This window comes from Carex rostrata, chromosome 28, assembly GCF_964058835.1.
Source record: "Carex rostrata chromosome 28, lpCarRost1.2, whole genome shotgun sequence".
Taxonomy (NCBI): Eukaryota; Viridiplantae; Streptophyta; class Magnoliopsida; order Poales; family Cyperaceae; genus Carex; species Carex rostrata.
The window spans coordinates 3,420,984-3,479,555 of NC_135945.1; the positions used below are offsets into that span (position 1 = coordinate 3,420,984).

General features: G+C 33.3%; 5 protein-coding genes and 1 pseudogene across 9 annotated transcripts; 3 read left to right on the forward strand and 3 right to left on the reverse strand.

Annotated features, from left to right (window-relative positions):
* Positions 1-3,947: 3,947 nt before the first annotated feature.
* Positions 3,948-5,289, forward strand: LOC144545517 (coumaroyl-CoA:anthocyanidin 3-O-glucoside-6''-O-coumaroyltransferase 1-like). Its single transcript, XM_078294083.1, has 3 exons — positions 3,948-4,473; positions 4,585-4,834; positions 4,929-5,289. The coding sequence occupies exons 1-3, from the start codon at positions 3,948-3,950 to the stop codon at positions 5,287-5,289; spliced, it is 1,137 nt and encodes a 378-aa protein (XP_078150209.1).
* Positions 5,290-8,780: 3,491 nt separating this feature from the next.
* On the reverse strand, positions 8,781-12,497 carry LOC144545712 (uncharacterized). Its single transcript, XM_078294258.1, has 2 exons — positions 9,722-12,497; positions 8,781-9,336 (listed from the first exon to the last, which is right to left on the reverse strand). The coding sequence occupies exons 1-2, from the start codon at positions 12,456-12,458 to the stop codon at positions 8,981-8,983; spliced, it is 3,093 nt and encodes a 1,030-aa protein (XP_078150384.1). The 5' UTR covers positions 12,459-12,497; the 3' UTR covers positions 8,781-8,980.
* Positions 12,498-23,073: 10,576 nt separating this feature from the next.
* On the forward strand, positions 23,074-32,185 carry LOC144545865 (B3 domain-containing protein Os12g0592300-like). Of its 2 annotated transcripts, none has more exons than XM_078294434.1 (3): positions 23,074-23,508; positions 31,296-31,537; positions 31,653-32,185. In XM_078294434.1, exons 1-3 carry the CDS (start codon positions 23,121-23,123, stop codon positions 31,917-31,919), a joined length of 897 nt encoding a protein of 298 aa, XP_078150560.1. In that variant the 5' UTR covers positions 23,074-23,120; the 3' UTR covers positions 31,920-32,185. The 2 variants fall into 2 exon arrangements, with proteins under 2 accessions (XP_078150560.1, XP_078150559.1); XM_078294433.1 differs by lacking the exons at positions 31,296-31,537; positions 31,653-32,185 and adding exons at positions 23,659-23,900; positions 24,080-24,482.
* A 12,875-nt stretch (positions 32,186-45,060) lies between these two features.
* On the forward strand, positions 45,061-45,984 carry LOC144545579 (hypersensitive-induced response protein 1-like; annotated as a pseudogene). Its single transcript, XR_013508556.1, has 2 exons — positions 45,061-45,192; positions 45,293-45,984. The product of XR_013508556.1 is annotated as a hypersensitive-induced response protein 1-like (transcript).
* A 407-nt stretch (positions 45,985-46,391) lies between these two features.
* Positions 46,392-50,946, reverse strand: LOC144545577 (aminopeptidase M1-B-like). 3 transcript variants are annotated; one of them, XM_078294142.1, is made up of 16 exons: positions 50,223-50,946; positions 50,027-50,120; positions 49,782-49,932; positions 49,566-49,670; positions 49,352-49,468; positions 49,130-49,243; positions 48,808-48,990; positions 48,418-48,703; positions 48,177-48,298; positions 47,975-48,072; positions 47,676-47,853; positions 47,486-47,600; positions 47,322-47,389; positions 47,113-47,187; positions 46,842-46,919; positions 46,392-46,742 (listed from the first exon to the last, which is right to left on the reverse strand). In XM_078294142.1, the coding sequence occupies exons 1-16, from the start codon at positions 50,884-50,886 to the stop codon at positions 46,560-46,562; spliced, it is 2,631 nt and encodes an 876-aa protein (XP_078150268.1). In that variant the 5' UTR covers positions 50,887-50,946; the 3' UTR covers positions 46,392-46,559. The 3 variants fall into 3 exon arrangements, 2 of the variants coding, with proteins under 2 accessions (XP_078150268.1, XP_078150269.1); XR_013508555.1 differs by lacking the exon at positions 47,486-47,600; XM_078294143.1 differs by lacking the exon at positions 50,223-50,946 and having other exon boundaries at positions 49,782-49,867; positions 50,027-50,119.
* Positions 50,947-56,059: 5,113 nt separating this feature from the next.
* Positions 56,060-57,533, reverse strand: LOC144545437 (transcriptional activator hap3-like). The gene is made up of 2 exons (XM_078294013.1): positions 57,471-57,533; positions 56,060-56,433 (listed from the first exon to the last, which is right to left on the reverse strand). Exons 1-2 carry the CDS (start codon positions 57,502-57,504, stop codon positions 56,060-56,062), a joined length of 408 nt encoding a protein of 135 aa, XP_078150139.1. The 5' UTR covers positions 57,505-57,533.
* Between the last annotated feature and the right edge of the window lie 1,039 nt (positions 57,534-58,572).

Below are 58,572 nucleotides of genomic sequence, written 5' to 3' on the forward strand. Positions count from 1 at the left end.
CCATTTTTTCATTATAAATTCATAGAGATGGATACGATGTATACGATTTACATCAATTATATTGTGTTACGATCAATATCAATTCACGCTAAACATCAATTGTATATTTTTATAGATCATATTGTCAAATATTAAACCGCAACAAACATATATATAATTTTCATATTAAATGCAACACATTTCTATGTATTTTATGACTCCATTTTAGGGGGGAAACAAAAAAAACAGACGACTATCAAAATAATTGTGAATATTATCCTATATTGGGCTCATTTTATTCAAAAAAGAATGAGCTTTGAGCTTCTATTGGATTTATGTATGTGGGCCGTTTCACCCTGTAATTATTTTAGTGGCTGATGGCACTAATTGAAGGTTAAATCATTTAGGCTTCAAATAAGCTCAAACCTATTGCCTGATAATTACAGAACTTATAAATAATTATAGGTAGAAATAGAATCTAGAGTTATAAATTTATATCTTTAACAAAAAATTAAAGTTCAAATAGATGATCTAAATCCTTTAATCTTTTTTTTTCACGCTAAAATATACTTGCAAATCAAAATTTATATATTTTTTTTAAATTCTTTTTACTATCTTTTAAGAAGTAGAAAATCACTCAATTTAAAAAATTTGGACCATAGAAAATCAATAATTTTCTACCTATTCAGAAAAGTAGTAAAAAAAAAAATAATGTTTAACAGTTCATATTTCAACCTTGAAGATAAGATATGAATTCATAGGATGAGTTAATCCATAATGTATATATTAAATATGAGGAGGGTTCAAATGCACCCAAATGCACCCAAATGCACCATATCTTTCAAATTCTTTTTCTCCGTTTTCAAAGTCCGAATAGTCAATCCGAACCGTTAGATGCGATCTATATATTAAGATGTGCTTGGAGACCAAATTTTACATTTTTTGGAATTTTTTTACTATTTATTAAGCCACTTTGAAAATAGCTGATTTTACATTTTCTGGACCATTGGATCAGCGATTTTCAAAGTGGTTTAATAAATAGTAAAAAAATTCAAAAAAATGTAAAATTTGTTCTCCAAGCACATCTTAATATATAGATCGCATCTAACGGTTCGGATTAACTATTTGGACTTTGAAAACAGAGAAAAAGGATTTAAAAGATAGGGTGCATTTGGGTACACAAAAATTTGGGTGCATTTGAACCCTCCTCATTAAATATTAATATATATAGTCTCACTCATAATTCTACCCAAGTTTTAGTCTATATCCGATTCATGTTTTTGGTACTGTCAAACCATAAATGATATCAAGTCCTATCCTTGTAAATTATGATAACTATACCAAGAAAGTAGAAATTATAAACGATGAAAGAAAATATTTTGACAGTAGAATAAGCAGTTAAGCACAATAAAGCATATTATTCAAAGATTCATTTGGTTCAATTTTGGACAATTCCGGTAGTTAGTACTGGTATTAAGAATTGAACGCTGCACAAAGACTTTTATTTTGATCGATCGATCACATATTCACATGTCAAAATCTGACTCGATTACAAACTGTTTAACTTAAACCCGATCGACTTGACCTGAACCCGAATGATTCAAAATCCGATACAACCTGATGCGGGAATATGATCTAAAACCCAATCAGAAAAGAATTCAAAGTTTTACAATCTACAATCCGAGTCGACCTGAAATTCACAAACGGTTTGAAACCCGACCCGATCTGACTAGACAGATCCGATTTTAGCTGTGGTGGGCCCGTTGACGTCAGCCACGTCGAGGAAGGAATGCGTGGTGTCCTTTGGATAACGAGTCCGTATCCTCTGCGATATCTCAAATTTTGAGCTAATCTAAAGCACGGGGTTCAGTAATTTTATGCTTTAAGGTTCGTGCACACATGATGTTGTAGATGTGAAACGATTAATGATAGATGTAATTTTATATTTTATTTAATGAAAATTATACTTGACAGCTGCTGTCAAGGTTTTCAAAAAAAAAAGGTTCGTGCACACATTATTTGAACTGTCGAGAATCTCCATATATTCACTCATAATTTGAGATATCTCAGAGGATGGGATGTTTATCAAAATAAAAATGGCTAAAATAACTCTTTCATTGTTTATTATGTTAGAATAATTAAATTTTACTTCTTGTGAATAATTTATTTTAACAAGACAAGCAAATTAAATTTTCTATTTTAACTATTCAAACTCAATCAAACACAAAATAATCTATTTTGAATAACCTAACTTCAAAAATAATCTATTCTTAACTCAATCAACCCAAATACTTGGGAAAATAGAAGATATTATAAACCAAGACAGCTGGTATTTTTTTTTTAATCTCAAAAGATATGTTCTGTTGATCCTAATTATACAGCCCTCTTCTTAGTAGACATCTCCAAGCTGTCATTGTGATCATCATCATCATCATAATCAATTGACTAATGGAAGGTAAGATCTGCAGTTAAAATAATGGCTTGTATAATTTGTTGGTCAGATAATTCGTAGTTCAAATACATGTGCTACATGCATTATTAATATATTTAAAAGAAAGTAATTTGTTGGTCAGGCTTGTATAACTTGTTGGTCAGATAATTCGTAGTTGAAATGCATGTGCTACATGCATTATTAATATATTTAAAAGCAAATAATTTGTTGGTCAAATACATGCATTACATCTTACATGCATACATTAATTATTGAGAAGTGTTATGGGCTCCAAGCTATCATATACGAGTATGCCAATCAATTAACTAGTTTAATAGAAAAAGGCCTTCCAATTTTGCTTAAATTTTATTTCCAGCATTTATATTCAAGTTTTTAAAGTTTTATTTATAACATTTTACAAAATATATATATGGGTAATATAATTAATTGGTACTAGTTAAACATGGCCGGGGGAATAAAAGGGAAGAAGAGATAATTTGTTGGTCAAATACATGCGCTACATGCATGCATTAATTATTGATGTGTTTAGAAGCAAATACTTGAGTTTTAAATTTTTATTTGAATGGTGGTTCAATTGTCACCATGTACCAGCTGAGTATAGATGTATTTAATGCAATATAATTCCAAATTAATAGGATATATCATCGACAGATCACCTGTCCTGGTTTCCATTTCATAATTCATATTTTAATAAGATTGAACAAAACGTTCAAATTAAATATATATGTCTAGCTATATAATTGATGCTAATTAAACAGGAATCGGTATCCTCTCAGGTATTGCAGAGGATCACCTCACTTTACGGTTTGAGATTAACTCTCAACCGGTTTGGGATTTGGGTTACCATGGGAGCTGTGTTTTTGGGCTTTGAGATTCGTGCCAATTTAAAAAGAACGGTCCAGATCTAGTAATTGTAAAAGATTCCCTTATCAGGTATGGAGAGGATGTGAATTCAATTAAACAGGGCCGGTCAATAAAACGGGAAAAGAGATAAGTTCAAAAGGGCAAATAATTATGAGCAACTGAAACATATATACTTCAATTAATTTGTCATTTGTAGGATTAATTCAAGCAAATAATTGAGCTACATAATAAAACGGTTTTGGGAGAATTAATAAAATTAAGTTAATGAAAATAAATCTATCTCTCACAATTAAATAAGCAATTAAGTTTTGTACTTCTGTTTCATTTGTTAAATATAATTAACATTTTGAATAGAGGAGTTATGCTAAGGTACTATGCATAGTGCATAATGGCCCATACTATAGATCAATATTTGTACACGGCTCGTTGAAATTTAAACACCATTCAATAATTTCGTCTCATTTTGACCTTCTTCTCTCTTTTTTCTTCTATCTCCATTGTATGCGTAATATTTTTTTAATCTAAAAGAAATAATTAATGGTACTTTTTGTCAAAAAAATAAAAACAAATCAATATATATAGAAGCCTCAGTCAATTCTCCCCACTTCTTATTTCACACACAATTGAGACTGACTTCCAAAAAAATATATATATGGCAGCTGCTGCACCTTCTCTAAGAATCATTGAAACCACCAAAATCTCTCCACCGGTCGGTACCGTACCAGAGACATCCATACCGTTAACCTTCTTTGATGTGTTATGGCTCAACTCTACCCCGGTACAGCGCCTCTTTTTCTACCCTTACCAAGGTACCACCTTACAATTTATCTCCTCTCATCTTCCTGCTCTCAAATCCTCTCTCTCCATTGCCCTCCAATCCTACTTTCCTTTTGCCGGCAACATCCGGGCGGTACCCGGAACAATAGATAAGTATGAGATCCACTATAGAGATGGTGATTCGGTTACTTTTATGGTAGCCGAGTCTGATGATCATCATCATGAATTTGTTGGTGACGAACCGAGGTTGATGTCGAAACTCAAAACACTGGTACCTCATCTAAACAAAAATGAGTCAGTTCTTGCGATTCAGGCCACCGTTTTCTCATCTTATGGCGTAGCAATTGGAATTACAGTGAGCCACTCAATATGCGACGGTAACGGCTCTGTGAATTTCATGCGTACATGGGCCGCTATTTGTCATAGCAATTCTTTGTCGATGGAACATGCACCGGCACCACCGATAGTGGATTGATCGATTATACCTGACAGTAATGGATCATTATACACAGCTGTGGTCAAGAATTCATTGAGCCCTAAGTATCTCAAACTTGTTGAAGCAGATGAGAACGAGGTGCTTTATCTCGCTTCGTTTACACTGAAGCGAGATCATGTCAATTTTCTCAAAGAGAAATTTAGGCGCGAAGCAGAGAATAGAAAGTTGGCAGTACTGCATTGCTCTACTGCGGTCATCATTTATGCTTTCGTATGGATCGGCTATTTAAAAGCAAAATCAACTATGCCAGATGAGACTAAAGATGCGTATTGTATCTTTGTTGCGGATCTTCGTCGGTGCTTTCAACCAGCTATTCCGGAGAATTATTTCGGAAATTGCATTGGACCATGCTTTGTACAGGCAAATGCGAAAGATCTTCATGGCCCGAATGGTTTTTTTTGTAGCATGTCAGGCTATTAGCAAGGCGTTCAAGGAAGTAAAGAAAGTCGGGATAAGTGATGCAAAGGATTGGTTGAGGAATGTGCAAGAGAAGGTCGTTTACGGGCCATTATCAGCGGCCGGGTCGCTGCGGTTTAGGGTTTATGATGTTGATTTCGGGTGGGGGAAGCCGGTAAAGGTGGATGTTGTATCTGTTTCATACTCTGGTGCAATGGCTTTGGCAGAGAGCAAAGAAGAGCAAGGTGTGGTGGAGATTGGATTGCCATTCACACAGCAAGAAATTGAATTGTTCAAAGATTATTATTATTGCATTTTAGGTTGAAATAAGAATTAAAGTCCTCAAATGAACGACAGCTTAATTCCGTGCCTACAGTATATAAACAATTGAGAGATTGAGGGATTTCAGATAAATTAATATAATTTGAGGCATTTTATTTGTATAAATGAGTAAGATGAGAGGTTTCTATTCAAAGTTACAGCTGTTGTTTGCCTACACAATGAATCTGACCAGAATTTTTGTAAGGGTTAAAAAAATAATAAATTAGATTTAAATAATTAATTAGTTTCAAATCCGAATAATAAGAATAGAAAAAATAAGAATAAATAATTAGTTGTATCAATTGTTTCTTTAAATAAAGAGAGAAACGGGGAAATAAATGCGTCATTCCATCTGAATAATAATAAGAATAGAAAATATAATTCTTATAGAAGTGAGGATGTATATGTGACATGATTAATAGGTTACAAAAATTTACTCTTTTTATGAATTTATAATTAATTATTTCTAGCTTTATAAAGATGCGATATTCAATTTTGAGATCCATTTTCGTCCAAAAATTAAATTTTTGTTTTTATAATTAATCAAAACTTTGCAAAATTTAATTTTAACTCATCTCATGGATCTGGATGCTAATTAATACGCAGGAATCAGATGCAGTCCGATACATATTGAATGTTGGATCATAATTATTTGCACATAAAATTAGTTCGATCTGATACTCATCAGACCGCTCACTTCCCTAACAGGTGGTAGCAGATACGGACACCTGAAACAATTAAAGTAATTCAGAATGTATTTTAAAAATGTTTAAATTTAGACAAACATAAAAATAAATTAATCAAATTCAATAATTCAATAACAAAAAACGAATTTTATATAAAGTTAATTGACCATTAATAACCCCCTTTTTTTGGGAGGACAATTAATACCCATCAACTGATGCAAAGGGAAACAAATGGGAAAGATATTGAAAGAATAGATTTTGTTTCATGCAGCGAACTAAGTCGTTTGGGCACTGCATTCACTACATTGTCGGTGCGCTGCGTAAAGTAAAAACTACTCTGTCATGAATGTCATTATCTTTTTCACTGGAGACAATCCGTTGGAAGTTGGAACAATAATTTTTCTCAAACCGGACAGGACCAATATTTCTCTGTTCCAGCTTTTTTGACACGGCTCCTGTTAGGCTGTTACTAGTTCCAGACGGGTTAGTAGTGGGTACAATGATAACCAAATAGTTCAGGTTCAGTTCGTGATTCGGATATAATTCGGGTATATTTCGGAAATGATTTTATTCAATAAAGAAGCAAAAAAGAAAAAAAAACCAATCCCCCGATAAAAAAAATTAAAAGAATTTCTAGAAAAAAAATTGCATTTTTTCGCGAATAATTTGTTACTCGTGTTTTATTCGCGAATAAAACGTATTATATGTTTTTTTGCATTTTATTAGGAGTTCAATTTGGTAATGTAAAAAAAAAAATGAATAATACATGAATAAAACACAAATTTCTCACGAGTCTTGTCACTACAAATTTAACCGAAATTTTTATTTCTAGCATTTTTCCAAAAAAAAAAAAACCAAAAAACTCTATTTTTCGGAGAATTTGAAATCTAGGACGACTGCCGAATACGGTGCGGACCCAAATGCGGCGGTTCGCACCGGTGTTCTGCGGCCCATCCTTTTCCTCTCTTTTTTACTCTTTAATGGATTTGTAATTAATTATTTTTAGCTCACCAAGTAATTTGAGCACTGTTTCGACTATATTAACAGTACGCTGCATAAAGAAAATACTACTCTGTCAGTTAATATCTTACCTTTCTCACCGGAGACGATCCGTTAAACATTAATATTTCCCAAACTGGACAGACAGGAGCAATATTTCTCTGCTCCAGCTTTTTTGACATGACTTCTATTAATAGTTCCAGACGGGTGGGTCCTACTGACAGATTTAAATTACTTTTTAAGAAGGTTTCAGAGGATATGCAACAGAGGAAAAAAGCTTTAAGAAGCTTTAAGAAGGTTTCAGATTTTGATCGGACGGTCCAGATCTAAACAAAAATATTCTGTTACCTTAGGTGATATGAATTCCCATTGCAATACATTATAATAGATAAAGTAATTATAATTGTATATGTCAGAGAAGGATAAAATAAAAACAATTAAATAATAACATTACATTAAACTTGGCAATGCTTGGAGAATATAATAAAGAATTTTTTTATAATAAGCATTTTTTTTTCTTTTAAACCAAGCAATTATTTGATTTGATTGGTCCCAACTCCCAAGACTAGAGTGGAAAAAATGGCAGGGTGGAGCCGACTTCGTCACGGAACGGCACGGCACGTGTTATTGTTCCTTGTTGTGACTCGTGTGTCGTGTGCCGTGACCAGCTTGTAGAAAATTTGGCATGACACGGCACGCAAAAGATCTAATCATGACACGGCATGACACCTAATCACGCGAGTCATGTGTAATTAGGATCATTAGATCTTAATCAAATGGTGAATCTTGAATAAACTAACTCAAATTATAAAAAAATAGTTAAACATGAGAAACGTAACCAATTATGTTTGGACAAGGCACGCGAGTTACGGGGTGACTCACGTGCCATGACCACCCCTCGACATTTTGGTCATGGCATGGCACAACATGGGTCATTGTTCACTTGGTCATGGCACGGCATGGCATGAGACCAAAGTCACAGCGTGTTAGTAACGGCACGTCACGTTTTTTCCACTCTACCCAAGACCCATTATGATCTCAACTCGATCTTAGCCCACTTATTTATGGGCCCATACATTCAAAAATATTCACATCTGATCTTTCAACCCAGGCCCATTTTCATAGCATAACTTTCTCTTTATTTTATCTATCTGCTAGGCGCTAGCACAGATCATCTAATAATTGAGTTTGTTGCTAAGGTTGTATTGAACCAATTACAACGGGCCGAAAAATGTGACATTTGTTTTGGAACAAAATAAATTGATTTGGATGTTATTAGAAGAACCAATTCCAATTTGAATCCCACTGTCAGTTCTAATTAATTACAAGCAAGTCTTAGCATTCAATAATAAGTACCTAGCAATCAACTGATTAATTACTTAAAAAATCATTTGGAGCCCACTGTCAGTTCTACAGCCACACCCACTTGTTTTGTTGCATATAATAGGTAAATCCAGATCCGTGATAATTAATGCAACATTGTTTTAGAAAGAAAAATATGAGAGAATATGAATGACATAGGCATGTATAATATAGGGACATAACATAGGCATAAAAATTGAAGACATTTGAAGATATATATAATAATAACACCAATCTTTCACCAATGGATTAATTGTCCAGTTTTTCATTTATATGGAGGAGAAAAACCAATAATTAATTCACAACAATGGACTGAGCATTGAGTACTAAACTAAACATAACAGCATGCCACTGCTAAATTTTCTTTATATATATATATATTTAATCATTTATCAGTTTATATAGCAAACCTTGCCACATGGACTGAGCATTGAGTACTAAACTAACAAAGCATATAAATATCACTGTTGGGTTTACCAGTGGCCGTCTACTATCCAATTACTGTATCCAAATTTTCATCAACAGGTTCATATACATCTATACACATTATATATATGTACATAACAGCCAGATAATTTAATAACAATACCAATGATTAATTCCATAGCTCATGAACTCAGATTTTAGATTTGTCACTTTTGATCTCTCTCATGTCAGCAGCTTCACTCGAGCCCAATTCAACTCCTTGACAACTTCTTCAATCCCAATGCGTTCTTTTGGTGACAACTTGGAGCACAAGAGACCGCATCGAATCACCGAAACCAAGCAATCATGAACATCCTCTGTTACATTTGCATTCTCTCCTCCATCATTGACTAGGAACAATTTGTGGTCGATAATCTCAATCACACGATCAGAGAAAGCCATCTCAACATGCATGTGGAGGTTCAATCCGTCTCTGAATCTTTCATCGGTGGGACTCATCCCAGTAAACATCTCAAGCAGAAGAATTCCATAGCTATATGCATCTCCTTCAACTGATGCCAGACCTCCCATGCCATATTCTAAAAAAAAAAGACAAATTACAATCATAACCTTCCTTTTGGTGGGGAAAGGAATTGACCTCCATTTTGTTCACCATGTATATATGTTGTCAAGGTTAATTAGATGTATTGATTTAATTTCGCTTTGTGAAAGCTTGTGCTCACTTACCATCCACATATCAATTTAATAGCTAGGACCTAACTAGGTTTGAAACCATCTATTAAAATAAATAAAATAACATATTAGACAAAGCAAATGTTGTTGAAGTGATTCTTTCTGTATCATGATAGGGTAAGAAATATAAAACAAATAATAAACACACAAACACTTCTGTAAGCAGGTACATAACTACTTATACCTATATACTAAACACAAAATTAATTTATCATAAGAACAAGCTTGTACCTGGGGGAATATAACCGATGGAACCTCTAAGTCCAGCTGTACTTCCTGTCAACAGAGAAGACATAGAATCAGGTTGAACCAAAAATCTGGCAAGCCCGAAATCACCGACATGTGCAGTCATGTCATCATCCAAAAGCACATTGCTAGGCTTAAGATCACAATGTACAATTGGAGCCGGCCCATGGTTGTGAAGATAATCCAAAGCTGTTGCAACATCGATTGCTATATTCAACCTCTGGATGAGGCTAAGACACCTAAATGGCCTATTTGTACACGTGTCGGGATGCAACCATGTTTCTAAGCTGCCATTAGGCATGAACTCAAAAATCAAAGCTTTAAAATCATTACCATGGTGGTCTATGCTAGAGCATGAACTTAAAACTTTGATCAGATTTCTGTGTCTGACTTTTTTTAGCACCTCACATTCAGAGAAGAAACTTCTAGAAGCACCACGTTGGTTGAGATTTAGTACCTTCACAGCAACAGTTGTCACACTCTCAAATTTCATCGGAGCTATGTAAACAGCTCCAAAATTACCCCTTCCAATTAGATTCTCTGACGAAAAATGATCTGTAACCCTGAGGATGTCGCTGTATGACACTCTTTGAAACTCAAATTTGTTTGCCACAAAGGGTAGGGGATTATTATGAGATCCCTTTTTCCAACAAAAACAGGCTATCAAAAACATGGTTATACACAAACATATAATACCACCTATGCAACAAGTTATTACAACGATAATTTTGGAATAGCGCTTCCTTTTTTTGTTATCTAAAACGCATTTGGGTAGATGCATTTCAGGTACTCCGCCACAAAGTTTTAAATTTCCTCTTATGTCTATTGCACTGGAATTCCTGAAAATCCCATCTTTCGGCAATTCCCCCTCAAAATTGTTGAAAGAAATATTCAAAAACTTAAGTTTCATCTGACCAATAAATCCAGGTACTGGACCAGATAAAATATTGTTTGAGATATCAAGATCTTGCAACCCTATCATGTTGCTCAAAGAGAAAGGAATGGACCCATTCAACTGGTTTCCATCAAGATGAAGTATTTGAAGTATCTGGCACCCTTCGATTGTGCTAGGAATTTGACCAGTTAATTTGTTATTTGATAGGTGAACTTCTGCTACATTTTTTAATTGACCAATTTCTGGTGGCAATGATCCATTCAAATAGTTATTTGACAAGTCGAGGCTGATAGAAAGTGAATGAAGATTGAAGAGTTTCTTTGGGATTGAGCCTATCAATTTATTATTTGAAAGATTCAAGGCACCTAGTACTTGCATTTTGCTTAATTCCTCTGGTATACTCCCAGTGAATGCATTGTTCTCAAGATGGAGTGCATTCATCAGGGTGAGATTACCTAAAGTTGATGGGATTTTACCTGATAACATGTTTCCCTCTAGGCCTAACAATCCCAAATTCCAAAGTTTGCCGATTTCTTTTGGGATAGTGCCTTCGATAAATGTTAGACCTAGTTCTAAATACTTAAGGTTGGTTAGTTTTCCTATCTCTGCAGGAATATTTCCTGAAATTGGATTCATGTCCAGTCCTAAGTAGTAAAGACTAGTAGAGAGATTTGCTATAGAACCAGGTAGCATGCCCTGGAGTTGGTTGTTTCCAAGATCCAATAATTGTAGAAATGTACAGTTGATTAAAGAATCAAAGAATCTCCAATCATCACCTGTGGCCTTAATTTGATTGGTATCCATGTCAAGGAAATAAAGGTTTTGTAAGGTTCCTATGCTATCTGGTATTGCGCCTATGAAATTGTTTGAGTTTAAATTAATCAACTTAATGGCTGAACAATTGGATAAGGATATTGGAATTTGTCCACTAAGTTTATTTTTGTACAGTGATAGAATCTGTAGGTTCTGAAATGCATCACAAAAGTTAGAAGGAAGATTTCCTTCTAGTTGATTTCCACTTATTCTCAAGTCAACCATGGCTGAGAGGTTGTAAATGGAATGTGGTATCTTTCCTGACAAATTGTTTTCAATGAGGGAAAGGGACTTGAGTGCCTTTAGTTGGCCGAGTGAAGGCGGGATGAAACCATCTAAATTATTTTCTTGAAGATAAAGAGCATATAGATGCGTAAGGTTGCCTAAGGTGCTTGGGATAGATCCGGTAAGATTATTTCTACTTAGAGTCATTTCTTCTAGTAGTTCTAGGAAGCCAAACTGCGGAGGTATGCCTCCTACAAGAAAGTTATATCTCAAATGGATAGCTCTCAATTTTTTACATTGCATTAGATTGGAAGGGATGGTTCCTTGGAGATGATTGTTTCTGAGATAAAGAAATTCTAAATTGGAACAATTACCAAGAGTTGATGGAATATTTCCGGCAAAGTTATTTACACTCAAATTGAGAAATTGCAATCTACTCAAATGACCAATCTGTGCTGGGATGTTTCCAGAAAGTTGGTTATCTGAAAGATTCAAACTTTTGAGAAATGTAAGGTTTGCCAAATAGGGTGATATATGGCCTGACAAACTTAATGAACCCAGAGAGAGAGCAGTTACTCTGTCGGGATGGCGGTTGCCACACCTTACGCCTTGCCACTGACAATAATGAAGAGAATCATTCCATGATGATAATTGACCGAACGGGCCATTGGATATGAAAGACTTGAAGGAGAGAAGTGAAAACATGTCAGTTTCATTTGTGGCAAAGTAGTTTGATGGAAGATGAAAGAAGAGCAAGCATATGAGAAGTAAGAGATGTAAACCTCCCATTTTTGTGAATCTTCAAGTGTTGTAAGAGGATCTCTCTAATTTATGACCACTTACTTGGGAATACCGTTATCAGACCGGCGCTTACCGAAATCGGCTTACTTGGAGTTACTCACAAAATTAAACAAGAGACTGGCGGGATGGGCAGCCCGTTTCCTCTCAATAGCTGGAAGACTTGTTCTGCTGAATTCGATCTTGTCATCGTTGCCTATTTACTACATGTCTGTTCTAAAGATGCCACAATGGGTATTGGATGAGATAGATAAGATTAGACGGCGTTTCCTATGGCACGGAGCGGCAGATCATGCAAAGGGGTACAATCTGGCGAATTGGGAATTAGTTTGTCAACCAAAATCAAGTGGAGGGCTGGGAGTACTAGACTTGAAAACTTTCAACACAGCGCTGCTACTAAAGTGGCACTGGAGTTGGTTCAAACCAGATAATAAAATGTGGAAGACACTTTTTCATAACACGGCGGAAATAGTACACATGACACCTGACTCAGGGGTATTTTTGGCAATCAAAGCAGACATTAGATCTTTCTTCACAGTATCGACATATTGGATACCAGGGGATGGAAATTCTATCTCATTATGGAACCAAGACTGGGGATGTGGAGTCCTCAAGCACTTACTGCCGAATCTTCACTCTTTTGCTCTAGATGACAACATCACTTTGAGACAGACAATTGCCACTCAGAGGATGGAAACTCGATTCAGGGACAACTTATCAATTGAAGCAAGCCAAGAACTACTAACTCTAAACAGGTACATGGAGCAATTAAACCTGCAAGGAGGGGGCAGGGACGAACTAGTTTGGAGATGGACAACATCTAGACAGTTCACAGTTAAATCGGCTTACGTAGCACTCAAAGAAGGACCAATTATCAAAGACAGAATCTGCAAAATCTGGAAGATAAGGGCTCCCCCAAGAATGCTAATTTTCGGATGGTTGGCAACACGAAACAAGATCCTCACACATGACAATCTGCAAAAACGTGGGTGGAATATAGCAAGTATGTGCCTTCTATGTAAGAAAGATAGAGAGACGGTCAGACATCTGTTTCAGAACTGCACCTACACCATACAATTGTACCAAGCACTTTCACTCGAAAGACCGTATCAAGGATGGCCTAGATTAAAAGCAAATTACATCCGAACTGGTACTATCGGAGCAATAAATCAGGCGCAGAAATCAGCAATTGCTATCATGCAATTCATAGTATGGCGGGAAAGATGTAATAGATGCTTTGCGGATACAAGCAAGACAGTGGAGGAACTTTTGGAGGAAGTGTTGGCACTGTTAAAGGCTTATGACAAACCGGTACGATCGATACAACTGGCACAGGATGAATCGCGTACACATAACGCGCAAGGAATCGGATAATTAACAGGGAAGGTAAATGAAGAAAGCCGGAGACAGCAACTGGTAGGACACAAACTGGGACTGATACGATCAAAGGAAGAAATACACCTTCTGGTACCGAACTGGTACAAGGCCTGACAGGGACAACATAAGCCCAGTTAAGGGAAGGAAGTCGTTGTTGCAACTTCAGGAGATTAATAAATGTTTCAATTAGTATTTGTTTAGATTTTATTATTTTTACTTTTTTTAACTACTTTCATATTTGCTGCTCAAGATGTTTTGAGCATTGTTTATTTTCAATTTGGATACAAACTTTGTAACCATTTTCTCAATTAAATATGGGCATGACCCCTATTATTTCTCAAAAAAAAATAAAAGAAAGTGGTACATTCGATTCTTTTTTGTCTGTAGCATTTAATAAAATAAAATTAAAAAAATAGAATATTTACAAAAAAATTTGAAAAATGGTAAAGAAGTTCTACTTTAGAACGTCCGAGCAGCCAAGCGGTTCTCTTTGGCACGGATATTATAGTTTAAAGAGCTTTTTTTTTTAACGCTGACGCTATACTGTAAAATTTCTAGTTTAGTCGGTAAAAAAGTTAAAAAAACAAATTCAGAAATAATTATTTTCAAATTAGACATTTTGTTTCAAATTAAAAGGCAAATTATTTCTCAAAATATTATTTTCAAGAATAATTATTTTAAGTCAAAATGTTATCTGAAAATTACTTGTCCATAATATTCCAGCAATATTTACAAAGGATGACAATCAACAATTTCGATTTCACTACACTTAAATTTATAGGCAAATAATTCGAATCGATGCTATTTTAACCTCTGGTGATTTTACCTTTTTTTTTTATTTTTCTTGTCTTAGACCAGAGTTCAATTACTCCTAATCTAGTGATCATGTCTCAAATTTTTTTACAGAATAAAAAATGGGATCAATCTGACTTTAACCATTGAGCTGACCAAATTTAAAATATTCCAATATAATTTCCACCTAAAAAAGAATCCAACATAATTTTATCTATCTTTTTAATTAATCACATATTTGTGAGACTTATACATTGCTAACATGTACATATGTACAAATGTATGGTTTCATAAAGCATAATACTGAGTTTCCATATTATTTAACTTCAGACCTAGTATTTCAGACTTATCAATATTTATTTTCAAGTCTGATATCTGTTTGAAATCAACGTCTTATCTGCATAGTTTAAATTTGATTGGAATAGATACGAGAAAATAAAATTTTCAAGGCCTTGCTAAATTTTCTTGGAATTTGCTTGGAAATTTGATTATACTAATTCAGCCATATCGGATGATACGAATGGTTATCCTCTTGTCTTCAAAATTTGGTAACCTCTTAGAAAGGCTAGCAGGTGTAAAAAGTGAATAGATTGTCAATACAATTGTCAGTGAGGTTAAGCCAATACTAATCGACCACTACATCAATATTCTTTTTTGTTTGACAATGACAACTGCATTAGAATTGTTAGACAGAGACAGGGAAGACCAAATGGAGACTAGGTTTTGCATATTTGTTTTATTTTCTTGTTTCACAGACCCAATTTTCTTCTCTTTTTCCTTGTAAGTAAAGAAGACTTGGTGCAAGAGTAGTCTTCCTTTTTGTAAGATACTGTCATGTTCCCAATCTGGTTTAATTTATTCTCCGTATGCCACAAAAGTTCCCGTAGCTGGTGTTTGTATTTGTCTCCAATTGTCAAGATGTTGATTAGATTCGGGAAGCATGTTATCCATTGTGAACCTAATAAACTGGTACTCTGTTAGTTTTGAAAACCTAGCAGAGATATAATACTTGTGCAAATTGTATATTTTTTTCAAATATCGGTCGGAAGAATAACAAATCCCGGATCTTTCCACCTACTTGTCTAACTAAATTAAAGACCTCCAGAAGCAATTTTCTTTTTCTTTTTATTAAAAAGAGTAAGAATGTTTTTCATAAGAAGCACTTCTGGTATAAAAAAATATACATTAATGGTAAACAAAGTAATCATATCATATATATATACCCTTGGATATAATAATATTAGTTGCAAAATTTAAAACTTCAAATAACCAGCTAACTTGGTAACAGGTCATATGATATGACTATACTTTCACGTTGATTACTTGTGTGTGTTGTAGGTTCAAGAGATCAAATAATCTGATCGAGTACACTATTGTATGTGACAAAATCGTACAATTTGAACTTCGAAACTATCTTAATAAATAGTAAAAAAGAATTTTAAAAATGTAAAATTTGCACATTTTAATATAGATTAAACATCTAACGGTTTAGATCGACTATTTGGACTTCGAAACTAGAGATATGAGCGCGAATTAAAACAGTCCGTTTAATTCACGAAATAGCGTAGCCTTACTATATATATATATATATATATATTTCTCTTTTCTTCCTCTAATTTTCTGTTACTTATTATTGCTTATTTAGGTCAATTATTAATTAATGCATACATACTTGATTTGTTAAGATAATGTAAATAATTAGTGTATTGTGGACCATTTTTTTAAAGTGAGAAGTAAAGAAAATGCATGAGGTCTCTATCATTAAATCTGAGGAAAACCATTGAATATCAGTACTAACGCTTCCGCCTAAAGATATATGATATATGTCTGTACTTTAGAATGGTAAGATTTAAATTATTTTTCTATTTTATTTTGGATTTACGAAATTGATTTTCAATGGTTTGTATAAAAGCTATACATATTCAACTAATTTTATATATAAATATTTTCTTATAATTTTGGATGAAAATTTTAAAGGACAATTTTTATTCCCTATTATGTATGCACATATATATATGTTAATGAATGGATTCCTATTGAAGATGCAATATGTTGGAGATCTTTAACCAAGAAACATCATGTCATGGATCACATGGGAGCTCCTTTTTTTATATGTAACTAAAGTCCATGTAGAAAGGTATTTAAACATTAAAAAAAAATTGGAAAAAAAAAGACAATTCTACACGGACATTTAATCACATGGGAGCTCATTTTTTGATATGTAACTAAAGTCCGTGTAGAAAGGTATTTAAACATTAAAAAAATTAAAAAAAAAAAAAAAGACAATTCTACACGGACATTTAACTAAAATTCGTGTAGAAAGGTATTTAAACATTAAAAAAAAAAAAAAAATAAGAGAGCTACATGGACATTTAGCAAAATATCCGTGTAGAAAGAGTAATCGTAAACGAACATTTAGCTAAATGTCCGTGTAGAAAGAGTAATCGTACACGGCTGTTTATGTAATAATCTGTGTAACTTGGTTATTTTGAGAGCGACGCTGGCAAGTGTTTGTACACAGTTGTTTATGTAATAATCCGTGTAACTCTCGATAATCGCACACAGGTAAATATCCGTGTGTAAATATTCAGGAATTTCTACACCCTCACATTGCACACGGCAGGAAATCCTTGTAGCTCCTCTGTTTATGTCTGTGTACAATCACTTATTCTGTAGCAGTGATAGCAAATTTCTGCAGCTCTTGTTCATTGTCAATTTGAAAGTTTCACCTCTCCTGTCTATTATTTTCCAAAGAAGTTTCTTTTTTAGGGTTCCTTTTTGCTAGGGGTGTCAATGGGTACGGTACGGGTCGGGTGGAGACATTTTCATACCCATACCCATTAAAATTGACCTTACCCATACCCTACCCATACCCATTAAAAATTGATCTTACCCTACCCTACCCTTACCCGTTAATATTATCGGGTAACGAAACGGTAGGGGTGAATAATAGATAATGCTAGTATAATAATTAGTTTTATTATATTTTACAAATTAAACATCAAAAAATAATTCATTTTAACACATATATAATTGCATTTCTAATAAAAAATAAAATAAATGTGCAATCAATTCCAACTAAATTATTTTTTATAAAGAATAAAAATTCAAAAACACGAATATACATTTAAGTGGGTTGAAAATTGAATTAAATATACATTTAAGTGGGTTGAAAATTGAATTGAATATATATTTGGATTTTATAATTACCCTATAGGGTAACGGGTACGAAATAGTCATTATCCATACCCTTACTCATTTATTTAACGAAAAAATATTCTTACCCATACCCATACCCAATAAGCTAACGAAAAAAAAATCTTACCCATACCCGCCTTATCGAATACGATACGGGTCGGGTAAACGGCTAAAAAGGTACCATTGACACCCCTACTTTTTGCTCTTCTTTTTCTTCGGTCAGCTTTCCGTTTAATTTGAATTTCAAAGTTTGATCACACATCATAACCAACACGTCATGACCATTCTTCGCCTGCTGCAATTTTTTATGCTATTTTTTCTGCTATTTTTGTTACAGTGAAAATTAAACATGATCACTATATAGCACGTGATCCAAGTCACGACATGCTACGCTATGACATGGCACGACACAAATTTACTTCCTTAACAGGACGTGAATACTTATGTCAAAGCACTTTTGATTCAAGTCACGGCATGTATTTAGAAAATAAATAAATGTAGATAATATTTGAATTATAAATTTTCATCTACATAATTTTATGATCTGATGATACTAATTAATACACGTTATTTCTTATAGAATTCTTCCGGATTTTACACTCTTCGTTACTTTGTAGAATTCATTTGTCGTGTTGCTCACTCATCACCTTATAGTGTATAGTATAATTTCATCAAAAAAAAAAAAAAAATCTCTATTTGTATTATATTTTGTAAGAAACAGATTTCATGAAAAGTAAAAGAGGTCCGTACGTAGATAAGTTTCCGAATTATTTAAATTTCCAAAATTTACGATTTTTGGTTTCATTTCTGTCGTCACTTCTGCTTTTGTAATTATGAATTAGAAGAAAAAAAATTGGACTGTCCGCAGGACTTGGACTAAGCAAGTCTTAGTAGGCTCCACAGCCGTGTCACCAGAGCTGTTTCTATTAATGAAATGATTGAAGAAGAAGAAGATACAAGTGATGGTTCATATCTGAAAGACTTTGAAAGGGTATACCGTATGTAGTGGGTTTCAAGGATCCGTATCCTCCCAGGTGTACCTGACTCAACACAATTGAAACAGACGGTCCAGATTTACTCTCAGCGAGTGTGTGTTCGGGATGATGTAGCTAGGGACAGTATTATTTGTGCTTTGAGATCCGTGCCAAGTTAAAAAGAATAATTTTGGATCGACCAATTCAATTCTACTCAGTCCGGTAACCTGAGGGGATGTGAATTCGATCGGGTTTCACATAATCCTTTTTTATCAAGTTAATTATTACTGTTGTCCTTGTCAGCCACAATTTTTTTTTTTTTGATAAAATGGTACATACCACTGATTTCATTAAGAAACGAAACCTACAGAGTTTATCAAACGTGGTACCAAACCTCTGGTACCTGTCTACACACATCCTACTACAAAGTAAACGATACATCAAAGAAAATCACATAGCATACTACAAATTGAAACTAGAGAAATAGTTTGCAACACAGCCACAATTAATGCAGAGAGTCGGAGACTATTCATCAATTGACTTTGAAACAAGAAGACTTCGAGTCAACACTCCAAAGGAGAGGAGGCAAAATTTTATTCATAGAAATTATTAATTCAAATTTATGAAAATAGAAAGAGTACATCATTTTCAACAAATATAATTCAGAAACATGATCGGTTATGTAATAACCGTTCTTAATACGAAACTATCAAGAACGGCTATTTTCTGAAGAACCGTCCCTAAAAGTCAAGAACGGCTAAAAGTAAATGTCCATTCCTAATATAAAACTATCAGGAATGGTCGTTTATAAACGACTGTTCCTGATACTCATTTTTAAGGTCACCTTTTAACTTTGCCCGTTCTTGATAGATATTAGTATCGTGTTTTTGGTTTGTCCAACCCTGATGTGCCAATACCAAAAATGCATTCTCCACTAGTGCGACACTATAGTGTGCGTTATTGCAGTGCAATATGGGCATAGTGTCTTCTTTTAGCTATTCTGATATAACACGATAAATGCTATTTAAACGTTTGATAAATTAACCCAAAAAAAAAAAAATTGAATTTGCCTTTTTTTATCCCGATTAGATTTTATTTCTTATATATTATTCATTTTTAGTCATTCGAAGGAGCTGCTCTCGCATAAGAAATGAATGGATTCACATCTCATGATTAAAAAAAAAAAAGGATAATTAGTAGTTTACTCATCAAACATTAACCTTTTTTTGTATAGAGGAGGGTTTCAATGCCTCATGTCTTTCATACTTCATCATACCTCATATTTTATAACTTTGTTTTCAAAATCTAAATTATCGATCTGAACCGTTCAACATGATATCTATGCTAAAATATAGTTAGGGATAAAATTTTATAATTTTTGAAAATTTTTACTATTTTTTAAGATGAGTAGAATTTTTTTTTTAACGGTCAAAAAATAATGATTTTATACCTATCTTAAAAAATAGTAAAAAAATAAAAAAAATAAAAAATTTCATCTCCATGCATATTTTAGTATAAATATTACGTTGAGCAGTTCGGATCGACAGATTGGACCCTTCTCTTTTGTGTATTAGTTGATTTCCAAAATTCTGAGGTAAATTTAATTGAGATTAAGTAATTATTTAAGGGGGGAGGTATCAAAATTAATGATATTTTAATGGGCAAATATCCAAATTTAAATTTTGGATGAGGGAATATATATAAAAGAGGAGAGTTCCAATGTCTCATGTATTTCATACCTCATTATACCTCCTCTACACAAAAATGCCCTTCGGTCGTTAATTTGTCCTTGCCAATAGATACCCTCCAACAATTTTTTTTTATTTATAAAAACTAATATAAAATAATATAAACAATTAGAATGACCTTTTCTTTCATTATAAGAAAATACAATTAATTATGAAATCCAGTGTTTATGTCATGCATATTTGGATTCGTGGCCAATTTTGTGGTCAACAGATATGATTCTAAATTGATCCATCAATCCATCTATCTTTTCAGAATTTTACAAAACACTCCATCTCAATATGATTCTTGCATCCACTTTTAACAATTTGTTTCTAATCGCTTTATCACCGAGTTTTAAAGAATGCTTATATAGCCTTGCAGTTACATGAATCTCTTTACATAGGCTTTTTCTGGGATCAAAATTTCAATTATATCAATTTCTTCGGACTTTGCTATAAATTCAGACTCTTCTGTTTATTCATTTATTGGCTGATAGATTCATCAGCGTTTTGGATTAAATCAATCACCAAGTTTTGCATTACATGTCCTCCAGCTTTAAAAAGAGAAAAAAAAAAAGCTAATCATTGCTTTCTACAATTTATTATGTGTGTATAAATACAAATTAATTTATCGATATATACTTAAACAACTGAAAATAAAGGTAAATTTGAGTATACATTTTGTAAAGCAAGATTGTAACGAGTCATAACAAAGTATGTTTATTTTTTTAATGACAAATAATATATATTTATTTAAAATTTTGATTATATGTTAGTTGTATCAATTGTTTCTTTAAATAAAGAGAGAAACGTGGGAACAAATACGTCATTCCATCTGAATAATAAGAATAGAAAAAAGAAAATTCTCATAGAAGTGAGGATGTATATGTGATATGATTAATAAGTTGTGAAATTCTACTATTTTTATGAATTTATAATTAATACGCAAGAATCAGAGACAGTTCGATAGATATCGAATGTTCAATCAGAGTTATTTGCGCATAAAATTAGTTTGATCTGTTGTTCATCAGACCGCTCACTTCCCTAACAGGTGGTAGTAGATACAGACATCTGAAACAATTAAAGTAATTCATATTGTATTTAAAAAATGTTTAAATATAGACAAACATAAAATTAAATTAAATAAATTGATGTTCAATAACAGAAAACGAATTTTATATAAAGTTTAATGACTATTAATAACCCTTTTTTCTATTCTTTTTTCCGGGAAGACCATTAATAACCTAGCCATCAACTGATGCAAAGGGAAACGAAGGGTAAAGATATTAAAAGAGTAGATTTTGCTTCATGCAGCGAACTAAGTCATTTGGGCACTGTTTTCACTATATTGTCGGTGCGCTGCGTAAAGTAAAAATTACTCTGTCATTAATGTCATTACCTTTTTCACTGGAGAGCAATATTTCTCAAACCGGACAAGAGCAATATTTCTCTGTTGCCGCTTTTTTGATATGACATCTGTTACTAGTTTCAGACGGGTGGGTCATACAGAAAGATTTAATTTACTTACGAAGCCCACTTCATATAGTAACTCGCTTCAGGGAAGGTTATGAAAGCTGTGCAACAAAGGAAAAAAAGCTTGCTTTCTTTTTCAACTTCCTAAAAGCAGGGGTACCTACCTGTCATTCTATCAACGCTTGACTTGATTGGAGACAATAAAAGCAGCATTTCAAAAGATGCGTTTCCTCTGAGATATCTCATATTCTGCATGACCAACGTGTCAGCTGTCTATTCGGGGATAGCGGGGGCAATATTATTTCAGCTTTGAGATTCGTGTAGAACGTTTTTCAACGGTTGAAATTTTCCAAAAAGTCATACAAAATATGAGATATCTCAGAGGATGTGAATTCACAGTTGAAACGATGCAGCAGTTTCAAATTTTCAATGTATATGTAGATTTGGAGATTTTCTTGGAGGCGAAGAGATGAAGGGGAAGAACAAGAGAGAGAGAGAGAGAGACTAAGAATGAGTAGCTTTTATGTGGAGATGGATGCTGCTTCAATGCATACAATGGCAAGTTTATACATATTCTTCAAATTTCTACTTTTCTTTCTTAATGCATACAATGACAGTGCTTTTAGATTACTGACAAAGATAGGGGCCTTTCTCTAAATAGTTTTCTTTTAGTCATCAGTTCGTTTGTTTGCTTGTAAAATTACATTTTTGTATTGGTACCATGAACACTTTTTTGCTGATTTCTGAATGAAATCAGTGGGATTTATTCACTATTTCTGAAAAAAGCTTTCTTTCCCCTTGCATTGTTTTGACAGTTTGGATATGGCTCCTTTAGTGTTTTTGTAGTAGACTCAGCAATTCTTTTGCTTGTAAAACTATTTTTTTTTATTGGCACCGCAAACACATTTTTTGCTGAATTCTGAATAAAATCGATGGGATTTACCCACTATTACTGAAAAAAAGTAAGAAATACAATGACAAAGAAATTTGTATCTATCTCCTTGCATTCCATGTTGCAGAATATTCCAAAGAAGTTTGCAAAAATCTTCAATGGTTCAATGAGAGAAATTGTTGAACTTGAAGGTCCAAGCAAAATTACTTGGCATGTGAAAATGATCATGTCATCTAACAACACATTTGCTATGCGATCTGGTTGGAAAGAATTTGTAATTGCTAATCGAATAGATAAGAATGATGTTTTAGTATTTACATACAATGGTAATTCCTCTTTTAAAGTTGCGATCTTTGATCGGAGTGGATGTGAAAAGGCTGCTCCTTTCTTCGCAAAAAAGATGGAGATGGAGATAGAGACACAGTCAGAGGAGTCGAATGACAGTTCGATTCGAGAAAATGTTGCACTTCACAGTGAGGTTAAGAAAGAGATCATATCTTTCTCCTCTGGTAGTAGTGACAGTGATGAATCTTTGTGTGATATTTCATCACGTGCCATTCGAGCTCGCACGATTAGAGAAAGGGTTTGTTGTAAGAGGAAACAAAGAGGTGGGTACATTTTGTTCATATTTGTTATTTTTGAACTTTTTATTCATTTATGCATCAAGGATATTATTTTGTCAATGGATGTGATTCTGATCCTATAATTGCTCTAATTGCTCCTTTTTTTCCCCCTATTTTGAAAATTTCTGGTTACAGAATTTGTACAAGAATCAAGCGAGGGTGATAAAGGAGAGCACGGAACTGTTAGAATAAGAAAAACAAAGGAGAATAGAACTATGAAAGCTTCCCATTTATATATCTTACCCATCAGGACCCGTTTGACAAAAGCTCAAGAGGAAATTGCTAATAGGATGGCCCGAAAAACTCAAAAGGGTAGTGACTTGCTTGTCAAAATCTTGACTCCATCCGAAATTCCTCCAAGGGTGAATTGTGTACTGGTACATAAGCAATTTTTATATTGTCACCGTTACTTAAAATTGCAGTGATGGAAACATAACAAATTACATTAAGGAAGATACAAATATCAATCACATATGCAATCAAGCTAACTATATCTTACTTGTACTATGCATCAATCTTACTTTCTTATTGCACTATGTTACTATTATGTTATCAGAGATTACCAGTTGGTTTTGCGCGCAAAATTCTTGAAAGCGAGGAGAAGAAGATTATTCTGTTACCTGCTGATTTAGATAAGAGAAGCAAGACATGTACTGCGAAGTACATGAAGAATAAAAATTGCAAATACATAGGTCAAGGATGGAACAAATTTGTATGCATAAATGGACTAAAGGAAGGGGATCTTTGCCTTTTTGAACTAAGAAAGCAAGAAAGAGGAGAAATTCTAACCATGGTAGTTCATTTCAATCGGGTGAGTAGTTAAGATATATTTATAGAGGTTTCATTTTGTTTGCAAAGTACACCCTGCTTTTGTTTGCAATTAAATTATTGCTTATTAATTACTTCTGAAGGTAACAGATTGGGTGTAATTTGCAAAGGCCTCAATGCTAAGTATATGCATTGGCAATGCTAGCTCATGTACTATACAAATGTACTGGTAATGCATGTAATTGTGAAAACTAATCAGTTGTAATTGTGTAGTTGACATGTCTTAATTGCTATGTGAAGCTAGTGAATTATTAAGGCAACCAATGGCTAGAAAGATTGTTTACTAGCATTTGTATTATGTTGGGTATTTTACTATTTTAGGCCTAAAAAATTTAAAGCTGAGTCCAGGTCACAGTTATTAGTTTTTTAAAGCAGGAGCTATTTGGTAATAATGAAAGAAAAGGAAAAAATAATTATTGACCTAAAATAAAATCTTTCTTCTCAGTAAAGGATGATTTGTGTCATTATGTGATTTCAAAGCCATTAAATGGCCGGCCATTTTTATTAATAACCCAAAAAAAAAAAGTTTTTTACAAAAGTAACCCCAAAATCTGAGTTTTTTCAAATATAACCAAACCGTCAGGGACACTGGCGGTCCACTTCTATAGCAGACCGCCAGGGACATGGGCGGTCTGCTAGGGACCAGACCGCCAGTGTTTTGGGCGGTCCGCTTTTTTTTTTTTTTTTTTTTTTTAGAGATCTGATTTTTTTATATTTTCATTTGTGAAGTTTTATATTTTTTTTTGCTTAGGGTATTTGCCAAAAAATTAATTAGAATGTTTAAAACATAAACAAAATTTTTATTAAAGAACTGGGAGTTTAAAATTAGAACAATTATAATATTAGTCTGAAATTTTGAAATAGTCAGACCTAATCGAATTTTGAAATTTATATCTTATAACTTAAATTATATATGTATATATATAGTTGTATGTATGTGGAGTTATATACATATATTCTTCTTTTATTAATATCAAACAAGTGGAGGGGCTATTTAGCAAATTTCCAAAATATGCAAATCAAATATTCTTCTTTTATTAATATTCTTCTTTTAGGCGTTTTTGAGGCGATTGCTACATGTATTCATTGTTATATTTCATTTTGATTTGATTTGCCAAAAATAACGGACCATTTCAATTTTGGATAATTTTGGACGATTTTGAGGCGATTGCTACAGGTTTAAGACCGTTTCGATAGAATTGCTTAGTTTTAACACTTGATTAGTTATAATTTGACGAAATAGACACGTTGTAATTTCAGAAGACCGTTTCGATGTAAAGTAAAAAAAACATAAAAACCAATATGAAATATAAAATAAAATTGCAATCACAATAATGCTATAGTCCAAAATACATCATAAAAAAACTGCAATCATTTCAAAATACGTCATAAAAAAACTGCATATTTTGGAAATTTGCTAAATAGCCCCTCCACTTGTTTGATATTAATAAAAGAAGAATATATGTATATAACTCCACATACATACAACTATATATATACATATATAATTTAAGTTATAAGATATAAATTTCAAAATTCGATTAGGTCTGACTGTTTCGAAATTTCAGACTAATATTATAATTGTTCTAATTTTAAACTCCTAGTTCTTTAATAAAAATTTTGTTTATGTTTTAAACATTCTAATTAATTTTTTGGCAAATACCCTAAGCAAAAAAATACTAAAACTTCACAAATGAAAATTTAAAAAAATCAGATCTCTAAAAAAAAAAAAAAAGCGGACCGCCCAGAACACTGGCGGTTTGGTCCCTAGCAGACCGGCCATGTCCCTGGCGGTCTGCTATAGAAGTGGACCGCCAGTATCCCTGGCGGTTTGGTTATATTTGAAAAAACTCAGATTTTGAGGTTACTTTTGTAAAAAACTTTTTTTTTTGGGTTATTAATAAAAATGGCCGTTAAATGGCACAACACCAATTCCTTTTTGTTGGTTTTCTGTGATTTGGGTATTTCCTTTGGTACCATGGCTTAATACATTGGCCTGAACCATTGCCCCTTGGTACAATTATGTACCAGTAATCAAATACTTGTTGGACTTGATTTGTTTTTCTAATAGTATTTGATTTTTCTTGTTAGCTGTGAGGGATTGGAGAAACAAATAGCAACGATATAGTAGAATTGTTAAATGCCAATTAATTAATTGTAGATTAGTTTAAAATATTAACCACAACTTGCCATTATTGGGTGCCTAAACTGGAACAGAGAAAAATTCAAAGGCTGTTTCTATGCACCATCAAATGTACATGTTCTATACAGTGAAAATCAAGCAAGATTTTGAAAGTTCAAACGGGTTAATTTTGTTAGGTATCTACAAACAATTCATCAAATCCAATTATCCCGATCAATCCGATTCGAAACAACGGATTTGAATTAAATTTGATTTTGTATGAATTTTGAAAAAAAAAAAATACACCAAATTAAAATTCAACATGAACCTAGTAAACAAAACCAATACATCGGTGATATTGGAAATAGAAGATGGCCGCATTTTCTTTTTCTTTTCCAAAAGCAAAGATCACCCGGTAGCACTATTTTTTTCTTTCCTTTTTTTTCCGAAAAATCGAATAATATATGATTCTCCAACAGTTAAAATAATTTTTATTTGTACCCTTTCAAAAAAGAAAATCTAAATTATGGGGAATTCCTCTTGTGAAGTTAATATGCAGTTTTATTCTTTGAAGGCCGCAGATTGGTTTGGACTTTTGGGGCTTTTGAGAAGCCACCAAGTCAATATGAAGCTTTCTAAGAATGAGATTACAGATTAGCTTGACAGCGGGGTAAATGTGGAATTCTCACAAAAAATTTGATTTTCTTTTTATTATGGTATAAATAAAATTTTCGGCTTTTGGAACCTACATAATAAACCATCTCAGTATGCACTAATTAAGAGTCCGATCGAAAACCTCTAATAAAGTTAAAATTTTAATTGAACTCTTTTATAATTGATATTATTTCAGCTCTGACGAAAGTCTGATTTAAATCAAAGTTTCACAAATTCAGACTCCATGGGAAATCTTTAAACACGTCTAAGCTTTCTTTGAATTATACAAGTTTGCTTTAAAATTCGTGTCAAATTAAAACAAACGATAAAGATCTCATTCTACACAAGCAATAAGGTACCGCACTAGATCTGAACTCCAAATACAGTAGGTCAATTAAAGAAAATGAGGTAAATTTCGCTAGAGGTCACTCAACTTTGCTCTTTGTCACGAATTAGTTACTCAAGTTTGATTTGTCTCTTGAAAGCCACTGAATTTCGTATTTGTTTTAATTAAGTCATTCCGTCACTTGTACAGCATGTAGAGCATAAACAAAAGCTAGAGGGGAGAAAGGAAGATAAATTCAGTTGAGTGACTTGTTACATGAAGAGAACAGCGACATGTTACATGAAAAATTATAAAAACAGGGCAGCAACAAAACATTTTGACCCACTTCCTCTGAAATTGGTTTAGAGAAAGGTGTAGGTCCGATGCCCATCGGATCTAGTTTGGTTCCGATGAGCAGATATACCGTCTAATTTGCTTCAGGATTTGTGCGCACGAATATTAAAGCAGACGCGAAAGTTCTGACGCGAGTCCTAAAGCCAATCTGACGGTGATTGAACCCGTTGGAACCAAAGTAGGTCCGAGACTCTGTTTCCTTATTTTTGTGTGTTTTTCATTTCATGTAGAACTCTGTGCTTTCTTGTGGAGTCCATAGTGACAAATGAATTATTCGAGTTTGGTTCAGCGATGTCAAAAATATGTAATTCAGTAATAATTCGGATATAATTCAGAAATGATTCTGATTTATCCGAACCAGAGATCTCAGTCCTGAAAGAAAGCACCAAAAAAAATTTTGGGAAAAATTCGGAAATTTTTTGTAAAATTCTCTAATTATTTAGGTTTAATTCGGTCAACCAAATAATTTAGCGTTCGGTTAGACATCACCAAAAGAACAAATTATTTGGATTTAATTCGGATTTAATTCACGAATCTTATGACTATGAGTTCACAATGTTTCACTGATTCTACTTTTCTTTTGACTCGCTACACGGTGAGATTCGAAAGCTAGTCCACCTAGAATCTGGTATTAAGACGGTTCATTTACTCATTTTCAATCATAGAAAATTAAACTATCGTATAGCTATCCATGTTTTCTTTCAATTTGATTAATATTAACCCGCTGCATTAAAATAATACACTGATAACTACATAATATCTTAACATAATATTTAAATTTGAAATGCGAAAAGTTTACTCCTTTCCTTCCGTATAATCCATAAACTGCTCATCTAATTAGTTCAGTGAGTAATTTATCGTTTAGGTAATGGTTTACTTGATTCGGTTTTTTTATACATAATCAAATGTTTCTAAAATGCACCAGATTTTGATGAAAATAACACTGTTATTGGCAACTTATGTTTTGCAAATTATATCGCTTTGTCAGTGAGGTTTGAAGAATGCTTATATAGCCCTGCAGTTACAAGAATCTCTTTAAATATATATTTTTTGGGATCAAAATTTCAATTATATCAATTTCTTCGGACTTTTCTATAAATTCAGCCTCTTCTGTTTATTCATTTATTGGCTGATAGATTCATCAGCTTTTTGAATTAAATCAATCACTAGATATTGCATTAAATGTCCTGCAGCTTTATTTTGTTTGTTTTTTTTTTTTTTTGCTAATCATTGCTTTCTACAATTTAGTATGTATATATGTATGTATAAATACAAATTAATTTATCGATCTATAATTAAACAACTGAAATACTAAATTAAGGTAAAATTGTGGATACATTTTCTAAAGCAAGATTGTAAATTGTCATAAGTCATACCATATTATGCTTATTTTTTTGAATGACAATATATATTTTTTATAAACTCCAAACGAATACGGAGTTCGAAGCATTTTTTAGTTAAAAACATTGCCCAAAAAACAAATCGTCTTAGCAGTGAATCTCACCTGCATACTAAATTATATTTACTGTAGTTTTTTTTTTGTACATTTCACTCAAAAAAAATATTATAGAAAGTTCAAAAATTTTAAAATATATTTTTTCAAAATACTAAAGACTCACATGATAAGTTGTCAGAACATTTTTTTAAGATAATACAAACAAACAAAAATCGTATTACTTTAAAAATTTAATTATACGTGACATCAGTGGTTTATTTTTAAAAATAAAATTATAGAAGTGAGGATGTATATATGATATGATTAATAAGTTACGAAATTTTACTCTTTTATGGTTTTATAATTAATTATTTTTAGCTCACTAAGTCATTTGAGCACTGTTTCGACTATTAACGGTACGCTGCATAAAGAAAATACTGCTCTGTCAGTTAATGTCTTACATTTATCTTTATCACTGGCGACGATAATATTTCCCAAACTTGACAGACAGGAGCAATATTTCTGAGTGCATATCCTCTGAGATTATTCGGGGGTGATGACGTGATGTAGGGTCAGTATTATGTGTGCTTTGAGATTCGTGCAGAACGTATTTAAACTGTTGAGATTTTTCCATCAAGTGACGCAAAGTTTAAGATATCTCAGAGGACAGGAATTCAATATTTCTCTGCTCCATCTTTTTTGACATGACTCCTATTAATAGTTCCAGACGGGTGGGTCCTACAGACAGATTTAAATTACTTTCGGAGCCCACTTCATATAGTAACTCGCTTTAGGAACGTTATAAGAGGATATGCAACAGAGGAACAAAGCTTTCTTTCTTTTTTCATTTTCCTAAAAACAGGGGTACCTCAGAGACCTGTCATTCTATCAACACTTGACTTGATTGGAGACAATAAATGCAGCAGTTCAAATATGCGTGTAAACTTAAAAGGATAAATTGATGAAGGAACTTCTATTGGAGGTGAAGAGACAAGGGGAAGAGAGAAAGAGAGAGAGCATGAAAGGCGGTGGCAAATTGGATCCAAAAATGAGCAACTTTTATGTGGAGATGGATGCTTCCTCAATGAATACAATGGCAAGTTTATACATTATATTTTGTCCCTCAAATTTCTACTTTTCTTTCCTAATGCATACAATGACAGTGTTTTTATATTTTTGTCCCTCAAATTTCTAGTTTTCTTTCAGTCAGCGCAGTTCGTTCTTTGGTAATAATCTCATGTTTTTGCTTTGACCAACAAACTGTTAGATATGGCTCCTTTATTTTGTAGTAGGTTTACTCAGCAATTCGTTGCTTGTGAACTACTTTTTTGTATTGGTACCATGACACTTTTTTGCTGATTTCTGAATGAAATCGGTGGAATTTATTCACTATTTCTGAAAAACAGGAATTTTTATCTCCTTGCATTGCATATTGCAGAATATTCCAATGAAGTTTGCAAAAATCTTCAATGGGTCCATGAGAGAAATTGTTGAACTCGAAGGTCCAAGCGAACTTACTTGGCATGTGAAAATGATCAGGTCGTCTAACAACACTTTTGTTATGCGATCTGGTTGGAAAGAATTTGTAATTGCTAATCGAATAGATAAGAATGATGTTTTAATATTTACATACAAGGGTAATTCCTCTTTTAATGTTGCAATCTTTGATCGGAGTGGATGCGAAAAAGCTGCTCCTTTCTTTGCAAAAAAGTTGGAGACGGAGACAGAGACACAGTCTGAGGAGTCGAACGACAGTTCGATCCGAGAAAATGTTGCACTTCACAGTGAGGTTAAGAAAGAGATCATATCTTTCTCCACTGGTAGTAGTGACAGTGATGAATCCTCTTGTGATATTTCATCACATGCCACTCGAACACACACGATTAGAGAAAGGGTATGTTGTAAGAGAAAACGAAGAGGTAGGTATATTTTATTCATATTCTTTATTTTTGAACTTTGTAATCATTTATACATCAAGGATGTTATTTAATCAAGAAATGTGATTCTGATCCTATTTTTTTTTTTTTCCCTATTCTGTAAATTTCTGGTGACAGAATTTGTACAAGAATCAAGCGACAGTGAAGAAGGAGAGCACGGAACTGTAAGAAAAACAAAGGAGAATAGAACTAAGAAAGCTTCCCGTTTATATATCTTACCCAACAAGACCCATTTGACAAAAGCTCAAGAGGAGATTGCTAACAGGATGGCCCGAAAAACTCACAAGGGTAGTGACTTGTTCGTCAAAATCTTGACTCTAACTGAATCCGATACTCCTCCAAGTAGGAATTGTGTACTGGTATGTAAGCATTTTTTTTCCATGGTCAACCACTTATGTAATCAAGATAACTGTCTTATTGTACTATGCATCAATCTTACTATCTTATTGTACTATGTTACTACTATGTTACCAGAGGTTACCAGTTGGTTTTGCGTGCAAAGTTTTTGAAAGCGAGGAGAAGAAGATTACTCTGGTACCTGCCAATTTAGATAAGAGAAGCAAGACATGTACTGCAACCTACTTGAAGAATAAATGTTGCAAATACATAGGTCAAGGATGGAACAAATTTGTTCGTAGAAATGGACTGAAGCAAGGGGATCTTTGCCTTTTTGAACTAAGAAAGCAAGAAAGAGGAGAAATTCTAACAATGGTAGTTCATTTCAATCGGGGGAGTAGCTAAGATATATTTATAGATGTTTCATTTTGTTTGCAAAGTACACCCTGCTTTTGTTTGCAATTAAATTATTACTTGTTAATTACTTCTAAAGGTAACAGATTGGGTGTAATTTGCTAAGACCTCAACGCTAAGTATATGTATTGGCAACACTAGCTCATGTGTTATATAAATGTGCTGGTAATACATGCTTTTTGTATTAGGTGTGAAAACTAATCAGTTGTAATTGTAAGAGAAACTAGATATGTTTATTGTGTAGTTGACATGTCTTAATTGTTATGTGAAGGTAGTAAATTATTAAGGCCACCAATGGCTACAAAAATTATTTACTAGCATTTGTTAACATAATATATTTATATCTGATAAAATGAAAGGTGCAACTGTATACAGGTGATCCAGGTTGGGCTGGGTATTTTAGGCCTAAAAAACTTAAAGCAAAGCAGGAGCTATTTGGTAATAATCCTTTTTTTTGTTGGGTTTTCCGTGAATTGTTGTCCCAAAAATAAAATCTTTCTTCTCAGTGAAGGACGATTTCTGTGATTTCAAAAGCCTTTAAAGAGCACAACAGACCAATTCCTATTTTTGGGTTTTCTGTGATTTGGGTCTTTACTTTCTAATTGGAGAGCGGAGTAGGTCCCATAGGCATCGGACCTACTTCTGAGTCCAATGAATTCCAACACCGTTCGATTCGTATTAAGATCTACGCACATGAAAATTGAAGCAGACATGTACGGATTTTAAAACGGAGTGCACGCATCTTAATACAGATTGGACGGTGTTTCAGCTTAGAATGATTTCTGATGCGCAACTCCTTACAAAGCCATTATAAGCTAAGAATGATTTCTAATTGATTTATTTCTTTAATTTGTCTTGCTATTTGGTACAATCTTGACTGACTTTTAATTTATTTCTCACTGGTACCAATTGTTATCATGGCTTAATGCATTGTCCTGAACCCTTGGTACAATTCTGTACCAGCAATCAAATACTTGTTGGACCTGATTTGTTTTTCTAATTGTATTTGGTTTTTCTTGTTAGCTGTTCTCTATCTGTTCAAAACACGAGCGGAATGATGTGGGCAGTGATAAATTCTAATGATACATCAAATTCATAAATTGGAGTAACATCAGAATTTAGATCCACTTTGTTACCAATTTTGACGTGCACGTGTTGACACATCTAAACACGCTATGCCTTGTCCGTATAGACGTGTTGTTAGGGTGAAAACGGTATTCGATTCGTATTCGAAAATTTAGATGTAGATGTCCGATATTTGAATATCTGTATGGATAAAGATATTGATATAGTTTTACGTTTTAATTATCCGTATCCAAATAGTAGATATATATATATATCATATATTTAAATATATATTATGAAAAAATTATATTATTCACCATTATAATTAGATAAATATTACGAACTTTAATATTTGTTAATATTTTTTTATATTATTTTAATAAATATCTAATATGATCCGAACTCGTATCTGTATCCAAAAAATGAAAAAGAGAGTCGGATACTCCTACTTGTTGTATATGTTTCTCACACTATACGGCATGTTACGTCACATCACAGCACGTTCTGAGCACGTTTCAATTTCATTAATTTAGTAGGTAGTAGGTATTATCTTCAAAATTTCATTCTAATTTGATTTTCTTGACGCACTCATCAACACATACAAGTAGTCACAGTACAAGATTCATTTAATTATTGGTCAACCAAGAACAATTAACAACTATGAGGGGGGTAAAACAACAGTTGTGTTTTAATTGAACTATTTCATTAAGAGTCCGATCGAAAACCTCTAATAAAGTTAAAATTTTAATTGAACTCTTTTATTAATGTTATTTCAGCTCTGACGAAAAGCCTGATTTAAATCAAAGTTTCACAAATTCAGACTCCATGAGAAATCTTTAACACCTCTAAGCTTTCTTTGAATTATACAAGTTTGCTGTATCTCATTCTACATGTACAGTAGGGTACCGCACTAGATCTGAACTCCAAATGTATTAGGTGAATTTAGAGTGGAAAAAACGTGCCGTGCTATGATCAAAATATTGAGGGGTGATCATAGCATGCGAGTTACGCCGTGACTCGCATGCTATGTTCAAACGTAACTGGTTACGTTTCTCACATTTAACTATTTTTTTTTCATAATTTAAGTTAATTAATTCAAAATTCACCATTTGATTAAGACCTAACGGTTCTAATTACACGTGACTCGCATGATTACGTGCCATGACGTGACCGGATATTTCGCGTGACGTGTCGTACCAATTTTTTCAAAAGCTGGTCATGGCACGGAACACGCAAGTCACAGCACAAAACAGTCACACGTGCCGTACCGTTCCGTGATGGAGCCGGCTCCACCGTGCCATTTTTCCCACTCTAGGTGAATTAAAGAAAATGAAATGAAGAGAACATGGACCTGTTACATGAAAAATTATAAAAACAGTGCAGCAACAAACATTTTGACCCACTTCCTGTCTTCTTTCATAATTACTGTTTTGGTGTGTTTTTAATGAGTGCGCATCCTCTGAGATATCTCAACTTTTGTGTGACCGACGTGTCCGGTGCTTATTCGGGGCTGATGTGGGGGATCAGTATTATGTGTGCTTTGAGATTAGCGCAGAACATATTTAAACGGTTGGGATTTTCCACAAAGTCACACAAAGTTTGAGATATCTCAGAGGATACGAATTCGTTTTTATCCCGTACAGAACTTAAATTGTGATTCCTTATGCAGCCCACAATGTCGCAATGATGTCTGATTCTAGTTTCTACTTTCCTTTTGACTCGCTACACGGTGAGACTCGAAAGCTAGTCCACCTAGAATCTGATACTAAGACTGTTCATTTACGCATTTTCAATCATAGGAAATCGAACTATCGTATAGCTATCCATGTTTTCTTTCAATTTTATCAATATTAACCCGCTGCATGAAATAATACGATGTCATGACTACATAATATCTTAATATAATATTTAATCTTGAAATGCGAAAAGTTCACTCCTTCCCTTCCGTATAATCCATAAATTGCTCATCTAATTAGTTCAGTAAGTAATTTATCTTTTAGGTAATGGTTTACTTGATTCGGTTTTTTGATACATGATCAATTGTTTCTAAAATGCACCAGATTTAAAACATGGTACTACTTTTAATTAGAAAACATATAAACATTTACTGTTTAACCTAAAAATATTACTATCAATTTTAAAATTTATATTGGAAAATACAAAATGTTAGGAATTATAATAAATTTTTTAAAAATGATAAATTAATTAAGGATACATTTATAGATGCTGAAATTAATTAACTGTCACGAATTATATAAGAGATGATTGTTAAAATAAAAAGTAAAAAAAAAAGTACGTAAAAAAAATATAAGTCTCCCATAAAGAAAGTATGAAAGAGGCGATAGATTAAGCAATTATTTGGGTAATGATTTTAATATATCAGTATTGGCTTCATCCAGTGCACAGAGTATAGAATTAAACGATCGTTGCATATAGTTAATGCGCTGCATGAAGCCAAAACCGCTCTGTTAAAATATTTACCCAATTTTTTGCTTTATTGACTCCATCTAGAACTAGAGTTTAATAATATCTAAAGTAAATAAGATAACAATGAGAATATTAATTTATTATATGTAAATGAAATCTCTTTTTCTTCTCCATTTCTTCTAGGACTGGACGAATCCATTTCTTTTTCAGCCTATCCTTTCCTCGGCCCAACTTCCTTCTCTTTTATGGGCTGGTCCCTTTTTCTCTTCAGCCCATCGTTTCTCTCGTTTTCTTTTTTTAGCCCAACTTCTTTCGGAAATAATTCTTTCCCTTTCTTCCTGCATTCTTTTTCTTTCTGCTCAATTTTAACTTTCACCGTACATCTTCATTTCTGTGTATTTTCTGGATTTCCTGATTACTTTATTTTGTGGTCAACAGAGATGATCCAGAATTGATCCATCTATCTATCTCTTCAGAATTTTACAAAAAGTCTCCATCTCAATTTGATTATTGCATCAAATTTTAACAATTTGTTTCTTATCTATCAGCCCTTTATTTGCAAACAAAAGAGAGAGATGTTAGTATGCCATTGTAGCACACTAAAGTTCAATCCTTCCAACCAGAATACTCAGGATCAAACTGTTTTAAAGTTTCACACTTCTAAGAATGTTCTCAGGGTTAGTATATATGCCACATATTGCTTGGTGAAAAGAAGAAGCAATAAATCATATTTTCATATTTTTTATGGCAATAACACTTTTGTTGGCAACTTGTGTTTTGCACATTAAATCAACTAATGTTGTCAATCTCGAGGCTAATTAATATGCTGGAATTGGAGAGGGGCCGATCGACATCAAATTATATTCAGTCTGATGTTCAATCAGTACGGTTTGTTTCACATTAATTAAGATTAATTTAATCTGATGCTCATCGGACCGCTCGCTTCCAACAGGTGGTAGCAGAAACCAACACCTGAAACAATCAAAGTAATTCATATTGCATTTAAAAAATGATTAAATTTAGACAAAAATAAAAGTAAATTGATGTTCAATAAGAAAACGAATTTTATATAATGTTTAATGATTAAAAAGAATTTACTTTCATTTATGTTTGAGCCAAAAATGTTCCCACAAAATATTCATGAATCATATATTAGCTAAACTTTAAATTTATGTACAATAATATATATGAATTATATTTTAAAAGATTCATTTGAGTTCACGCATGGGGACTAACAATTTCATATTTTGAAACTGTCTCATGGCAGATGGCACCATTCATAATTAACAATTAAAATACCAATCCTTCTTAAGTTCATAAATTATGATGTGTGAACCCAATCAAATTTATTATTCTTGGCTGATAATATAAAGCCAATCAATTTTAACCAGTGTTCTAAATAGCGGCGCTATAGCTTTTTGGACCCAAAATGCTAAGCTATGCATAATAACGCGCTATTTGAGCTATGGACGCTATAGCTGTAATAGCGGTCCGCTATAGCGCATAGCGTATAGCGCAAATAGCGCCCGCTATGCAACATTTGTTGTTTTTTTTTTTCAATTTATATGAGCTTTAAAATAAATAAATGGTGAAGATATTGTTTAATTTTGATGAATATTATATTATATCAAATTCAGGTCCGCTATAATAAATTTTTCATTTTGCTCTTGGTTTTTTTTTAACTGATGATAAATCAAATAAATAATTGCTAAATTATGGAAATTTTAGGGACTAACAAGAATTTCTTCAAGGATCATCTGTTTATTTTACTAGAAGTATGATTTTTTTTTTCTTTTTCAATTTCTAGGTTATTTTGAAATTTAAATAGAAAAAAGATAAATTATGTTATGATGTTGAAGATATTTTAAATAGAAAAAGATCGATAGTTTATGATATTAGTATTACTATAGATATTTTGAGTCACAATTTGGACTTTGTATTGGTTCAATATGAATATTATAATTTTTTAATCAATTTGATATTATTTATTGTTCTATGAGACTAAATAATGTTGATATTTAGTACAAATATATAATATAATTTTTATAAAAATAAAAAAACGTTATTTGGGATAGCTTTCGCTATAGCGTCGCTATTCGCTATAGTTTTTTTTTGAAAGCTCCCCGCTATGACGCGATAAACGCTATTTAGAATCTTGATTTTAACTAAGCCAATTAACAAAGATAAATAAAACCTTATCACCTTTTTTGTTTTTTTTTTGAAAACTTGGTAGCGACTACCAAGGACTTATCACCTTTTTGTACTTGGTAATTTTTGTTTGGTAATTTTTGTACTTGGTAATATAAAGCCAATCAATTTCATGCTTGGTAATTTTTGTTTCAAGTCTGTGTCTACCAAAATGATAACTAAGCCAATTTAATTGAAGAATTTAATGAGAGAGTCAGAGTGTACCAAAAAGTTGATCCAAGGAAAAGGTGATCTATCCTATGTTTGTAGAAAGCTAAAGTGGAAATGGAAAGGCAAAGTTAAAGTTGCTTGTTTTTATTTTTAGCAAAGAGAGAGAGAGACCTAGCTAGGTCGATCATGCCTATATAAAAATAGTATTACATCATTGAGGGACACTTGGCAATGTACAATTGGCTTATCGTAGTAGCCTTTAGTGTGGTTTTGACAAATCAATAATCATAGTTTTGGCACTTTGGCTTTAAAGGATTCCTTGCGATCTTCATTAATTGCTTTTGGGTTTTCCGACTTATCTTTATATATTTCTCCCCTTCTGGATCAAAGCAGCTAAGAAAGAGAAAGAAGGAAGACAGTATGGTACGCTTTTATCATATATGTAACCTTGTACCTTTTATTCAAACATTAATTTTTCATTTATTATGTCAATCCTGTTTTCATTTTTGTCATATGACCAAATTGTGAGGTGGTATGCTTGCAAGACTACGGATTAAAGGGTGTCCTTAGAAGCCATGTAAGAAAATTAGCAAATAAGTACTTGACCAGTTTTGCAATTTTCTAACTCTTAACTTTCATTGAAGCAAAACTTCCGTGGATGAGATCAGGATATGCACACAACAAAGCTTCTCCTTTTGCCGATTTGCTGACCTTTTGTAAGGTCTGCCTCTCTTTCTCTCTCTCTCCTCTTCTGCTGCCAAGTTAAATTGTTTTTTTTTTTTTTTATGAAATCCACAACATAACTGTATGGTCTATTTCTATAAGTCTGTAATTAAACTGATAGTTAAATTGTTTAATTCGTATTTGCATGTTGTTTATGACTAAAACATTTCTTGTGTTATTCACATGTATGTAGCCTATTCGCATGTCGCATCCAAACTGAAGTTTAAACCTAGCAAAATGTTCTAAATTACCTTCTTATATTAACTTAAAACCGAATAGCTCTACAAGTAGTTAAAACTAACTTGGAGCTAATATATGCTTGGCTTAATTGTTGTTTAAGTTCTGACTTATAAAAAATATATATGCACTTTGACAAATAATGAGAACTCAGTGCTATACCTTTTGCATCATATATACTAAACTATGGCCAGCTTTCTTTGTAAGTTTTAATATGATGTCAGTGAGAAAAAAGAGAAATGTGTCATTCCACAAGATTTCATGAAACTAAGGAACTTTTCCAGGTTTTATGATGACAGTAGCACTCTTCATTTCAGTTCAACCTCAGGCTCTGGAAGTGCTACTGTCAAGAGGCGCTTGGGTCAACACACAGAGCTTGCATGAAGGTTTTGCTAGACTACAGTGTTGATGTACTAGTTCCTCTTCTTCAAGTTTCCTACAGGAGTATAATAGTTTTCTCTAGTTATGCTCGTTTGATCTATTTCAACAGATCTTGAGGCACAAAAATCTGACACTTTTGCTGTGAAATAATCGTTCAACAAAATGTTTGATGATTTTAACTGATATAGAGGCAGATATGTGAAGGTAGGAAATTGCTCCTGCAGCTTCATGAGCAATTTTTAATCAATGTTTTCATATCAAGGAACAATGTTCCTCTCCATGGAAATGATTAAAAATTGTTCCGTTCAAAATGAACTAATAAATGAGCAATATTGTTCCTCTCCATGTAGATGATTAAAAATTATTCCATTCGGAATGAACTCATAAACGAGCAATGAGATTGCTCGTTTATGAGTTCATTTCAAACGGAACACTTTTTAATCATCTCCATATTGAGAAACATTGTTCCTTGATAGGGAAGCATTGGTTAAGAATTGTCCTTGAAGCTGCAGGAGCAATTTCTATTTTCACACATTTGTTTCTATATCAGTTTTTCACAGAGACATCTCCATGGAGAGAAACATTGTTTCTTGATGTTTAATTAATTTGTCTTGCTGTAATACTATATTTTAGTCTACTTGTTTTGCTGATGTAATTTGAATACTCAATTTGAGTAAATTTCAAACTTTTATATTCATCAGTTATGAATTATAAACAATGTTGCTACATTCCTGTTGGGAGAATAGTTGTTTCACTATAAATATGATCACTTGTTGCTAGTGTACAACAAAAGTGTTGTGTTGTGTCTGGCATCCGTGCCGTGTCATTGTATATAGTTTGGGAAGCTGATACAACATATATACCGACCGATACAGTACGAATTGGTAATTCATATTTAACCGTTGCAGAAAATGTCGTGCCGTGTTACTATTTTTGTTGTTACGGACATAAATGAACAAATGAAAGTATGCTTTAAATCCCTTATTAAACCCCTTATCACTGTATGTCTCTCTCTCTATTTTATGATGTCCTTTTGAGTTTCTTTATTTCGGCCTTTAATTCTTTCTCTTTATCTCTTCCTGCCTTGATTGGGATCCCAGAAACAGAAAGGGACCTCTAATGTTTGAATATTAGACAATATTATAAGTTTTTTTTGTTAAACTACTTGGAAACATGCTTGGGAATTTTATTTGAGGTACAAGGCCGTGAGAAATCTATAAATATTACTAATTTTGTTTCAATACAAATCTCATATTACAATGGAAATCAATTGAAAATCTTAGAAGTATGCATTTCACCTTTGTTTTTTTTTTTTCAGACAATCACAATGTTTTAGTCTCTTGACATCAATGCTCAAGGTGAAACGCAAATGCATTTCAAAATGTTTTTTTTAAAGAAAATTCATGTTTTATTTCTTTGACATCGATGTTTATTTCTTTTATTTAATCAAAATACTTGTTTGCAAAAAACCAAAATTTTCTTTTTTTGACATCGTTATTGTTGAATTCTACTTCAGTCATTCGTTCGAAACAATATCCCAATCGGATGAATAAGCTTTTGAAAAGGACTCCAAAATAGGTACAATTATTTTTTTGTTCCACATGTTAAATTAAGTTTTTTGATTTTAATATAACAAAATGTACCGATATCAAAAGTTACTGTAATTAGTAATTACTAGGATGCGAGACGTACAGTTTGGGGACAAGAAAGGATACATCAGTCATGGAAATTGTTTCTGCTTTTGAGAAGGTTTGTGGTAAGGTTTTCCTTTAATTATATTTATAAAGAAGAAATTTCAACTGCTAATTATTAATTGTCTTACAACTGTTCATTTGATGCTTTACTTTATTTTTTTATTTTGGACCACATTTCCTGTATGAAAAATTTCTAATTTGGATTCGTCTCTTTTGAAGGACAAAGAAAAACTGTTATGTACCAGTTAAAAGAAAAGTTAATATGTATGTAATTAAAGAATGTGCTTTGCATTTGTATGAGAATATGCTGATCTATGTTTCTTCCTTTTTTCCGTTTGTTGTTATTTATTATTTATCTCTTCGTTTTTTTTTGTGTTTTTTAGTTTCATTTATATATTTTACCTTAATTCGGAGTACAATGTCAATAATTTTTTTTCCTTTATATTCTATTCAATTTTATAATATCTCTGTTCCAATCCACGGGCATAATATTAGTTAAATGTTATAAGAGAATATGACATTGAAATTCCGAACCTTATCCAATGTTTCGTCTTTTAACTACAAAATAAGATCACTTTGGTCTCCAAGAACACTTTAATGTAGAGTAAATAACCTTATCCAATGTCACATATTAAACAATGATTTACAAATTGACTTAATAAATAGTAAAAAAATTTCAAAAAAGTAAAATTTGGTCTCCAAAAACACTTTAATGTAGAAATCACATCTAATGATTTGGATCGACTGTTTTGACTTTGAAAATTGAAAAACCAATTGGTTGAACTATGGCTTTGGAACAAATGACTTGGTTTTCCAATTTTCAATGTTTAAATAGTCGATCCTAATCATTAGATGTGATTTATATATATATATATATATATATATATATATATATATATATAGATGGGCTACGGTGAGTTGCGAAGTAAAACGCGTTTCTACTTCACGCCGTATTTTTATTTTGAAAGTCGAAACGATCGATCCGAACCATTAGATGTTTAATCCATATTGAAATGTGCTTGGAGACCAAGTTTTACATTTTTTTGGAATGTTTTTACTATTTATTAAGCAATTTTGAAAGTCACTCATCTGATGGTCCAGAAAATTTTACTGTTTTTCACTGTTCACAGCAAAACAGCAATTTTCAAAAATCCTTAATAAATAATAAAAAAATTCCAAAAAATGTAAAATTTGGTCTCCAAGCACATTTCAATATGGATTAAACATCTAATGGTTCGGATCGGTCGTTTCGACTTTCAAAATAAAAATACGGCGTGAAGTAGAAATGCGTTTTACTTCGCAACTCACCGTAGCCCATCTCTCTCTCTCTCTCTATATATATATATAGAGCTAGGCTACGGTGAGTTGCGAAGTAAAGCAACTATTTTACTTCACTCTCATATTTTGCGATTTTAAAAGTTCAAAATGTCGATCTGAACCGTTCATCTTGTTTTTCATATTGAAATGTGCTTGGAGACCAAATTTTACATTTTTTGGAATTTTTTTACTATTTATTAAGCAATTTTGAAAGTCGCTGATCTGATGGTCCAGAAAATTTTACTGTTTTTTACTGTTCACAGCAAAACAGCAATTTTAAAAAATGCTTAATAAATAGTAAAAAAATTTCAAAAAATGTAAAATTTTGTCTCCAAGCACATTTCAATATGGATTAAATATCTAATGGTTCGGATCGGTAATTTGAATTTTCAAAATAAAAATACAGCGTGAAGTAGAAACGCGTTTTACTTCGCAACTCACCGTAGACTACCTCATATATATATATATATATATATAGAGGTAGGCTAATATACAATCGATTGTTCCTAAGGTCCCGTACAACCAAGTCATTTTCCGATTTTTAAAGTCCAAATGATCGATCCAAACCGTTCATCTTGTTCTCCATATTAATATGTGCTTGGAGACCCAATTTTATATTTTTCTGAATTTTTTTACCATTTATTAAGTCATTTTGAAAACCGCTGATCCAACGGTGGCTTAACAAAACAGTAAAACCAGAAGCTACCGTTGGATCAGCGATTTTCAAATTGGCTTAATAAATAGTAAAAAAATTCAGAAAAATATAAAATTTGGTCTCCAAGCACATATTAATATGGAGAACAAGATGAACGGTTTGGATCAATCATTTGGACTTTAAAAATCAGAAAATGACTTGGTTGTACGGGACCTCAGGAACAATCGATTATATATTAGCCTACCTATATATATATATAGAGAGAGAGATGGGCTATGGTGCATTGCAATGCATGAGCACCCTTGTGCATTGGACCATAAATCACCGATTCAAAGTCCAAATGACCGATCCAAACCGTTCATCTTTCTCTCCATATTAATATGTGCTTGGAGACCAAATTTTACATTTTTTGGAATTTTTTTACTATTTATTAAGCCACTTTGAAAATCGCTGATCCGGTGGTCCAGAAATTTTTACTGTTCATCCGGATTTTAAGATTTTCAATAAATCTAAAAAAATAGTAAAAAAATTCCAAAAAATGTAAAATTTGGTCTCCAAGCACATATTAATATGGAGAACAAGATGAATGGCTTGGATCGGTCATTTGGACTTTGAATCGGTGATTTATGGTCCAATGCACAAGGGTGCTTATGCATTGCAATGCACCATAGCCCATCTCTCTCTCTATATATATATAGAGGTTGGCTAAGATCAAAGTGGTAGTTCCTGAGCTTTGGTGCTACCAATTCGTTTTTCAATTTTGAAAGTTTAAAACGTCGATCCGAACCGTTCAAGTTGTTCTCCATATTAAATTTTGCTTAGAGACCAAATTTTACATTTTTCTGAATTTTTTTACTATTTATTAAGCCACTTTGAAAATCGTTGATCCAACGGTGGCTTAACAAAACAGTAAAATCAGAAGCCACCGTTGGATCAGCTGTTTTCAAAGTGGCTTAATAAATAGTAAAAAAATTCAGAAAAATGTAAAATTTGGTCTCCAAGCACAATTTAATATGGAGAACAACTTGAACGGTTCGGATCGACGTTTTGAAGTTTAAAAATTAAAAAATAAATTGGTAGCACCAAAGCTCAGGAACTACCACTTTGATCTTAGCCAACCTCTATATATATATATATATATATATATATATATATATATATCCTTCTTTTATAAAAGAGATATATTTATCCACTGTAAACAACAACTAATTTGAAGTTAATTCATATCTAAGTCCTTTCTTTATTTTTCTTCTCATCTATTTTCTTTGCAAACACTATCATCGTTTTTATTTGAAAAACAGAACAAACTGGAAGAATTTCTTGATTAGGTTATCTTTGAGCTTTGCTAAACTCCAGTTAGATCAAGTCATTCATGAATGTACAAATTATATATGGAATTGGTATAAAGTTCAAAAGTGTATCAGTAACAGTCATGGGCTCACAGTCATTCATGAATGTAAAAATTAGGGTTATCTTTGAGCTTAGCTAAACTCCAGTTAGATCAACTCATTCATGAATGTACAAATTATACATGTTAAACTCTATTATTATCTCATTTCCAAAAAAAAAAAAAAAATAGGGTTAAAAGCAAAGAGGCGGTACCATAACAAGTATGCGGTAATATGCATATGCAGTAATATGCGGTATGCGGTAATATGAGGTATCATACAAACAAATGGCAGGTCTTTACAAGGTATGGATAACTTTTTGCGTGTCACTTGAAACACAGGGCAGGTAATAATTACAAGCACACTAAGTGGCACTTCACAGTATTGCAGATTCCGGCTAGTATGACATCAGTGTCATTTCAATTTATATAACACTAATTCTAAAATTTATTAAATCAACTTCAAATAAAAAATCCAAATCGTTCAAACCGATGTACTTCATTAATTGTGCATTTACATGCAAAATTTATAATGTTTCGAGTTTATCTAGTATTAAGTCAAGTGGTCAAATGTGAGAGTTTTTAAGCTAATTTTAATGCATTCATTTTTCAACATTTTTGACCGCTTGATTTGATACTAAAATAACTTAAAAATATATAAAATTAGTATGTAAACACATCACTCATATAGTAAATTGGTTTGAGCGGTTTGGATTTATTATTTGAAATCTATCCGATAAATTTTAGAGTTGATATCATATGACACTGATGTCATACTAGCCGGACTCAGTATTGCATGGCACTTGAAGTATTGATCAGTCGCAAAATTGGGTGGTTACGGGTCAAATCAAAGTATGGATCACTTTTTATTTTATAATTAATATTGTTGGATTTGACAGGATAATGTGTTTGTCACTGTGGTTGCATTGGTGCATTACCATGCAATGGCTGACAAGGCCTCTGATGCTTTCTATAAGCTCACCAACACCCCTGAGCAGATCCAGTCTTATGTCTTTGATGGTATGTATCTTCTTCTCTGCACATGCTCTATATATATATATTCTCTCTTTTTTTTTGTCACTTGAATTTGCCTTATAATTAAAACACTGAATTTTGACAGTGATCCGGGCCAGTGTTCCCAAGTTGTTACTGGATGATGTGTTCGAACAGAAAAATGACATCGCCAAATCTGTCAAAGACGAGCTGGAGAAGGCAATGTCAATGTACGGGTACGAGATAGTATATACAGACATTGATAGTGGACATAGAGCCAGATGAGCACGTGAAACGGGCGATGAATGAGATCAATGCTGCAACACGGATGCGGTTAGCAGTCAATGATAAGGCGGAGGCAGAAAAGATCCTACAGATTAAGCGTGCGGAAGGAGAGGCAGAAGCCAAATACCTGTCTGGACTTGGTATAGCACGTCAGCGCCAGGCCATTACTGACGGATTGCGTGACAGTGTGCTTGCTTTCTCTGGGAACGTACCTGGTACTTCGGCTAAGGATGTCATTGACATGGTCCTTGTGACTCAGTACTTTGACACCATGAAAGAGATCGGTGCTTCCTCCAAGTCGTCAGCTGTGTTCATGCCCCACGGACCTTGCGTTGTCAGAGACGTCGCTACTCAGATCCGTGATGGCCTCCTCCAGGCGCAAAATGTCAAGGCTGACTGAACTGAATTTTAATATTTGCATGCTTCTATATGTTTGTTTGTTTATGTGTTTGCGACTGCTTGTCCATATTTGTTTTTAGGCTTGCATTTTCTTTTTGCTGTGTGAATGGAATACATAATATGAATTGTAATAGACTACTTCAGGGTTTTCCTTTTTTATTTCACGTGTCTGTGAGACTTCCCTTTCATTTTATTTATTTCTTTCTTTAATTCATGAAACACCATATATTGTGCTGGTATATGTGTGCCAGCGTCCTGTGCAGCAATTTAACTAACAGAGGAGTTAATTGCAAGAACACAAACAAAGGACGGGGATTATGCAAATATCACAGTTTGTATTGAATAAATTACACGATCCTAGGCTTTCTTTAGGAGTTTAATTTTATCGTTTCTTTCTATTTTCCTTGTTTTCTCTGTCACTTGTTTACTTTTTCTCTCTCATTGCTCAACTGTTTTGAGCACCTACTTCTTTTCCTACCACTACCAGTAAGTTACCAAACTCCTATAACTTTATATCTTTGTGTGTGGGAGAGAGAGAGAGAGAAAGCAACAGGTGTAGCCCTACCATTAAGCAATAGGTTTAACTGTTCATACCAATACAAGTAAACATAATTTCAGAATACATGATTATTCAACTATCAGTTTCTCATTCTTTCTCCTATAAATGCATGTGTTGCGTTGGGTAAGGTGAAGTCACCTCTATGCATAATTCATGCTTTCTGCACCAAATGGGATACCACCTCTGAAAGTGATTTGTCATTCCTGACGCCTTCGATCCAGTGTGCATTGATCTTAACCCTCTCCAGGCTCTGCTTCAATGCCCTTTCAAATGTTGGCTTCATCCGACTTGCAAAAAACTTTTCAATCTCTTCACTCTTCTCGTAAGATGCAAACTACAGTGGAAAGTAAACAGATGCAAAAATAATAAGTCGGCAAATATTGCATAGCAACAGAGAACTGACAAAAGAAAGAGGGCTTCTGTTACTAATTACCGGAGACACAACAGAACGGACGAAGCTAGAAATAAGGTAGCTTGACTGCCATGTCTTCGATATATATTCCCAATTTTCCTGTCAAAATCAGAGTTCATTACTTAAAAAGTTTCTTCTGTAAATAAGCATGATAATTTGTAGTATAATTGCCTATTGTTGCAAGTTTGCTATTCATTGCTGACACTATCAAATATTGGGTGCAGTTTGATAGAAAACTTAAAACCTCAGAATTATGCTATATAACATTACGAATTGTTACTGTTAAGTGTACCTTCAACCATTCCCATGCAGTTTCACGCCCTTGAATGGCAACATGCAGTCCATAAACAGCATCCTGATTTCTAACCTGAAGTAGAGAAAATTGGAGGGGCTCTGGGTGTGAGCAAATAATTATAATAAGATAAAAATTGAGCAAAACAGTAGACTAGAGATGATATTCATAGAGGTAATAGTTAACAGAAAAAAATAAAGAAAGATAACCTCATCAGTTAATAAGAAGTTCAAGGCATCAAGAACAATGCCTTTATCAGGGCAGGATGCCAAACTTCCTATAAACAAACAAGAATATATATAAACAAAGTTTCCAAATCAATTCATATTTTTAGACCAAAAGCTTACGAAATACAATCTATGAGTTGACTAACCCATAACCCGCACTTTTTCTTGGCTCTGATTGGTCTCTTGGTATATTTTCAGAAGGGACTCATACCCCGATTTATCAGACACAGTGCAGTGTTGCATTACTGCAACATATGCAGCCTACAAGAGAAGATATAATTTTTCTTTTGTTTTTGCAAAACTAAAAGAGAAAAGAAGATAAAAAAGTAAGTAAACCTTTCTGGTATCAGGCAGTAGAACAGATGAGTTCCTGTCATTTATGAAAATCGCAAAGCGTCTTATTCCTTCATCGACAGTACTTTTGTTGCCAAGTCTGACAAGAGCCATCAGTAGTTCAGCTCTGAGCATTGTGTCAAGGTGGCTCTCTCCTTCTTTTACATCCCAACCTAGTTTCCTATTTCATATATATATATATATATATATATACACACACATATTCAAAAGTCAACATATGAAACTATACACACATATCATATAGAAGCAAGCAAAAGGGGATGGAATAAACTAAAATTTACTCTGCTGGAGACTTGAGAAGTTTGATTAAGAACAATTTGATGTCATCAGATATATCAGGAGTGGCCTCGTCCGCCAAATTTGCAATCTTAAGACTCACCTGAGAAATCCAAAATAAAGCAAAAGATACTGAGACAATTCACTAGCACTTGTGACATTTTTTTAGGGGGGTGGGGGTGTTGTTGAGAATGAAGCAATACATACTGAGATGACACGAGAAAGCACAGTATAATGAGATTGCGTGGAATAGGCATCCAAGAGAGAAAGAAGTGACGACAATGTCACTTTGCACGCAATAGACAGAGCACTTGTATCATCTATTATGCCTGCATTTTGATCATAGAAAAATCTTTAAATTAGATTTTACATAGAAATATCCACATTCTTTTTTAAAACAAATATCAGATAAAGATTTTTGAGTGTAAGAAAGGGTTGCAGAAATTACCAATCTTATCCATCAATGAAAGCTTATCAGCCTGAATCGCGTATTTAAGTCCCAATGCCAATTCATCGTCATATTTTACCCTATAGAAGCCAGTCTGGTCGGTATTTAGCTTCATCCAAAAGGTCTCTTGATTCCCCTCTTTATGTAAAATTAGATCGTCTACATCCAACTCATCTGATTTTGATTTCAGAATGAACTTCTTGGAAATATCATACGAATAACAGCACAATGTGAGAGGCACAATCCATGTGCCAGAGCCAGAGGACCCATCTGACAAAAATTGTTCCTATAATATAAAAATAAAATGAAAAATACTTTTCCATAAATTTTCTAGCTCAAGGGGAACATAGAACAGGAAAAGGGGAACATACAGAGAGAGGAGGAATAGACCTGGTAAAGATGCAATTTGTTGGAATCCATGTTGATAAAGATAACAGGATAACCTTGTTGTTTGGTCCAAGAGCTCATCAGGTCCCTCACGGGTTCACCAGATTCTTCCTCCAGGACGGCCCATAGATCATCTGTTGTTGCATTTCCATATGCATATTTCTTTATATACGAAGCCAGTGCTTTCTACAAGCAAAAAAAATATTGAGACATGGTCAATTGAGCCATCTACAACTAAGACTTATTCAATCATCACTGTTCATTACCATCATACTTGAGTTCCCAAGTAGAGAATATACAAAACTAAGAAGAGTTTTTGTTTCACCTGAAAGCAATCAGCACCTAAGTAGCTTTGGAGCATACGGATAACAGATGCTCCCTTGTCATAGCTTATTGAGTCAAATATTGCATCCACCTCACTTGCATGCTTTATCTCCACCTTTATTATTATCACAAGTTCAAAAGCAAAAAAAATAAAAAAATTACCCAAATTAAGAGTTCATCATACTTGTATAGGTTGGTTGTTTAAAAATTGTAAAATCAATACCTCAATAGGATGGGATTCAGAGAGTGCATCTAACTTCATACCAGAAGCCGTCTTATCAAGAAATTGAGTCCATATCTTCCATTCAGGGAATATTGCATCAACCGCTAAGTAGCTCACCTGTTGGTCAAAATCTATTCTCACATTAACAACACAAATGGTGTGTGATGCACCAAGGATAGAGTTGGAATATAAATATATATATATATATGCGTACCCAAGAGGCAAATCCCTCATTTAGCCACAAGTGGGTCCACCACTCCATTGTCACAAGGTTTCCAAACCATTGGTGTGCCAACTCATGTGCTACTGTTATTGCCACCTGAGACACACAAATGATTTAAGTTGATTGGCATTACTTTCCTCTACAAAGTAACTCTACAAAGTAAAATATAACATAAACAAATTTAGAGAGAGACAAGGAATTATGTACATTTTGTTTGTTAGAGGCCGACGATATTTTTTCATCATAAAGCAATGCACTTTCCTGGTAAGTAACTAAACCGTAGTTCTCCATTGCTCCAGGAAAATCAGGAATTGCAACCATGTCCAGTTTAGGAAGTGGGTACGGCACCACAAAATAACTTTTATTTTTTCACTCAAAAATTAATATGGTAAAAAGCTAGAATTTAAAGAAAAAAGGGGAAGGAAAGGGAAGAATTGATTTGATTTACATACTCTTTATATAGATTCAAGGACTTGAGAGCAACATCTAAGGCAAACCTGCCTTGTTCAGTCATGCCAACTTGAGTGTATACCCGAACTTGTATACCTTTGTTTACAATCAGATTGAAACATGTAGTTAATTTTGTTTACTTTTCTTATCACAAGTTTTGCAATTGTAAGATGAAAATTGATGAGTAAATTAAATTACCATCAGATGTGATGCCTTGGATGTAGTTGAAATGGCCGATAACTATAGCAACAAGATAGGTTGACATGAGAGGAGATTCCTCAAAGAAGATGGTTTTCAACACCCCATCCCCATTGATTTTTTCTTCTGAGATAGGCATGTTTGACAGTGCCACCAATTGAGAGGGAACCTCCAATGTGATCTTAAATTGAGCCTTAAATCCAGGTTCATCCCAACAAGGGAAGCACCGTCTCGCAAAAACCGACTCGAATTGCGTGACAGCCATGTTTTCCACATCCCCCTTGTACTCATACTTACTTCGGTAGAAACCCCTCATCTGATCATTGAGAGTGCCAGTGAAGTCAATCCGAAGAACAGATTCTCCCAAGGGAAGCTGTGAATCGAACTCCAGAACCAAGATCTCGTCATCCTCCACCAATTCTGTCTTACAAGGAGAGATTTGTTTTCCCCTATGCGACACGGAAGCGGCATCGATGCTGAGATCGGCGGAGTTGAGCACGAGAAATCGCGTGGGAGAAATGACATCAACGGTTATCGTCACCGATCCCGAGAATTTGCAAGACGATAAATTGGGGTTGAGGAAGAGATCGTAACGGCTAGGAGAAGCGAAGTGAGGTAGGCGTGGTTGGCCCCTGAAATCTCCGCTCTCTTGCTTCTCACACATTTCTTTCTTTCTTTGTTTCGAGTAGAGGAGACTGGAGAGGAGAGAATAGAATGAATAAATTACAGAATAGTCCTTGCAACATTCTCATTTACCGTTTTCTTCTTCAAAATTTATAACAAATTAATTTCATTTTTAATGTTGCCCAATAAAATATATATATATATATATATATATTTTACAATCTATAAATTGATTATTTTATTAAAGCCTCTGCGAGTTAATGCTCTTTGTTTATTGTTTTCTTTTCAATTTATTATTATAAAATTTCTAGTAAATATTTTTAGTCCTGTACATGTGAGGAGATATTCAATTACATTATTTTATAGTGATATATTTTGACAACATATATTTATAAATTATTTTTGCGATTTTAAAGTTCAACCAGTTAGTTTGAACCTATTAGCATGATCTTCATGTTAAAATGTGCTTGGAGCTTTGGAGAACACACAAGCTCTTTTAATCTGACACCAACATAAGATTGTATCCATAAATTGAGTGGCTTCAACTTGAGATTGCCTTCAACCAGAGATGACCTCAACCTCACGTTACATCCACACATTTATCATGGACGCAACACGAGGTTACGTCCATGCTTTATTTTTTTAAGATAGATTGATGTTTTTTTTAGGTTGCGTCTATTTTTTTTTCTTAAGACATATGTTCATATCATAGTTAATCACACCACAAGTACACCGATATTTTATTGCAAAAGTGAATCGATGACGCGATCTTAGTTAATCTCAACACAAATACTTCGATATTTCAATATAAAAACATCGGTGTTTTTCAATAAATATGAACCTCACATCTTCTTAAATTTAAAAAAGAAAAAAAAATAGCTTTTATGTAATAAAATATAAACGTCACATCTTTGAAGATAACCGCTAAAAATGTCAACGGTAGAAGCAGTTTAACAAAAAAATATGAGTGAGTCTATGGTACTATGCATATCACGAGTTGTTATTGTGCTACGGCTCTAAAAAAAATTCTGGACCATCCAAAAACAGTGATTTTTAATAAATCTAAAAAAATAGTAAAAAAATTTCAAAAAATGTAAAATTTGGTCTCCAAACACATATTAATATGGATAACAAGATGAACGATTCGAATCAACCGTTAGAATTTGAAAACTCAAATATAGAGCCGTAGCACGGTGCCAAATCGTAACATGCATAGTACCATAGACTCACTCAAAAAATATATATATATGTGAGAGCAACTTTTAATTTGCTCTTTTCTGTGGTCGTGTATTGATCTTAACTCAATGGGCCGTGGAGAGTTAGGCTTATACAGGCCGTAAGGCCCAAAACCACTTGAGTCTCTCTCCAATTTCCATCTCTTTGATTGGGATCTCCGCAGATCGCATGCGCTGGCACAGAGAAAAGAAACCTAACCAAAGCCGAAGGTGCTCTCTCCGACTCTCCCCTCACCGCTGTCTGAGGTATTAGATACTTCTTTAGTATATTTCTTTTGTTTCCTCCATCTCTTTGTTGTGTTCGAATTTGTTGTAGCGACATCGCCTACCTGTTGAACTTGCTTCTTATGAAAATTTCTTTTTGTAAAAATTGGAAATTTTCTTTTGTGATCTTGGGAATTTAGTAATTTATGTCCATATAATTCAATAGATTTTGTTTGATAAAGGTCATGCAAGTGATGACGAGAATGTCGACAGGGAATCTGTACCCTCATTTGAATTTGCAGAAAGAGATGAAGACTTTGTCTAATTGGGAATTTCTTTAATTCTTTATCTGTTTTCTGCAATCAATTATATCTGCAAGCTGCTTTTGAATTTGCATGCCTTTTTTCGGTGTTTGTTTCTGTTTAAAAGTGCATTGTATTCATTGTGATAAAGACCTAATGATGTTTAATAAGTATAAGAATGGATATCTTGAAATCATGTTCTCTGTTGAAGTCCGATAAGAATGTACATGAATTTCGGCTTTAGGATTTTGGGTTAAGGGTCTTATGTAGGGCTGGCAAAAAAATTCGTAGTTCGTGATTTGATTGACTTCGATTCAAAAAAAAAAAATTGCAATTAACTCGTTCGATTGAAGTTTGTTCTAAAACAAAACAAATCAAACCAGTTCTCTGTGTGTGCATGGAATCCATATCATCTAAGGTACCTCAAATTTTGCATATCCTCTGAGATATCTCAACTTTTGTGTGACCGACTTGTCCGGTGCCTATTTGGGGGTGATGTAGGGTGTCCGTATTATGTGTGCTTTGAGATTCGTGCATAACGTATTTAAACGGTTGAGATTTTCCATAAAGTCACGCAAAGTTTGAGATATTCTCAGAGGATACAAATTCCTGTCCCATTTGCTTTGAGTTACTTCAGGGGATCCGTACTCTGTGTGTATATGTGTGTGTGTGTGCAGAGAGACAAAACACATAAGGCGGAGCACACATCTGTGAGAATTTTTTATTTATAGAAATTATAAGAAAATAATATAGGCTATTCGACTGATTGTCCTGGAAACACACAGAGCACACATCTGTGGTTATAGTGTTTTCTGGAATCTGAGAAAAATGATGGTATGGTTGAAATTTCTAATTTTTTTTATGGTATTAATAAAAATTTCGGCTTGCTGTGTGTTGCATGTGAGACATGTACATTTTTATATGGGCCCCAGAGAACAGTGTTGAAAAATAAATTATGATACTTACTGAGGGTCTCCACAATGCACTTTATACTTCATCTTTTATTCCCTGCTGATTTTTGTAGATGCAAATTTTCCCCTTGTATCAATTGCTTTATGTATTACTTGACAACATTTCATTTCATTTTTCGTTAAATTTAACCCTTGCTATGCCAATAATACATTAAATTGTGTGAATTTCTTTGATTTTCAAGTGCTGCTATTGCTTGACTGCTTATTTCTATATTTTACTTTTGCACTATTGTTGCCTTTGTTGTGTTGATGGCTTGATGTTGCACTACAACTATTGCCTTTACTAAATGTTTGTTATTTTATTATTCTAAATTACTGCCTGATGAAGAAAAGATGTGGTAAAATAATTACTCAAATTCCATATCACTGTTGTAGCCCAATATATAATGTTGTTGGATGGAATGGACGGTCCGGATCTAAACAGAAATATTTTGTTGCCTTAGGCTTGTCTTTGGAAGTGGACAATTAGATAACAGTATATATATAGCCCCTCATGTTTGCTAGTTGGGTTGTTCCTTGTGGGCATTTTTGTAATTTTCTATTTAATTGAGGATATTAATAAAAAAGTCGGAAAAATAACACTAGTAGCTTTTCAACAAATACCTGTATTGGCTGTCAACTTGCACAAATCAAAATTGATCTTATCTGAAGAAAAGACTTTCGGAAGTCTGGATGGAATAGGGAATATATATTTTGGCTGCCAGCCACAAGTGGGGTTACCACTCTGGATTTTTCTGACATGGTTGATTTACACATTATATATTTGGGCTCCGGTCAGTGACATGTTGAAACAGTACCATAAACACATTTATGAACATTCTGAAGGCCCCAATTTCGTTTACTTTCCTGTTTTTGTCCCTGCAGTAACATCAATCTCCTTAGAATTTTAATTTTTGTGTGTGTGCACTTGTTGATAATATTGTTCACTGATGTCTTTTGAACAGTTTTTTAAACTAGTGTAATTGTAAGATTCTTATAGGTTGCTCTACAGCATTGTTTATTTATTTGTGATGTATTACAGTATAGCATTTGTTCATTTCTGTTTTGCATCTCCTTTATTAGTGAAACACTACTAAAATTGCAGTTATTGTTTGCATAGAGTAATTTTTAGAGGACAAAAAATTGGGTTTTGCTAACGAGCCAAGGGAAAAAAATTATACTTTTTTTTCCCTTTTAAAAGTATATTTTTTCTTGCCTTGTATAGTAAATAGGTCCTCTTAAAATATAGCTAATATCCTTCTACAACAATATTGGATCTTTTTTAGTGAGATTCAAGTGAATAGGAAATTGTAGATAAAATCTGCACTCCTTTTTGAATTTTAAGAAAGGATGATGACTTTGTTTCTATCTCTCTGATGTCTTTTTTTATTAAGAATTTTTATGAACCTTTTTTTGAAAGTTGACTTGACATTTTTTATGGCCTAACAGAACTCAAATGAAGTTTGGCTTTGGCATATATCAAGATTTGTAAAGTTTGAAATTAGTTTTTTTATTAAAATGTGATGCGGCGTTTTCATTTCTCAAAATAAGATTTAAGAGATCGATTTTGAATTCATTTCAGTGTAATTTAATACTTTCAATTCAAAAATGTTGTTAAAGCCTGGGATAAAGTATTTTTCTGAGGTTTTCTTTTTGTTTCTTGGTGAAAACACATTTTTTTCAGAACGGAGATCTTTTTTTTTATCATTTTGATTGTTTGGCTTGAAAATTAACCAAAGACTATAATATTCTTGTAAGCTGCTATATTTGTTGTAATTAGTTACATACTGGTACCAGTATGATTTTAAGTTGTGTTTGGCGAGTTTTCATCATTTGTACCTCACATAAGTCGCCCATTTCTATTCAACAATCTCCTTAAATAAATTATCTCCTTTCTCTGCGGCCCCTTCTGTGTATTCATTCATGGAATGGGTCGCAGGGTCAGAAATTGTGGGAACAGTTACCTGCTAGGTTGCTACACTGACTGTCACACTATTTATAACCCTCTAATCAGAACAGTAGAGCATTTAAAAACCCAATGAAAACATTTGCCACCTGTTTTGTCCTCTTGAGCAATTATTTTATTTCACAGCCATTCATTGATCAAGAGTTGAAAAAAGTAGAATCTAATATTACATAGAATAGTTGATAGATGATCAAATGCTTCAGAAATGGACCAGATTTAAAACATGGTATTACTTCTAATTAGAAAACAAACATTTACTGTTTAACCTTTTTAATTGTTATTAACTTTGACGTCTGTGGTTGTTTTCATAATAACATTAAAAGAATTTTTGGCGTTTGTGTGTAAAAAGAGGAGACAAAGCTGGCAAGTAATTTGCTGTATATAAGTATTTTCTTGGGTCAATTATTATAATTCAAACTTAGATTCCAACTCCACATAAATTGAACAGCACAAACTGATATACGTACTATCAGGCACCACCACCCAAAACCCACCATGGGTACACAGAGATAAATACAGATTGAAATATGATCTTCTTTCAAAAAGAAAGAAAACTTCACAGAATGAAGTCGAGTTTATTGAGCGCCCAGATAATATCATCTCCCTTTACTTTCTTGTTCTTCTCCCTGTTGTACCGCTCTCTAGCTTGGCTGGTGACAAGGAGAATGAAGTCAGATGTGGCCCGTTGTATGATAGCTGCCACATCACTAGGCACACCTGCATCTGCAGGGAGGACTGTTCGCATAGTGTACATGATGTTGGCAAGAGGCAACAGTAGATCCTCATCCCACAATTGTTCTTCTCCTTGGTCCGGTAATTCAGAGTTGTTTTGGCAGAATGGCAAACGTGCGCCGGGCCCTCCTGGAGGGGCATTTGAAGCAGGGAGTGCGAGAATTGCTGGTATGTTCTCATTGTCTTCAGTACTCAAACCTGTCAGTTATGTACAAATGTTTCACATTTAGTGATGAGTTTATATGTAGAAGAGTTTATAAGATAAGCAGCGAATCCAATGTTTAAAGTAGTCATGAATCATATATTAGCTAAATTTTAAATTTATGTACCTGTTGAACCTTATCACCTTTTTGTACCTGTATGCTTGGTAATTTTTCTTTGAAGTCTGTGTCAGATACCAATATTGTAAAGCAAGACATCAACCAAATCGATATATTTAATTTAGCAATAGAAAGTTGTCTTGAGATATTATTTGGTAATGCAGTCAATTAGGCCAGAAACTAATTGCTGATAGTATTTTTATGGAATGGTTCAACAAAAACTATTCAGCTTTCCTCTGTTGTTGGAGAACCATTGTCCTACTTAATTTTTTATGGCCGGCGTACATAAAACATGGATAATTCAACTAAATAATTTCAGAGAAGTGCGCAAAACCATTTTGCGGCAAAATAATATGCACCCGTTTGGAAATTTTCAGAAACTGCGTCCTATGTGTACAGAACAAATTGTCAGATATCTATATATAGTTTGGAAATGATCAACTTGCAATTACAATATAATACAAGGAACTTCGTATTGTTCAAGATCCTAAGGAATGGTAGGTAAACCCGTGAAACTAATCTTTCATCAAGTGCTTCAAATTCTTGATCTAAAAGAAGAAATTGTACATATTCCAACAGTTTTAAGTAATGTACAAATCCTGGACTCCTTTTGGAGATTGACGTGCGGCCCTGTTAGATCTCACTCAGTTTCATTTTTATTTGTTGTTGTTGTCTTGTTCCAAAAGAATTGGTAAGAATGTAAAAACCTTGTTTTAATTTTGCTGTTGTTCACCAAAATTGAAACTAATTACAAATTTTCTACTCCTTCCATCACTTCACTATAAAATCACTTTTATTTTTGAAGGGTTGATGGATGGAAAAAAGCATGGCCAACTAACAAGAGATTTACCAAGATTAGGTTTTCAAACACACAAAGAAAGCTTAATTAACCTAAAAAAAAATGATTATCGATACCGTTATTTGTGACGAACTCCATGTTGCCTTCCATCTTTGGGAGTGTTTGACTGGAGCTCCTCAGGCCTTAGACAGTTTTTGTGTTGTTGTATCTCTGTTCTCAGGTTTTAGTAGAGGTGTAGATTTGGCAAAAATTGCTGAAGGTATACAAACATTTTATATAGGATCAGTGAATAAGAAAAAGATATGGTGTTAATTAGAATTTGTCATCTAAGTTAGAAAGTTGATACAGTAATTAACTTGTATACATTGTATCTGAAGGTATACAAATTTTATGCAGGATCAATGAATATGAAAAAATATATGGTGTTTATTATAATTTGTTTCCTAAGTGAGTTGATACACTCACTCAGACACTGACTTGTATACATTGGTAGTGTATATCTTGTAACGGAACAATTAATGCTTTAGGCAAACAAAAATGTATTACTTTTTGAATAAAAAACGAACATTTGTTATGTGGAATAATTTTTTCTTGTAAAATCAATTGAAAGGAAAAAGATATGGTGTTTTGTTTAAAAAAGAAAGAAAGATATGGTGTACATTCGTAGTGTATCTTTTAGGCTCTGTTCGGCTGCAGTAAATATTATACTATTCACGTGGAAAAAAAAAATTAACTCAGAGTGAATTTTTATTTTCTCACATGAACAGTAAAAATCAATTCAAAATTTTTGTAATCCCATTCCCTTTCTCCTCCGTTTGCCGAACAGGTCCTTAACGGATTGTATTGCTATTTTGAATTTAAAAAAAAAAAAAAACATTTGTGATGTGGATTATTTATTTTCTTGTAAAATCAATTGAAAGAAGGACGCTAATATGTCTCATATCACTAAAATGTTGCAAATCTTGAGACTATATGTTTACATCAAGTGCTAACACAAAAGAAGTCCTGTAAAAGAATAGTACACGGCAGTGTTAATTTATTTTATGATGACGCTTGCTCAAAAACTAAAAATTAATAATATATTTAGTCTTTTATCAAAGTAATAATATATCTAGTTGATACTGCAAGTGATATTAAGTCTAAGTGCATGATCAAATGTACCAACTAATGAGACACATATATAAAATTTTGTTGAACTCATTCCAAGAAAAAAAAACA

Excerpts from the sequence above, each read along its gene's own strand:
- LOC144545577 (XM_078294142.1), bottom strand. The coding sequence starts at position 50,886 with ATGTGTGAGAAGCAAGAGAGCGGAGATTTCAGGGGCCAACCACGCCTA. Across the intron at positions 48,299-48,417 it reads TTCATTGATGGATAAGATTG|GCATAATAGATGATACAAGT; the intron begins GTAATTTCTGCA and ends ATCAAAATGCAG. Across the intron at positions 46,743-46,841 it reads TCCGTTCTGTTGTGTCTCCG|TTTGCATCTTACGAGAAGAG; the intron begins GTAATTAGTAAC and ends TTTCCACTGTAG.
- LOC144545712 (XM_078294258.1), bottom strand. The coding sequence starts at position 12,458 with ATGGGAGGTTTACATCTCTTACTTCTCATATGCTTGCTCTTCTTTCAT. Across the intron at positions 9,337-9,721 it reads CATCGGTTATATTCCCCCAG|AATATGGCATGGGAGGTCTG; the intron begins GTACAAGCTTGT and ends TTTTTTTTTTAG.
- LOC144545517 (XM_078294083.1), top strand. The coding sequence starts at position 3,948 with ATGGCAGCTGCTGCACCTTCTCTAAGAATCATTGAAACCACCAAAATC. Across the intron at positions 4,474-4,584 it reads CGGCTCTGTGAATTTCATGC|CTGTGGTCAAGAATTCATTG; the intron begins GTACATGGGCCG and ends CATTATACACAG. Across the intron at positions 4,835-4,928 it reads CCAGATGAGACTAAAGATGC|GCAAATGCGAAAGATCTTCA; the intron begins GTATTGTATCTT and ends TGCTTTGTACAG.
- LOC144545437 (XM_078294013.1), bottom strand. The coding sequence starts at position 57,504 with ATGGAAGGCAACATGGAGTTCGTCACAAATAACG. Across the intron at positions 56,434-57,470 it reads GGAGTTCGTCACAAATAACG|GTTTGAGTACTGAAGACAAT; the intron begins GTATCGATAATC and ends CATAACTGACAG.
- LOC144545865 (XM_078294434.1), top strand. The coding sequence starts at position 23,121 with ATGATCATGTCATCTAACAACACATTTGCTATGCGATCTGGTTGGAAA. Across the intron at positions 23,509-31,295 it reads TTGTAAGAGGAAACAAAGAG|AATTTGTACAAGAATCAAGC; the intron begins GTGGGTACATTT and ends TTCTGGTGACAG. Across the intron at positions 31,538-31,652 it reads CAAGTAGGAATTGTGTACTG|AGGTTACCAGTTGGTTTTGC; the intron begins GTATGTAAGCAT and ends CTATGTTACCAG.